Source organism: Lactuca serriola, chromosome 3 (genome assembly GCF_051521515.1).
Source record: "Lactuca serriola cultivar US96UC23 chromosome 3, Lser_US96UC23_V15, whole genome shotgun sequence".
Classification (NCBI taxonomy): domain Eukaryota; kingdom Viridiplantae; phylum Streptophyta; class Magnoliopsida; order Asterales; family Asteraceae; genus Lactuca; species Lactuca serriola.
In genome coordinates, this window is record NC_136410.1 from 245729788 (window position 1) to 245801876 (window position 72089).

A 72089-nucleotide genomic window follows, 5' to 3' on the forward strand; every position below is an offset into this window, starting at 1 on the left:
AACACTCCATCGTTTTGGAGTTGGGCTATGCGTTTCTTGTTGACATGTCCAAGACGACAATGCCACAAGGATGCTTTATCCATACTAGTGGAAGAATCTATATTCAAAACATCATTTCCTAAGTTATCAACAATCATAACAGTTTCATATATTCCATTACATGGTATTGCTTCAAAGTAAAAGACACCATTTAGATAAGCCAAAATAGAACCATTCTCATTATTAAAAGAAAATCTAAATCCTTGTCTATATAAACCATGAAATGAAATGATGTTTCTAGCCATTTCTGGCGAATAGCAACAATTATTCAAATCTAAACACAAATTATTCCTAAGCACTAAAGAATAGACTCCAATCTTGGTCACAGGCGATGATCTTCTGTTCCCCATGATTAGATTGATCCTTCCTTGCTCCACATCCCTACTTATTCTTAGTCCTTGCACATTAGAACAAATGTGGTAACTACAACGGGTATCAAGAACCCAAGAAATAGCATGATTAGAATCGTTATATTTAATTGTGTATATACCTACGAAAGATGGCTTGATCTTTCCTTCTTTGATTACTTGCAGGTACTCTGGGCAACTTCTCTTCCAATGTCCTATCTTGTGGCAGTGGTGACACTCTGCCTCCTTCAGGTTAGGACAGGGCTTAGCGGGATCAACTTTGGTCCCATTAGAAGAGGCACCATCTCGGGATTTGACCTTGCGATAGTTCTTCGATGAAGCCTTCCTCTTCTTTCCCTTTCCTTGACCAATAGCCAAGACAGGAGCAGCAGGCGGATTGGGAGTAGGTGCAACAGACTTGTCTTTGAAGTTGCTCTCAGCGACCCTCAAGAGACCTTGGAGTTTGCTTAGGGTGACCTCTTCTTTGTTCATGTGGTAGGTCATCCTAAATTGGTTGTACATCGGAGGCAAAGAGTGAAGCACCATGTCGATCGCCAAATCTTCCCCAAAGTCAACATTTAACTTGCGAAGGCGGTCGACATACCTTTGCATCTTTTGCAGGTGCACGGTAAGAGATTCTCCATGACCCATCTTAGCGGAAATCATGTTGGTGAAAATCTCATAACACTCTTGTCTTGCGTTTTGGTGGTATCTCTCCAATAAGTCTTGGTGCATCTCGTACGGGTACATGTCCTCGTAGGACTTTTGGAATTCGGAGTTCATGGTGGCAATCATGATGCAATGTACCTTCGTTGCATCTCGCTCATGAGTTTCAAAAGCGGTGATTTCAGCCGGAGTAGCGATTTCGGGGTTGATTTTCTCGAGCTTCTCATCGAGGACATACTCCTTATCCTCATAGCGAGCAATGGTGCGAATGTATCTTATCCATTCGCTAAAGTTCGTTCCATCGAAGGTGACCTTTTGGCAAAGTCTCATCAACGTGAAAGAACTAGCAGCAGCGTTGTTTGCGTTCGACATCTACAAAAGAAAAAGGACAAAGATAGATTAGAATAAGAATCCCTAATTATCACCCAATAAGAAAAATTAGGGCTAGGATCCAACAATAACATTTACATACTAGAAAAGGGATGTCGTAATCTAACATGCAAATAAATTGAAGGTAAGTGAATGACGATTCACTAATTCTCCATCATAAAACTTAAACTATTAGTCCTAAGTGTATTGAGAACTCCTAGGTTCGGATTAGATTTATTGAAACTATTCAATGACATGTTTAAATCTCGATATGCCCCTCTTGTTTGTGACTGGGATACCGAGGATCACAAAGCGGGTGTGAATTACCATGCAAATTCACATGGTGCCTTCATTGTAACGATCACCTATTTGATGTGTCGGTAAACCACACACGCTCCATCGAACTATGATAAACAATGAATCACCCTTTGCCACCTTTGCTTAGAACCAATTAGTGTGCCGGTAAACCACACACGCTCCACTAACTTCTTAGCAAGGGTGCAAAGTGTAATTTCATGGGATTGCATCAATTCACTTTTCCTAAAGTAACTAAGATTGGGAAATTTTAAAATTATGCAGTTACTTTGTATTACTTATTATACTTTTAATGAGAGGATGAGGTTGCCCTATCCTACCCGTTCGGCTAACGACCCTCCACCAATCAAGTAAGCGGTGGGTGTGAGTGTACACCCATTAAGCGCCATTTTATAGGCCGCAACCTTATACCCACCTTATAGATCGGCTTCGTGAATGAGGCCTACTAACGGTAAGAGTAGCATTTAGTTATACATATATATATTATTCTAGTAATGTCATATTAGTATAGGGTTGTATTTTAAATCTTTTAAAATCTAGGGTTTGAAATTTAAGTTGTCTAAATTAAAACTTTTAATCACAAAATATAAATTTCAAAACTTGAGGACAAGTTTTAAACATTTAAAACATGGAGGATCAAATAACAAATAATTCCAATTAACAATTAATATCTTAATTATCTATATTTGATTTTATTCAAGATTTCTTTTAAGATAATTACCAAAATAATTAAAATAATTAATTAATTATCATATAAGGAAATTAAATATTTTATTAGTTGATAAATACCTTTAACTAGATCAAGATAATAGTCATATATATCAAAAAATCGGATTTAGGTTGATCTAATATGATTAAGGTAAGTTTCCATAAGATAATTATGAAAAAATCCCGAATCTGGCCATTCCTGACGCTTGGACTCGCCGAGTGCACAAAGGGACTCGCCGATTCAGGCCTACTCGCCGAGTCCACTTTGGAACTTGCCGAGTCCATGACTCAGAAACACAAAAAATCGAATTTTGCAGTTTAGTTTCAGTTATTCAAGCAACAATTTAATGAAAACCAAGCTAGGCTCTGATACCACTGATGGGTTTTAGCCATAAGAACTTTCCTATGTGCGCATGCAAAACCCTAATGCTTGGATCTGGGCTTTCTAATTAAACATGCTTTGAATCCAAGACTTCTAATGACTATTTAGGTTAAATAACAACATTGAAACAGATCTAGAACCATACCTTTGAATTCCTTGTCGACCTTGTTGTCTTGGAGCTTCTAGAGTCACAATTGTCACTCCTCTAATGGCTTACAAACACCAATAGCAAGGAAGATGATTTAGGAGAGAGGAGAGGGGAGGAAATCGGCCAGGGTTCTCTTATTTTAGGTGAAGTGTCGATTTCCTTATGCCATAGGGTCTATTTATACTTGTAGACTCCTTAAGCGTTACAACCTAAACCCTAATTGGATAATCTTCTCTTAAGGCTATCCAAATCCTTTCCATAGATAACCTCTTTGACGATTTTGAAGCTATCCTAGCTTCTAGAATCCGTCCCTTGTATATTGATATGTGTATTTTTATATATATTTTTATACACTTTATCTTAATATTTTGGCCTTATTTATTCTATTTTAGAACTAAAAAGTACTCATAATACTTTGAATTATGTTTTGCAGCTATTCGTTGCCGATAAAGCACAAAAGAAAAGACTGAATCGGGAACCGGACTTAGAAGCTAAAAGAAATCAAAAATACTGAAGAAGTGGATTTACGCCCCGCGTCCAGAGTAATTACGCCCCGCGTAATGACCAAAGCGACTTACGCCCCGCGTAAGGTAATGGTACGCGCCGCGTACACCTTTGCACCGGATAGACTTGATCGCGTGATTATCTTGAGTACGCGCTGCGTAATCCTAAGTACGCCCAACGTACTTAGGTCGGCCACAAAGACTATAAATGTCGATTTTTAGCTAACTAGGAAGGAGGATTCGACTTCTAACCTAATTTAGTCGACAATTAACTTCTGTTAAGCCGTTTTGAGGGTCTAGAAGGCGGCCGGAAGGCCGTTAAGCTAACGGGAGCGGAGATCGGAAGGATTGGAGAGCGGATACATGTCGGTTATCATATGGTTTGCTGACGTGACCATGTTTAGCATTCCATTGTGGTACTTTTCTGTATTTAGTTTCTGATTTAGGTGTAAAAACCTTTTACTTTGCGTTTATGATTGAATGAAACTTTGATTATTAGACTAATTCCTGTATTAAATTGTTTGTTTGTGTTTAATTTATCTTGCCAAGCTTGTTAAAAGATCCTTATGTATTAATGATGATTACTTTCTGTTAATTGTTAAGTGAATTGAGTTGCTTGAACATCTGCTTGATATGCTTGTCTCTTATGATTTTTGATGACCATCGAGATTATAAGGCTAGAAATAACGAATGTGAAACTAGAATTAATTTGAGAATAAGTAAATTAATGTGTGAGCCTTGTTTGATGACCATCAACAAGAGGTTAATTAAATGTCTAAATTGATTAACTATATTTACAAGTCTTGCTTGATACGAACTGAACACTAGGAAGCATGTTAGTTTAATCAACTGATCACTGTTTGAATTGACTTGTTTGCTAAAGGATTAGTTATAGTGAACATGAATCTAATCATTTTAGGAATCGGTGGACATTGAATAAATGAATTTGTGTATGCAATTGTCTATGTTTTTAAAGTGTAATTTATCTAAACCAAAGTACCTGAAGAGATTTGCTTTCCTGTTAGTTTATCGAGAATTGTTATTTGCTAGTTTGAGATTTATTAAACCATTTTATTTATTATTTTCGTGTAACCTGTAACCTATAATCAAATATATTAAATTAATCCACCGTTCCCTGTGATCGACACCCGACTTACCTAAGCTATACTGTAATCTGACTAGGTACACTGCCTATAAGTGCATAGATAGTCTAAGTTTGTTAGGTTATAAATATTAAAATTAGTGGGTACTTTTGTGCACATCATATATCTATAAGGATTTACAGTCTAAAGCTTAACTATCAAACAATTGACAGTTTATACCATCTTATTTAATTAATCTCTTTAAGTCACCAAATTAATTCCAATTAATTCTATGACTTATATTAATCAAATAACAATATATTATTCTTTATATTATTCACATAATATATTAATAATATTTACTCTCTTTTAATAAATCATCTTATCAAGTTGCTATGGTGAAGGCAACCCAAAAGGACCATGCACAACCGGGTAAAATACTTGCCTAATATAGTTGCAGCCTTAGACACTATTCCAACATAAAGTTCATACCTTGGCCTTTACTTTTCCAGATTTAATTTTATGCTCATTTTGGGTGGTTTTGAGTCCCTTTCTTGGATATCTTTGGAGTTGAGCAACTCCTGGACCTTTGGGTCAAACTTGAAGGATTAAGGATGTAGGCTGAGGTTTGACCTTTATTTGGTGTTAGACAATTCCATGGCTTGATTGAATCAACGAGTTGAGAGAGTAGTTGTGCTTCTCCGATTGTGCGATTCAGGTGAGTCTTCTCACTATACAACGTGTGACGTTGTATATCCTTTGTATGGTAGGATATAGGTACTGTTAGAGACTTAGAGTAAACAGATGCTAGTTGGCTAGGATAACTCCTTGTTATGTATGTGTAGTGTAGGACACTTGGTGTCATGATATGATAGACTGGTAGGGTGTCACACCCCAAAACCAAGAACGGCGGAAATGTTCTGGGGCGGAGGACGTCATGTAAAGTATCACAACACAGTAAATGTAAATAAGCAAACAACGTCATCCATTGCATTAAATATATAATTTTAATACAAGCGTGTTCTGAACAGTTATAGACACCAAAAATAATGTATATCAAAATAATAAGATGAGTCTTGGATGCGCTCCATCTTCTCAAAAGCTGGCCTCAGTACCTGTCTACTGATGACCTGAGAATACAAGTTATTTTGAAGGAGTTTATCAGCATTAAGCTGGAGAGTTCATAAGTATTTTAGTGTCGGTGTTTGTTATCAAAAACGTTTGAACATGTCTCAAGTGTAAGTTTGTAAAATGTAAGTAAATGTTTGTAAGTGTTTGTAAAAGTTTGAATCTCTCAGAAAAACCTATATTTTCTATTAAAGTGGCCTTCTACCAAGGCTTAACTATTTTGTATGCTCGTTTGTTGTAAAAGTGTGTAATTTCCCAAGTGTAACTATCATTTAACAAAATATAGTTTGTACATTAATGTTTAAGTGAAATAATCACTAAATATATGTAATGGGTAAATCATTGTAGTACTGTAGTGTTGTATTATAGGAACTACTGTTGTACTAACTACCTTAAAGCGGATTTATATTAAGGTATCATGTGATTAATTGCACCATACTATCGACTGGTAACAACGACATACGAATGGTGGTAATAACGGAATGACGTTTGGCACCCGCAGACCTGCAGGTCCGGCTGTAGCTAGCAGCAAGGTGTAGGATAGTCAATCCAGTATAGATCTATACGCAAACTCACGCTCTCCCTCCAAGAGAATTCTGGCTACAACTCGGGCCATGACATTTAAGGCATGCTCCAATACAGTGGATCACAATTGTTAACGTAATCATGTATATGTAATGTAATGTTACTTGTTCTAGTATCGTTGTATATGTTCTCGTCCTAGTATAGTTGTATATGTTCTCTTTCTAGTATAGTTGTATATGTTCTCTTTCTATTATAGTTGTATATGTTCTCTTTCTAGTATAGTTGTATATGTTCTCTTAGTAATACGTATTGACTCATGAATGAACTGACTCATTGATCTAGAAATTGTAATAGTATGATCCTGTGTTACCCCGATGGTAACTTACTAATGATGTGACTAATACGCATGAATATGGAAGTACTTCTATGTCTATATATGTACATTTGATATATAATTAATATTGAAACGATCTTCGGACGGTTACCCGAAATCCCACCAGACCACATCCAAATCGAGAAAAAGGAAATAGGGCGGATGACCTTCCTAAGCCCTTTAAACATTGCTTATATATCTATACATATATGTGCATGAAATTTATAAGAAGTATAATAAAGTTTAAATGAAAGTATTTGATAAGTAAAAGAGTTTGTAAAACATTTTGAAGTAAAGCAGTTTGATAAACAGTTTGAACAGTGATAAAATCATTGGTTTTCTAGTTATTAATCACATGTGATTGATGTAATAACTATAAGTATTTAACTTGTATCCCCCCATAAAGTATTTAAAACATTTAAAAGTATTTCAAAGGTTAATTAAAGGGGTATGAACTCACTTGCGGTGAGTGGATTGGGTTGAAGTGTCGGATATCGTGCTAGGTGGCAAACGGAGACTTGTTCACACGCACGAGCCTAGTTATCATATAACGAGCATATATATAACTAATTAGCCAAATAATAACTAATGAAATAAGTTGGGACACTCTAGAACATGTAAACACTTTGCATAAGTGTTTTAGGTCCTAATGGTTGCATCTAAGTTGTTGTGGGACAAGGCTAAAGGGGTTTAAAGCTTCCAAGGACCTTGTATAAGTGTTTACTCCTCAATAAACTCCACACAAGGAGTTTACGGTCGTAAACCCTTGAGTTTATGGCCGTGAACTCCAATCTTGGTGGCAATTGATGTTTTGAAGTGCTATTTGATTTCTAGAATAAGCCTTGCTTGGTTGTTTAATCCTTTGGGTTGTTTAGGGCATAGAAATACTCCTTTGAGGAGTTTACGGCCCCAAGGCCAAATCCCTTAGAGTTTAAGGCCGTAAACTCTCATGGGATGGGTAATTTTATTCTTTCAAGTCCCAAACACAAGTAGGATAATTTCTAGGCATTTGTCTAAGGTTAATGAGGACCCTAGGCACACTTTGGTGCCCTTATTTGGTGTTTACGGCCTAAGAGTATTTCCTTGGCCGTAAACTCCCTTTAAGGGGTGCTTTTGATGTTTTAAAGTCCACAAATTAGCTAGAAGTAAATGAGTATTAATGTCTAAAGCCTTAGGAGTGATTAGGGCACATTTTGGCCCTTGAATTTGGAGTTCACGGTCCAAGAAGTTCTTGGGCCGTGAACACCCTATGCTAGGTGTTTTTGATTGTTTTCTAGTCTCAAATGTACATACATATTATCCTAAGCTATTTACTTAACAAGGAAATGGGACTAGATAGCCTTTAAGCCTCATTTTGGTGTTTACTCCCCAAGAACGTTCTTGGGCGGTAAACTCCCGATTCTCACATATTTGATATGTAATCTATTTTATTAAGCATATAACAAGCATTATAAAACAACTAGAGAAGTGTACTCATGATTTGGGATGAAAACCCGAAGATCCGTGAGAGAGAAAATGGCTTTTCTCTAGTTGGAAATGTGAATAATGAATGAATTTAGTTCAGAAATCTATTTATAGTCCTGAGATATTTTGGCAGAAAATATTTTTATTCCGGAATTGAACTCTAATATTATGAAGTTTTGAAATACTCAAGTTTCACAAACCCATGAGCATCCACTCTCTTGATATCTCCTTAAACGTAAACCCTAATGTACAGAAACTTATTCGGAAAAGTCTGAAATTCATTGAAACTGGTCTAGCTTCTATTGAATAGATAATGTTCGTACAAAATGGAAATTTCGGGTTGTCACATCATCCCCCCGTTAGAAGGAATTTCGTCCTGAAATTAGAATTTAAGCAAATAAGAAGTTACAAACAATTAAGCGAAAAGATGAGGGTATTTCAGTTTCATCTGATCCTCGCGTTCCCAAGTGAATTCCGGTCCTCGCTTGGCGTTCCAGCGAACCTTCACGATAGGGATACAGCTTTGCTTCGTCTGCTTGACCTCACGGTCCATGATCTCTACCGGTTCTTCCACGAAGTTGAGGCTCTCGTTGATCTCGATCTCGTTGAGTGGGATTACAAGAGTTTCGTCGGACAGACACTTTTTCAAGTTAGATACGTGGAATGTATAATTTATGTTACGAAGTGCGTCGGGTAGGTCGAGTTTGTAAGCTACGGGGCCGACTCTTGCGAGATTCTCGAAAGGCCCTATGTACCTCGGATTAAGCTTCCCACGCTTTCCGAAGCGTATCAAGACTTTCCAGGGTGAGACTTTGAGAAGGACTCAATCTCCCACCTGAAATTCCAAAGGTTTTCTTCACTTATCAGCGTAGCTCTTCTGTCGGTCTCTAGAGGCTTTCAATCATTCACGAATCTGAACAATTTTCTCTGTCGTTTCCCGAATGATCTCCGGACCGGTGAGAGTACTGTCGGAAGCTTGCCCCTGGCTAATTGGGTATCACCCACCTCAGCCCAACACAGAGGGGATCTGCACTTTCGGCCGTAGAGGGCTTCAAACGGAGCAGCCTTGATGCTCGTGTGATAACTGTTATTATAGGAAAACTCGACAAGGGGTAAATGAGTATCCCATGCCTTTCCAAAGTCAATCACATAGGCTCGCAACATATCTTCCAGTGTTTGGATGGTCCTCTCACTCTGTCCGTCGGTCTGTGGATGGTAGGCTGTGCTCATGTCCAACCTTGTTCCTAGGGAATGTTGTAGTGATTGCCAGAATCTTGAGGTGAACCTACTATCTCTATCGGAGATAATGGACATAGGCACACCATGTAGCCGTACGATTTCCCTAATGTATGTTCTCGTAAGTTTCTCCATTTTGTCAGTTTCTTTGATAGGCAGGAAGTGTGCAGACTTGGTCAATCTATCCACGATGACCCATATGGTATCAAGTCCACCCGTTGTCTTGGGTAACTTGGTTATGAAATCCATAGTGATCCGCTCCCACTTCCATTCTGGAATCTCTGGTTGTTGCAGTAAACCGGAGGGCTTCTGGTACTCGACCTTAACCTTTGCGCAAGTAAGGCATTTACTTACGAAGGTAGCAATCTCTGCTTTCATATTAGGCCACCATTATAGCTTTTTAAGATCCAGATACATCTTATCTGAACCTGGGTGGACAGAATACCGAGTTTTGTGCGCCTCGGTCATGACCAAGTCTCGGAAACCACCATGTTTCGGTGTCCAGATCCGGTTCATGAAAAATAAGGCTCCGTCACCCCTGGCTTCTAAATTCTTGTCCATTCCTCTAAGGGATTCACTCGTCACATTTTCAGGTTTCATGGCTTCCAGTTGGGCCACCTGAATTTGCTTAGACAAGTGTGAATGGATGGTTATTGACAATGACTTGACTCCGCGACCAGAATATTCCTTCCGACTTAGGGCATCTGCTACTACGTTGGCTTTACCCGGATGATAACGAATATCGCATTCGTAGTCACTGAGTAGCTCGACCCACCGTCGTTGTCTCATGTTGAGCTCCTTTTGATTGAAAATGTGTTGTAAACTCTTGTGGTCGGTAAAAATAGTGCTTTTTGTTCCGTACAAGTAATGTCTCCAGATCTTCAGAGCAAACACCGCTGCTCCTAGTTCAAGATCGTGGGTCGTGTAGTTAACTTCGTGTGTCTTCAACTGTCTGGAGGCGTAGGTGATGACCTTACCTCGCTGCATCAGAACACACCCAAGCCCTTGATTCGATGCATCTCAATAGACTACGAAGTCTTCTATTCCTTCGGGGAGGGATATTATTGGCGCAGTGCACAAGGCTCGCTTGAGTGTTTGGAATGCTCTCTCTTGTTTCTTTTCCCAGTCAAAGGCCACGCCTTTCTGGGTCAAGGTTGTAAGGGGTTTCGCTATTCGGGAGAAGTTCTGTATGAACCTGCGGTAGTAGCCAGCGAGACCTAGAAATTGACGAATTTCTGTAGGCGTCTTCGGTGCTGACCAGTTCTCAATGGCTTTAATTTTGGATGGGTCCACGTGGATTCCCTCTTCGCTTACCACGTGTCCTAAGAATTCGACTCTTCGGATCCAAAATTCACATTGTGAGAACTTCGCATAAAGTTTCTCCTTTCGTAATGTCCCTAGAACTTGTCGTAGGTGATCGCCATGCTCTTCCTTACTTTGGGAGTAGATCAGGATGTCGTCAATGAAAACGATGACGAACTGATCCAAGTAATGTCGGCATACTCTATTCATCAGATCCATGAAAACTGCGGGCGCATTGGTCAATCCGAATGGCATCACCACGAACTCGTAGTGTCCGTAACGAGTTCGGAAGGCTGTTTTCGGCACATCCTCCTCTAGTACTCGTAACTGGTGATATCCAGATCTCAGATCAATTTTGGAGAAGTAGTTCGCCCCTTGCAGTTGGTCAAATAGATCATCTATGCGAGGTAGAGGGTAACGATTCTTGACCGTCAGTTTGTTGAGTTCTTTGTAGTCGATACACATACGGAATGATCCGTCTTTCTTCTTAACGAATAAGACCGGTGCTCCAAAAGGTGAGAAACTTGGTCTTATAAAGCCCTTGCTGAGCAGTTCGTTAAGTTGACCAGAGAGTTCCTGCATCTCAGCTGGTGCTAAACGGTAGGGCAACTTGGCTACTGGGGTAGCTCCTGGGACTAGGTCGATTCTGAACTCGACCTGTCGTTGCGGAGGTAATCTAGGTAGCTCTTCTGGGAAAATGTCAAAGAAGTCGCTCACTACTCGGATGTTCTTTAGTTCCTTCGTTTCGAGGCTCGTATCGACGACGTGAGCAAGGAATGCATGGTATTCTTTACGCAGATACTTCTGTGCTTGAATACTTGATATAATACGAAGACTCGCACCGGGTTTGTCGCCGTAGACGATAAGAGTTTCGTTAGACAGAAGGTTTAGACAGACTGCTTTCTCGTAGCACATGATGTCGGCGCGATGAAAACTTAACCAATCCATGCCAATGATAACGTCGAAACTTTTTATTGAGACTGACATGAGGTCAATTGGGAATGAATGGTTATCTAGAGTTAGGGTACAACCAAAGTATATGCTATTTGTACTTTCAGTTTTTCCATTAGCCATTTCTACTGTGAATTGTTCCTTAAGTGTGTGTGGTTGTTGCTTAAGCATGCGAGCAAATTTATGGTTTACGAAGCTTCGCTTCGCACCACTATCGAACAGAATGCATGCATAGGAGTTATCGAGGAGGAACGTACCAGTCACCATTGTCGGGTCAGCAACTGCTTCCCCATGGCCTGTTGCTAGTACCCTCCCTGCTCCTCCAACATTCTTCACTTTAGGGCAGTCCCTCTTATAGTGGCCTGCTTCGCCACATCCATAGCAGGTCGGGCTCGCGCCAGAGCCGGGGACTTGGGTGATCGGCCTCGCCGGGGATTTACAGAAACGGACTGTGTGTCCTTTCCTGTTGCGGTTAGAGCACTGCATTTCACGGCAGGGGCCGTTGTGGTGGAAGTTGCATTTGTTGCACTTAGGCAAACTTCCAGCATATTGCCTCATCGGAGCAGTAGCAGCAGCAGGGGTTATCGCGGCATGTATAACCACAACTTGCTACTTTTTAGCAGCTCACTGTTTCTTCTTGTCTTCCCAGAACTTCCGCTTAGTGTCAGCGGGTTTGGAGGGTTCCGGGATGGCTAGGGTGGTTGTTGTTGCAAGGGTTTTGACTCCATGGTCAATGAGTCGCTGTGCCAGTCGCTTGACACTGTCGAAGGTAGCGGGGTTTGATGATAGGACATTCCCCTGGTACGGAGGCAGTAGCCCCCATACATACCTTTCGATCTTTTTCCCTTCAGTGGGAACCATATTGGGACAGAGGGCCACCAGTTCGCTGAATCTGGCGGTATAAGCAACCACGTTGGTGCCCTTCATGGTCAGGCTCCAAAGCTCCTTTTCCAATTTTTGGATTTCGCCCCTTGGGCAGTATTCCTCAATCATGAGGTCTTTCATCGTTTCCCATCCCATGTCGTTGGCTATGACAAGGGTTAGAGCTTTAACGTGGCTGTTCCACCACGCCAGGGCCTTTCCTTCAAAGGTGCATGCGGCATATTTGACTTTGCTCACAGCAGGGCATGAACAAATTTCGAAGACTGATTCGGTCTTCTCGAACCATTGCGAGAGGGCAATGACTCCGTCGGTGCCATGGAAGGACATCGGCTTACAGTTGGTGAAATCCTTGTAGGAGCACTCTCTCGAGCGCACAGGGGTTTCAACTGGAATGGAGTTAACAGGGGTTCCACCTCTGCTGGCGTCAGTAGAGTGATACTGAGCCATGGCAGTTGCCACTTCTGCGGCTACGACATCATTCAGGGCTGCAGTATCGATCACCGGAGGCGGAGGAGGCGGTGGAGGTGCAGGGTTATTCCAGGGAGATTTGCGAGGAGGCATCTTTCAGCTATAAGTTTATAAAGATAAGAAAAATGGTAAGAATCAATTTGTAAGTAAGGTGAGAGTGACACATGGACTAACTAACCATAGTCCAACAGTTGAATGAGTGTTTGAGATCACAACAAAGAATATTAGTAGGAAAACAGAAATGTACAGATTTTTCCCACAGATTAGATCGATGTCAATAATACTGGTATTACCGATGTAATAAGTTCAGGGAAAATCGACCTCACAGTAGGTCTTACATCATACCATACGGAAAAGTTCGACAGTTCTTAGATTCCTAATTAGAGTACTGAAAGTTAGGAATATTTTACAGACAAGTGCTACTTAGAGCACAGATGTTAAAGGCTATTCCTTAACCAAAAGACAAAGATGTACTAGACATCATCTAACGACGATGGGAATTCCTCGGGCGAGCCCTGAGGTCTGACACTTGACGAAACACCTCTTGAAGGTGTCGCTCCTGAGCCCTCGGGCGGGTTCGAAGTTCCAAGACTTCAGCTCGGGAGGCAGCCAACTGTTGCTGCAGGGTTTCATTGGTTCTCCGGGTCCGTTCCATGTCTTCTTCAAGACGGCGGATGCGAACTGTGTTGACACCAGAGTTGGCATCAATCTCCATGACCCGGTCGATGGCTGCTCGACCTTGCTCAACATTACGAGCTATTCTGCGGATAATGACGGGCAGAGCTCGGTCAGCAGAACCACCTTCACTGACGTTGTAAAAGCTTCGGTCCCCAAAGTAAGGTAAGGGTTGACCCTGTTCATCACTCCAGTGATTCAAGTTGGTTGCCCACAAGGGAGTAGGACCTGGAAAAGTTGGTCGGGGGTTGTTGTTCGGGGCTTGACCTACTAGCGATAGGTTGTTGACTTCAGGCTCGGAGTCAGATCCATCAGAAAAGCCTTCTGCGAGGTGATCATCCAAAGGGATTGGATGCTCATCTTCGGGCTCTTCTTCGATCCACCCGACATTGCCTTCATTTGGAAAGTACGGGTCGCCGTGATGGAATCCAGCCATTTAAATCTATGCGAGAAGAGAGGTATAAGAATATAGTATACATGTAGCTAGTAGTACAAAATACACCTATAGTATTTTAAGTTTAAGTTCTACTGATCTTCTTGTGGTATTGTTGGTAAGTTTTTAGACTTGTTAACACATCACAACCATTCTAGGGCATATTCTAATCACTCCTCGGACCATCATAGTTGATTAGGCTATGCCATTTCCAGGACTGACTATACATCCCCAAGCTCACTTGTGATATTTAACAACCGTAATACTTTTGTTCTTGTCATTGTGACACTGACTTTTACTATGAATGCAGTCTAGTATACTTAAATAAATATTTTAATATTTAAAGTATAGACTCTGGGTCAGAGTGCTTTAATCCCTAATGGGTTTATAGTTTAGTATATCTTTTATGCGTTGATATACTTGATTCACTATAAACAATGCTCTGATACCAATCTGTCACACCCCAAAACCAAGAACGGCGGAAACGTTCTGGGGCGGAGGATGTCATGTAAAGTATCACAACACAGTAAATGTAAATAAGCAAACAACATCATCCATTGCATTAAATATATAATTTTAATACAAGCGTGTTCTGAACAGTTATAGACACCAAAAATAATGTAAATCAAAATAATAAGATGAGTCTTGGATGCGCTCCATCTTCTCAAAAGCTGGCATCGGTACCTGTCTACTGATGACCTGAGAATACAAGTTATTTTGAAGGAGTTTATCAGCATTAAGCTGGTGAGTTCATAAGTATTTTAGTGTCGGTGTTTGTTATAAAAAACGTTTGAACATGTCTCAAGTGTAAGTTTGTAAAATGTAAGTAAATGTTTGTAAAAGTTTGAATCTCTCATAAAAACCTATATTATCTAAAAGTGGCCTTCTACCAAGGCTTAATTGTTTTGTATGCTCGTTTGTTGTAAAAGTGTGTAATTTCCCAAGTGTAACTATCATTTAACAAAATATAGTTTGTACATTAATGTTTAAGTGAAATAATCACTAAATATATGTAATGGGTAAATCATTATAGTACTGTAGTGTTGTATTATAGGAACTACTGCTGTACTAACTACCTTAAAGCGGATTTATATTAAGGTATCATGTGATTAATTGCACCATACTATCGACTGGTAACAACGACATACGAATGGTGGTAATAACGGAATGACGTTTGGCACCCGCAGACCTGCAGGTCCGGCTGTAGCTAGCAGCAAGGTGTAGGATAGTCAATCCAGTATAGATCTATACGCAAACTCACGCTCTCCCTCCAAGAGAATTCTGGCTACAACTCGGTCCATGACATTTAAGGCATGCTCCAATACAGTGGATCACAATTGTTAACGTAATCATGTATATGTAATGTAATGTTACTTGTTCTAGTATCGTTGTATATGTTCTCGTCCTAGTATAGTTGTATATGTTCTCTTTCTAGTATAGTTGTATATGTTCTCTTTCTAGTATAGTTGTATATGTTCTCTTAGTAATAAGTATTGACTCATGAATGAACTGACTCATTGATCTAGAAATTGTAATAGTATGATCCTGTGTTACCCCGATGGTAACTTACTAATGATGTGACTAATACACATGAATATGGAAGTACTTTTATGTCTATATATGTACATTTGATATATAATTAATATTGAAACGACCTTCGGACGGTTACCTGAAATCCCACCAGACCACATCCAAATCGAGAAAAAGGAAATAGGGCGGATGGCCTTCCTAAGCCCTTTAAACATTGCTTATATATCTATACATATATGTGCATGCAATTTATAAGAAGTATAATAAAGTTTAAATGAAAGTATTTGATAAGTAAAAGAGTTTGTAAAACATTTTGAAGTAAAGCAGTTTGATAAACAGTTTGAACAGTGATAAAATCATTGGTTTTCTAGTTATTAATCACATGTGATTGATGTAATAACTATAAGTATTTAACTTGTATCCCCCCATAAAGTATTTAAAACATTTAAAAGTATTTCAAAGGTTAATTAAAGGGGTATGAACTCACTTGCGGTGAGTGGATTGGGTTGAAGTGTCGGATACCGTGCTAGGTGGCAAACGGAGACTTGTTCACACGCACGAGCCTAGTTATCATATAACGAGCATATATATAACTAATTAGCCAAATAATAACTAATGAAATAAGTTGGGACACTCTAGAACATGTAAACACTTTGCATAAGTGTTTTAGGTCCTAATGGTTGCATCTAAGTTGTTGTGGGACAAGGCTAAAGGGGTTTAAAGCTTCCAAGGACCTTGTATAAGTGTTTACTCCTCAATAAACTCCACACAAGGAGTTTACGGTCGTAAACCCTTGAGTTTATGGCCGTGAACTCCAATCTTGGTGGCAATTGATGTTTTGAAGTGCTATTTGATTTCTAGAATAAGCCTTGCTTGGTTGTTTAATCCTTTGGGTTGTTTAGGGCATAGAAATACTCCTTTGAGGAGTTTACGGCCCCAAGGCCAAATCCCTTAGATTTTACGGCCGTAAACTCTCATGGGATGGGTAATTTTATTCTTTCAAGTCCCAAACACAAGTAGGATAATTTCTAGGCATTTGTCTAAGGTTAATGAGGACCCTAGGCACACTTTGGTGCCCTTATTTGGTGTTTACAGACTAAGAGTATTTCCTTGGCCGTAAACTCCCTTTAAGGGGTGCTTTTGATGTTTTAAAGTCCACAAATTAGCTAGAAGTAAATGAGTATTAATGTCTAAAGCCTTAGGAGTGATTAGGGCACATTTTGGCCCTTGAATTTGGAGTTCACGGTCCAAGAAGTTCTTGGGCTGTGAACACCCTAAGCTAGGTGTTTTTGATTGTTTTCTAGTCTCAAATGTACATACATATTATCCTAAGCTAGTTACTTAACAAGGAAATGGGACTAGATAGCCTTTAAGCCTCATTTTGGAGTTTACTCCCCAAGAACCTTCTTGGGCGGTAAACTCCCGATTCTCACATATTTGATATGTAATCTATGTTATTAAGCATATAACAAGCATTATAAAACAACTAGATAAGTGTACTCACGATTTGGGATGAAAACCCGAAGATCCGTGAGAGAGAAAATGGCTTTTCTCTAGTTGGAAATGTGAATAATGAATGAATTTAGTTCAGAAATTTATTTATAGTCCTGAGATATTTTGGCAGAAAATATTTTTATTCCGGAATTGAACTCTAATATTATGAAGTTTCACAAACCCATGAGCATCCACTCTCCTGATATCTCCTTAAACATAAACCCTAATGTACACAAACTTATTCGGAAAAGTCTGAAATTCATTGAAAATGGTCTAGCTTCTATTGAATAGATAATGTTCGTACAAAATGGAAATTTCGGGTTGTCACATAGGGTCTTGCATGTTAATTGGTTGATATTGTTAGGTGTCATGCATGGTTAGGGTAATGATAATATTGGTTTATTGTTGATTGGATACCCTAGGGTTCGTATGTAATTTAAATTAGATAGCCTGAGAACTTTTGGTCTAAAGCCTTATTACATGATTCTTGTTTGATTTATTGCTTTTTGGTAGGATCATTTGTTCAAATGTATATCTTATTTTCGACTACATATGAATATGTATTCATAAGTCGGTCATCAATATTAGCATTGACCCAGTATGGATATGGTACAGATATAAGCCGATGATTGCATGGCAAATGAGAGTCGGTAGTAGTGGACAATTGAGAGCTAGTAGTAGTAGTTAGCTGAGAGCCCGTAATAGCAACAATATGGTGGATGAGTGCCAGTGGATGATATGTATGATTATTATGTACACATGTTGATAGGAGAGTCGACAGATCGGCAATAGAGCTGAGAACTTGTTTGTATGCATTGTAAGATGGTGTAGTATGTGGTATATCGAGGAACTTACTAAGCTTTATGCTTACAGTTGTGGATTAAATGTTTTGCAGGTAGTTTGTGGAAAGGGCTCGATAGGTCTGTATACATGTATCGAAGATATAGGTTTCCGTTGCTTTGTAATTCAATTATGTTAATCATGCGGTTTTCAAACAGTTTTGATGTTACTTCATGTTTTTAAGTTAAAGGTTTTTAATTGTTCAACCTAATTTAAATGAAAATCTCTTTTGAAATTTAGGACGTTACATTATATTTAAACAATAAACAATATGTTACATATTAATAGGGAGACAGCTGAACAAGTCAACCGGTTTACAATGCAACTTATTAGCACAATGAACTGGACGTCATACCTATATTAATGAGTTTTCAAAGAATGTTCCATTCCGGGTTTGATCTTCAAATCCCAGAGTTATTTTTTTGTTTTTTTTTTAATTTTCTTTTTAAAGAAACATCTCACTTATGTCTGAAATGTTCATTTCGAAGTGTTTAATGTAGGTATGAGCTTTTTAACCGAAAAACCGAGCCGAACCGGGACCTATTGGAACTGAATAATGGTGTTCGGTATGGTTTTCGGTTCTTAGTTTAAGGCTTATTTGGTTTTCAGTTCTTTTGGTTCCGGTTCTGAACACCTTTTTAGATAGCTCATTTCTTAATATAACTGAACCGGTTAGAACTGAATAGTGTTGGTGTAAAGACTTCGTTTTCTTCTTGAAAGTTTCCTGTAAAAGAAAAGATTAGTAGCAAACGATGTGACTGGGGCTCGAGTTGGAATCAAGAATGTTGATTAGAATTTAGTCCAAATGTAATTTTTTGTTAGAAAAAATGTTTTTTTAATCCGGAATGCCCATTTCGGACCAAATGGTTATTTTTGGTAAAAGCAATTTTTTGTAGTTATTTTTTTTCAAATATATGATTAAATTTCTTAATTTCCCTGTATAAAATATAGATGTGATGTTTTTGTAATTTCATATATGAGTTTGTTAATGTATTATGTTGATCATAAAAAGACCGGTTAGCCATTCAAGTGGAGGATTGCAACCCACGATAGTCATTGTAACTACCAATTAATTAAATATTGAATCAATCTTTTTATTATTCAACATTATGCTGCTAGTTTACTTAACCTTAAGAAAAATGTTTTATTGGTGATCATGAGCTATTTTTTATTCATTAATTAACGTATGATTCGGGTTTGCATTGCTTCATTGAATATATTATATAGACAAAATTACAAAAATGGTCTCTCTGGTTGGCAAATTTATGTGTTTTTTGTTCAAAACAAAATGTTGATGCACCATTGATCCAAAATTAGATCTTTTTATTGTTTTTGGTCCGTATACACTTGAAAAGACGATTTTGCCCTTATAAGTTATATTTTTAATTTTCTTTAGGGTAAATTACACCAATCGTCCCTCGTGGATATGTCAGAAAGCGCGTTTAGTCCCTATTATCAAAAATTAACTCAGACCGTCCCTCGAGTTGTTTTTTCTTGCACGCTTAGTCCCTCCGTACATAAAGAGACCATTTTGCCCTTATTTATTTATTTTTTGATTTTTTTCTATTTATTTGTTGTTTATTAATTATTTATTAATTTGTTTATTATAAAAAATAAAGAAATACTCTTACAACTCTTTCTCTTCTCTATTACTCTTTTAGGAACCTCCCAGTAACCAACATTCATCGCCATCGGGAACCACCATCCACCGTCACCATAAATCACCATTCACCGCCATTGGAGACCACCATCCAACGTCGATTACCACCGGTTCTCTCCATATCTCTCTCTCTCTCTCTGACCTTTCTCACTTGTCATTATCCCCTCTCAAAACCTCTGGTACCTTCACCTATGACCGATAATACCTCCTGAACAACCATCATTTGACTACCACTAAAAAACACCATTCACCACCACCTAACAAAACCAAAACAAACCTGTAATCAACACCAAAAAGACAATGGAGCTCGATCTGAAACCCTAGGCTGTTTCTGAAAACCTAGGCGGCGTTTGTTCGAAACTTAGGCAATAGGGATCTGGAGAGACGAAGATGTTCCTGAGATGGTGAAGGTTCAAAACAACTCACCTCTGAGACAAACGGTGTACATCACACTTCCAGATCTATGAGCTTTGACGAACTACCATCTCCGTCTCCAGATTTCAGCTCCAGTGAACCACTGATAAACCCCAATCTAGCACCACCATTTTCGAAATGATGGCTAACAAACCCAATTCTATGAACGTTCATCGGCAGATCTTAGTGGTTCATAGACGTTTTTCCACAGATAAACTATCTGATTATCACCGTAAATTGGTTCTACAGAGGCAGCAATTAAAAGGTTTAATTGATAATGTTAATTCGTTCATTTTTTTTTATTGTTGATTGCGATGATATCAAGGTTTACATAGAGTCGATTAGGATTAGGTTGATGTATTATAACGATTTAAGGAGGAATCTGATGAAGGATGATGTTCCTAGGGTTCTTGGTATCTTGAAGGTAAAAGAAGTAGTGGAATGTAACGTAGTTGAGAGAGAAAAAAGAAATAAGAGTAAATTAAAAGTGAATTATAATTAACAAGGGATTGTAATTAGTTTTTTTATTTTTTATTTCTTTTAAATACAAAATCAATTATAATTAAATTAAAAATAAGACAAAAGGGCATAATAGTCATTTTATGTCGCATAAGGGATGAAACGTGCAAATTAAAACTAACGAGGGATGAAACATGCAAGTTTTAACCAAACGAGGGACGGTCCGAGTTAAATTTTGAAAATAGGGACTAAACACGCTTTTTGGCATGTGCACGAGGGATGATTGGTGTAATTTACCCTTTTCTTTAATTGCTGAAACATATATTAATTTAATTTATATTTTTTTTAACTTAAAAAAAGGTCTACCCACTATTTCTCTTTCCCTCTCTCTCTCTCAAGAAAAACACACACACGCACTCAAGAAAGAACATATCACCACTAGTGGCCGCCACCATCACCACCGATTGCTACCACCGTTCGCCACCATCACCATTGACTGCCACCATTGTCCACCATAAACATCCAATCCCACCCTTATCCCCATCTTTCCTTCCTCATGCCCGATAAAACTTCCCCATCAACACTGCCCTACTAATCGATTTGGTTCTAATTTGGAGTTGTTCATTATTTGCAGGAGAAGCAGAAAAGATTTTGATATATTATATAGGAGCAAAAGTAAAAGAATAGATAGTTGTGTGAGGCTTTGAAGAAGAAGAAGAAACAGAAACAGAGTGTGTGGGTCAGCCAAATGTGAGTCGTTTTCAATGGTATAACTTTATTTATCTCTTTGTCAATTCATCGAACACCTTATGTGCTTGACAACCTTCCACACTTGTGAAAGTGATTCATCATTAGAATTATTCCTTCTTCCAAGATCGCATTGTTTCCCCTCTTTGATTTCTTCTAAGCAAAACCAAAATCATAAATTCCTCAAGCCACCTTAATCACCCACAATCAAACACCTTCCTTCACCCCTTTCCTGAACCACCAGATAACATCCTTCAATCGGATCCTTGAGAGCTGCGATCAAAAATACATACACACACACACCTATTAATCGAGCCATTAGGGTTTACTGGTTTAAAGTGGTTGAATCTTGACAAATTTGATATCGATTTCGTCTCCTAATATGTCTTATACTTCTCAATCGATTTCAAAAAGTGTGTGTGTGTGTGTGAATCCTTACTAAAGCGATGATGGGCTAAGAATTCTTCCAAATATACAGATTCTTCGAGATCGGTGACCCTTTGTGGGTTTTTCTTCCTCGTCTTTGGCAGTAGAATCGCCGACCTTAGGTCGCTCGAAGAAAGAAGAATGGAGGCGACATCCAACGATGAAACTCGAAGGGAAGGTGGACAGAAGAATGGTTCGGTGGAACAAGGCAGACAGGTAGGGGTTCAGTAGAGTTTGCTCGACGGGAGGAGAAGAGAAGTGCGAGAGATGAGGTTGTGTCATGGTATATGGAGAGAGAGAGAGAGAGAGAGAGAGAGAGAGAGAGAGAGAGAGAGAGAGAGAGAGAGAGGTGGGCTTATTTTGTTTTTTCATTTTATTATAAGAATAAGAAAACAAATAAAAGAAATTAAAATATAATTATTTAAAGGGCATATTAGTCATTTTAGGTGGGATGTGGACCAAAAACACAAGAAAATACAACCATATGGATCAAAACCACACAAGATATCTAAAATTGGACCAGTGATACACCAACATTTTGCTTTGGACCAAAACTACAAAATTTTGCCAACCACAGGGACCATTTTTGCAATTTTGTCTATTATATATATGTGAGTAATCATATGCTAGTATTGATTAATTATGATGATAAAAATATTTCAATTTTTCAACCCTATTACTATTAAGAAAAGAAGTTAAAGAGTTGAAGTTGTCATTTGTTTACAAGTTTTGTAAATGCTAGGAATTTGAAGGGTTTTTTTTTTTCTTTTTTTTTTTTTTTTTTTTTTTTTTTTTTTTTTTTTTTTTTTTTTATGTGAAGAATAAACCAATGATAAAGAGGGAGAAATGAAAGAAAAGCTAGAGAGAAGATTCAAGGTTGTGAAAATGCTATTTCTTTAATAATTAAAGTTACATTTTTTAACGGCAATAATTAAAGTTAAATAGCTCGAAAAGATGATCTTTGGTAAGTGAAGTTTCCCCAAATCAAAGTTCTCAAAGTAAGTGTTAATCATAACATTTGGCAATTTTGGGGGCAAATAGTTATTGAATGGAGTACAACTTATGGAATAATTATTTATGAATAAATAATTATACTTTATGTTTATGAGTTGGATTTGAAGGACATGAAGTGTTTAGAAAAATCATTTCTCGGGTTTGTGAGTGAAAATGTAGAAATGAAAAGCGTAAGGATTAAGCTTTAATTTGTGGGATTTGGCCAAAATTCGATTTCAATTCCATTCCAATCCTTCCTTTGGTTGCAAACGAGTACGGAATTGGATTCCGCTGGAATCCACAAAATCTTTTGATCGATAGATTACAACATTCCACCCTAACATCCATGGAATTCAATTCATATTCCAATTCTTTCAAAAACATTATGCGATTCAAATGCAAGTCATATCTGCAACATATCCTTCCTTTTCCATATGTTGTAAAAGAATATCCAATGCCTCAGTTACTCCATCATAATCGGAATGGAATCCATCTCCGGAAATGAAAGCATGAACTTTATTCCCAATTCCAATCCAACTACAACCCGGTTCCTTTCCATTCATTTTCTTCCCCATCATACCTCTCACCTTTCCCGCATCTTCATACCTTCCAACATCAAAATACATATTCGACAACAAAACATTCACAACCTTTTCCTCATCATCATCAAATTCCCATAAATACCCCTCAATCTTTTCACCCAATTCTACATTTTTATGAACCCTACAAGCCGCCAGCAACGGCAACCACAAACCACCTCTTTTATTTTCCGGCAAACTTTTTATAAACCCAAAAGCCGCCTCCAATTCCCCCGCCCTACCCAAAAGATCCACCACACAAGCATAATGCTCAAACTCAGGAATCAACTTATAATCTTTCACCATTTTTTCATAAAACTTCAAACCTTCATTCACCATTCCTCCATGGCTACAAGCAGTTAAAACGGCTAAAAAAGCAACGGAATTTGGTCGAATTAATTCGGTTTCCATTTGTTCAAATAAAGTAATGGAATCATGGACATGGCCATGTAAAGCACAACCCATGATCATAGATGTCCATGACACCAAATCATGATGATTCATTTGATAAAAGATTTTTTTAGCAAGTTTGATGTTTCCACATTTGGCATACATGTGAACAAGTGAGCTGGATATGAATATGTTTTTGTCAAAATGGTTTCTAATTATGTACCCATGGAGTTGTTGGCCTAAAGGTAGAGTGGTTAAGTGTGCACAAGCAGGGGTAATACTGGAAATTGAAATTGGGACAGGTTTGATATTGGAAGTTAACATTTGGCGGAATAAATTCAAACCCTCGTCAAAAAGACCATTTTGGACACGCTTTGAGATGATTGAGCACCATGAAACAATGTCTTTTTTGGGGAGGGATGAAAACAAGTGATATGAATCTTGAACCATGTTACAGTTTGCATACATGTCGGATAATCCAGTTGTGATGAACTCGTTTTGGTCAAACCCATGTCTGACTCCATACCCATGAATCTCTTTTCCCTTCCAAACATCCATATGTTTTGCAACAATTGGAAGGAGATTTGATAAAGTAAAAGCATCAGGTTTCAAGTTAGCATTACCCATGTCTTTAATCATCAACATAGCTTCATTGTACATGTTGCTTTGAGCATATCCCAAGATGAGTGTGTTATAAGAAACCACATCTCGATCTTCCATGGTTTCAAAAACTTTTCTCACACTTTGCATTTGCAGATCTAGTTGTTTATTATTGTTGTTATTGCTAACTAATATACTCTCATTTTGATCGCTTGTCGTTCTTTCAGGACTTTCATCGAACACCTGTAGAGCACTAGACCTCTGCAGCTTAGAGTACATGCTCAACAACGCGTTTCCTGTAAAAATATCGAATTCTAGTCCAACCCGGATAATACAAGCGTGAACAGATTCCCCAAACTTGAAATACATTAAATGGGTGCAAGATTTTAAGACGGAAGGGAACACATTGTGATCTGGGTATATTCCCAAAGCACGCATTTTGACGAAACAATTCAAGGATTCTGAGAAACAGGCAGTGGAAGAGTAGCATTTGATGATGGACTTCCAAGCGAGGATGGGAGGAGAGGGGAGTATGTTGAAGAGAATGAGGGATTCGGGTAAGAGGTTGAGTTTAGAGTAAATGGAGAGGAGAGTAGTGGTGAATATAGGAAAGCTTTTCACGATGTGAGCATGGATTTGTTTGGCTTGAGATTTGGATTTGATTTGCGTTGGATTCTTCAGAAGGGTTTTGATGATTGTTTGAACGGATTCCATCTGGTGATCTTGTCGCAACGGGTTGTGCTCTTCAGTCTTCACGAGCTTATGTAACAAAAACTCGCAAGAAAAACATACAAACAGAAATTTTACTCGCAGCAACGTTTTTTAATATATTTCTTTAAACATTTTATGTGCAATTGGATGAAAGGTGTGAAAAGAAAGTGAAAGAATTTCAAATCCTATGCTAATAAAATAAAAGAGTAGGTTTTTTTTGTGAGGATGTCATTTATCATTCTATTAATTTTCTATTTTAAATTGATTAAACCTCCTAATCAATGTGATTCTATTTGTTTAATATATATGGAAAATTAACTCTACGTATTTATTTGAATTAATGATTATAATTTTACATAATTAATAAAAATATTTTTTAACTAATAACTTATTTAAAATTTTATATAAAATAAATGATTAATAATTTTGAATTTTTTACAAGTTTAATAATTTTGTAACTTTGGTTCCCACAGGTTATAAACTAGTGGTATATAATATGGTAAATTAGAGTCCCTCTGTACAAATGTTAAAGAAAAAATGACCTATGAGGGTAATACTGTACAAATGTTAAAGAAAAAATTACATATGAGGGTATTAAAGTGTTCGACTTGTATTTATTTAGTCCCTTTTTTTTGTCTTTATTATACCATTGAACTTAATATTTTTGCTCACCAAAACCCTCGCGACCGGTTGTTGTAGGTTACTGCTTATGTGGATATTATGTGGCATACACTTGGCTTATTAAATGCAAGTCATACAATATTAATCTGCATAATGCGTCATTCTCATCAATTGTGCCCTAGATCGACATGGATGTTTCTTCTTCTTATATCACTTCCAAACGTAATGTTGAATTTAAACCTGAAAATCCTTGTTATTGTGGGTTACCATCTCGCATACGAACTTCATGAACTAAAGACAATCCAGGAAAAAATTTTAGATTGCGCCCTAACTCCATGGTAAATCAAATGGTTTTACTTTTTGGTTTAATCTTCTTTCTTTAACCAATTTGTTACTTTTTTCAAGAATGAATGGCCAAAATGCAAGTTTTGGGAATGGTTGGAGCCTGAAACCCCTGAAAATGAAGTCAATTCTGGGAAGGACCAAAAAGAACTGTGTAATTTAACCCTCAAAGTTTCTACGTTGGAAAACAAGATCAACATATGTAAGATGAAGATTGAACAAGAAAATTTGGTTGTTAGACAAGAGTTTGAAAAATTCAAATGGAAGCTATTTACTCATAAAGTTCTGATGATTGTACATGTTGTTTCTATTGTTTGTGTTTAAGAAGTAGTTAGTGAAGTTGTATTCAAAGACTAAATTGAACCCTTAATGTTGTATTTTGTTTGATGTATTAAGACAATCTTTTTTATTAATGATAGTTTGATGTTTTGACCGGTTTCAAAGAAATATTAATGTGTTTAACATGTTAGTCAATTGGACATGATGCATGGGTAAAATGGTCCAGATTAAGCATAGCAACTATCAATTGTTAATGGTGTTAATATGATCCAAGAGTAAAATGGTCTTACTGTGATCCAAGGGTAAAATTGTCCAGATTAACCACAGCAACAACATCAAACATTTCTTAATGTTAATGTCTTAATGTGATCCAAGGGTAAAATGGTCTTAATGTGATCCAAGGGTAAAATTGTCCAGATTAACCACAACAAACAACATCAAACATTTCTTAATGTTAATGTTTTAATGTGATCCATGGGTAAAATGGTCTTAATGTGATCCAAGGGTAAAACGGTCTTAATGTGATCTAAGGGTAAACTTGTCCAGATTAACCACAACAACAACATTTGTCCTAATATGTCAAAAGATAGCAAACATTTCTTAACCACAACCAAAGCATATAATATATATAAAAGACAAATTTGTAAGAATTCATTAGCATGTGCACCATTACAAAAGTTGTGCCCACATTTGTCCTAATATGTCAAAAGGTGTGTCATGCCTCAAAGTTTTCCCAATTACATAATTTAAAGACTAAAAGTTTGTCTTCCCAAAAATATTAAAACATAAAATCAATCCAACACGATTTGGTGGTGATCACTGCTTCCTTCTTTCTTCAAAACCTCCCTCTCAACCCTATCTTGGTAATTCTTTCTAAGTATTTTCATATCCTCTTCCCAGTTGCAACAGGTTGAGTAGGGACATCATTAACAGGATCATCTACTTGAACATCATCAACAGGTTGTGCAGGATCGTCAACTTGAATTGGATCTACTTGAACTTGTTCTACTTGAACTGGTTCCACAGTACCTGCTATACAAAGGTGTACTTAATGAGTTGGATGTTGCAGTATAATTACATTATTTTAATAGCATACGTTTCTCTTTTTTACATTTTTTAGCTTTCTTCTTTTTAGACTTGAAGTGGATGCTACATCTTCTGGTCTTGTAGGACATGTTGATCTATTGTGGCCCCTTTCTCTACAAATGGTGCATCTCATAATTGCACTTGCTTTTGAGATAGTATGCCTTGTTTTCCCCTTGCTTTCCCTCTCAAATTGATCCCCTTTTCCTTTTAAGGGTTGGCCTTCCTGGTAACCTTCTTTTTGGGGAGGCAATGGCTTCATGTAAGACACTTCAAGCCACATGGAACTACCATTAAGTGGATTAATGGTATGGTTATAACAAGTCAAGAACATGGTTGTATAGAACCATGGTGCAACATAATCCTCTGCATTCTTGTTGAGGTATGAAATTGTTGCCACTGCATGCACACATAGGATACCTAATACTTGCCAAGATCTACATCCACATGTGTTGTTGTTAAGGTCCACAGCATATCCATCATTTCCAATCCTAACCTTATATTTTTGTATCCTAGAAAGTATAACTCCCCAAAATCTATCCACCAAAATAACAAGTTCTATTAATCTTATAGATGAGATAATAATACTTATAAAATAGAAGTTATATCATACTTTTGTTGTTTCTTTAACTTTGATATTTTTAATCTTATAGATAGGCATATTTTTAAATTACCCCAACTTTGTCCCTTTAGCAACATTTTATACATCTTCTCCATTGCATAAATCTGAATCTCTTCCAACATGGTGAGGAGTGGTCTCTTCCTATCAAGATCAATAACAGAGTTGAAAATTTCTGACATGTCATTCTCACAAGCATCACAAGCCCTGTCCACTTCAAAGAATGCCCTGCACCAACTTTTAGGGTCCCTTTCCATGAGGTGTTCATAAGCCAAACGGTCAATTGTTTTTATGGAATTCATTTCTGCCTCAAATTTAGGTTGAGTAGTACTAGCAGCAGCAACCCAAAATAACTTCCTATATTGTTTACCTTTGGATCTTTTCTTGAAGCTAGCATAGATGTGCCTAGCGCATTGTTTATGCTCTGCTGCTGGAACCCTTTCTTTGACGGCCTCTACTAATCCCTAAAAGAAAACATGAAATATATGAAATAACAAAAACATTCAACTCAAACAAACCATATGTAACACCGACAATTTCAACACAATTTTTTTTTCATTTAAAATCGTTTATCTCTTTAACACTTTTCATAAAAATCCCATTTTTGTTTAGATTACAATACATGACTCTTTTATTCAATCAATTAATAAACCAGGATCCTCAAAACAACGCTTCCTCTGGTGTGTACAATCGAGTCGATGTCGTCCCGTGATCCTGAGAAAACCTGAAACACACAACACAACACTGTAAGCACGAAGCTTAGTGAGTTTCCCCAAAATACCATATACAACACATATTAGCCACTCGAGGCTATAACTCTGTTTGACCCTCTGGTCAATGTGTCTCAATGGGACCCTCCAGTCCTATAACTCTATGGACCCTCTGGTCCTAAGCTCGTTGGACCCTCCGGTCCGGTCTGCTTGAGCCTTCCGACCTCATGAATCGTTGGACCCTTCGGTCCGGTCTATTAACTCCGCATAGCATAAATCACAAAGACATAATGCATAGCATGTCACATACAACATAATACTCAATGTAAGCACATAAGACCTTCCGGTCACACATAACTACCACTCAAAGTAATGTATAGTGAGAAGACTTACCTCAAATGTCTCAATAGATCTCTGACTCAGTAGAAATATGGTCTAGCCTCCGCCTAATCACATAAAGTAAATACTCTCATAAATATAACTCTCGAGACTAGGCTCAACCCTCTCTTGGCACCCTCGAAAGGGTAAAAGTCCATTTTACCCCTCTCAGAACTCAAAGGCTCCATTGTTGACCAAACCCTAAAAGTCAACAAAAGTCAACGGTCAAACTTTGACCCGACTCATCGAGTGCACTTGGGCGACTTGGCGAGTCTACACGTGTCCACTATCTCTCTAGTCTCACATGAAACGTCAAGTCTTTCCCCTGCTCGACGAGTTACACCTAGCATGAATCGCGGGACTACCCCGAATAAACTCTTCGAGTCCCATGATGAACTCGGCGAGTTCCGCCTGGAACTCCAGTCCTCTAACTCCCTCTAACTCATCGAGTCTTTCCCCCAACTCGGCAAGTTACTCACTGAGTGAACTACGGGAAACCCTAGCCCTACTCGTCGAGTCTGTTCTTGGGACTCGACGAGTTCATGTCATGCTTCAACAGAAATGACCTCCTGAGGTCAGATCTGTTCCTCTAACCCATAGATCTACCCTCCTTGATCATAATTTTGACAACCCAAAATTTCTATTCTGCACAAACATATCAAGTCAATAGAATTCAGAACAGTTGCTGTTAATTTTCAGACTTTTTAGAATAAGTTTGAGTATTTCAAGATTCACACTTTAGAGATATTAGGAGAGAGGATGCATTAGGGTTTATTGTGCAACAATAAAGTCCCGACACATCAAAAGTTTAGAGTTTACAGCCTAAATTTGGTGTTTACGGCCGTAAACCCTAAAGGGGAGGGGTATAAAAGTGGCGCTTAGCCATTTTTAGCATTTTTCCACCTTTTCAAGATCAAATCTCAAACTCTCCCAAGTATCATCCAAAGTTTTCTTCAAGATCATCAACTAGTAAGTGATTCTAGTTTTCTTAAGTGATTATATGCATTGATCTAGTGTTTTAACACACTTCTAACTGAGAAATTATTCCAAAAGCTTGATTCTTCCATTTACACCAAGAACACACACTAGTGTTTGATATGTGCATAATTGGTTAATTATTTAATACACATTTTTATTCATTTTTAACTAATTATGTGAAAAGTATGGACAAAAGGTACTTAATATTGTTTAAATTTTGTTTTAAGTCCAAAAGACATGCTTGGGAGTGAAAGGGAACAAGGGAAAGCAATTGAAGACCAAAGAATGAAGATTGAGGAACAAAAGCCCATCTACTTGGCGAGTACACGAGTATACTCGGCGAGTCCAGCAGAATCTTCCAGAAGATAGCCACGACTCCTGATTTAAGACGGATAACAACGAGTCTACTCGGCGAGTTGGGTCTGCTACTCGCGGAGTACCCCCTGTTTTGAGATATCTATAAAAATCAAGCCTTTATCCGATGGGACTACTTTTCTGACGATTTTTGAAGATCCTTTTGCGATTGAGAACCCTGGAAGACGCTGGGGAATTCTAATCTTCAACCTTTTGAAGAATTGAAGCAACTAGGTTAATCATTCCACTTAGCTTTAGGATTTGAGTATGTTTAATCTAGTTAAACTTGTTTTTATGTGTGATTTTACTGCAACTAGTGTTCTTGGACCTTTAGCTCATTTCAAGCTTCCAACTAGTAAGTATTCCTACCCTAGTGTATTGTAAGGCTTGTTATACATCTTTACAGCAAGGAAATGTCCCAAGAACACCAAGAACAAGGTGTTCACGGTTCAAGAAGTCCTTGAACCGTAAACACCAAGTAAAGGTGCCAAAGGGTGCCTTAGTCCTTCACAATGCCTTAGGGACATGTCTAGATCCTTCCTTGATGTGTTTATCACATAGAAAGGCACAAAAATCTCTCATTTATATGTGTTTACGGTTTGGGGAGCTCCCAAAACCGTAAACACCCCAAAGTATGTATAAATGACCCAAATTCCTTCCTATACCTTAGTAACTAACATGGATCCATTCTTTGATGAGCTAAGGACTTGAAAACCCCCAAAATACCATAAACCTTATGAGTTTACGGTAGTAAATTCAAAGGAAAATGGTTTAGGGACCGTAAAACTCCAAATAGGAGTGAAATGGTGCCCTAGTTCCTTCCTTAGTCACATACTTCAAGTAGAAAAGCTTCTAGGGACTTTTAAGGCTTCAAACAACAAATGGTCAAAAAGTGTGTGAGCTTACGGCCGTAAACTCAAGGGTTTACGACTGTAAACTCTTTTGGTTGTGACCACAAAACCGTAAACTCCCTAATGGAGTTTTCCTTGAACCCCAAGCACACTAGCCTTTCCCTACAACACTTAGATGCAATCCTAGGGACTTATAACACTTGTATAAGGTGTTTAGCATGTCCTAGGGTGTCTTAACTTTGTTTATTAGTTGTATAAAGACTAATTGGATACATATATGTGATATTATATGTTAACTAGGATCATAGAGTGTGTTCAAGACTTCACTTGACACCTAGCAATCCTACATCTTTAGTTCATCCGTACCACTCACTACAGGTGAGTTCATACCCCTTAATCAATGGTTTAAATGTTTTTAAATGCTTTTATGGGGGGGGGGGGGGAATACAAGTTGAATACTTATAGTTATTATATCAATCACATGTGATTAATAACTACCAAACCAGTAGTTTGCTTACTGTTCAAACTGTTTTGCTTCAAACTGTTTTACAAACTCTTTTACTTGTCAAATACTTTTACTTAAACGCTTTTATACTTATTACCAAATGAATGGCTATGTATGTACAGTTATATAAGCAATGTTTAAAGGGCTTAGGAAGGCCAACTCGCTTTATCTCCTTTTCCTCGTTGGGATGTGGCTTGAGGGCATCGGTTATCCGTATGAAGGTCGTCTAAATATTAATTATATATTATGTATACATATATAGACATAAAATTTCTTTCAACCAGTTCTATACCTTTGGGTAGCAAGGGTTTCACAAACATGATCATACATTTCTAGTAAGCTACCATAGGGGTAGCACAGGAAGACACTAATACTATTACTAGAACAATGAAACATACAATGAGTCAGTTCATTCATGAGTCAATACGAGTAGTACACATAGTACATTACTATACATGCTAGATAGAGAGATAACACACATTACAGCTAGCACACGCAGAACATTACAGTACATACAGGCTAGACAGAGAAAGAGTACACTTTACAGTTAGCACATTCATTACATGTACATTCATGCAGTTATGTGAACCATTAAACGGGTCATGGCACTTCCTGCCATGACCATTTTTGTATCCCGAATCTCCTTAATTGGGGAGCGTATGAGTTTGCGTATAGATCTATACTGGATTGACTATCCTACACCTTGCTGCTCGCTACAGTGGGACTTACAAGTCTACGGGTGCCAAATGTCATTTCTTACGGCGTCTTACATCGTCGTTTTACTAGAGTCAGTAGTAGGATACAGGTCGATCACATGTTACTTTAAACGCCTTTTGTTTTTAAGGTAGTCAGTACATCGGTAGTCACTTATTATTGAAGGGCTTAGTTTAGTGGTTTGGTCTAGGTTTTTGCAGTTTAATGATAGGGACGTGTTGGTAATTATCTTTAACTGTAGTTTACGGTTGTAAGAGAGTTTACGGCCGTAAACACCTTATGGCCGTAAACTCTTCTCGGTCTTAAGGTGTATATATAGTGGGATAGTCAGACGTGTTTACTGTGACATCCCCATTTTCACGGCCAGAAAAGACCGATTTTTGTTTATGCTTTGTAAAAATCAGAGTACTTTTTTTCATAAAAATGTTGCGGAATTTGTTCCCAGAAAAACACGATAAATACGTTATCAAAACATTTTCGAAAAAACGTATTTTATTGATTTTAAAACGTTTGGGATCTCATCGTCAATACAGAAACATAAGCATAAACGGAACTTATATTTATTTACACTAGTGATCTACATTCGTTTAATCTCTCAGTGTAATGTGACTTCATATCAACACCTGTGATATAAATAAACTGAGTGGGTCAGGTTGGGAAACTTGGTGAGTACATAGGGTTTTCAACCCACAATAATATAAACTTTATGTTTAAACAATAAAACAATCAACCCAATTTCCCATCCCCATTATCTTCTTTATTCTTAAGGATCTATCCTAAGAGTCATCTATCATGCATTCGTTTATTCTGAAGTCCCTTGTTTCCAGGGTTATAGAACGGGCACTAAATTCATAGCTACCAATGCTCGTTTGTAAAGCACTAATTCCATAGCTGTTGGGTACTAAATCCATAGCTACCAGTGTTTATCTAATAGGTACTAAGTCCATAGCTACCAATTCCTAACAGGTACTAAGTCCATAGCTACCAGTGTTTGTCCAATAGACACTAAGTCCATAGCTGCTGATGTTATTTGTTAGGCACTAAGTCTATAGCTGCCAATGTTTACTCACATCATCTTTTATCTCTCATCATTCATCTACCCATCTCATACCCAACATACTTGTATATTTAAAATACATATACATTTCAAATCATTTAAAACATGTATAAAAAAACGTTCATCCAGCATAGACAGCAAGTATTCAGATAATATGCACACATAGCATGTAGTTTATATAAAATACTTCATATCTATGTGTAAGATGAAAGTAACTATGCACTCACCTGAGAAAGGTGGTGACTCGGTACTCGGTCAGCGCTTCGTTTACTTTAAAATAATTTCCTTCGACGAAACCTAGTATTATCACCACTAGATTTTAGTCTAATATTTACCGTGACTAATTATTAGTCTTATTACTATTATTATTATTATTATTATTATTATTATTATTATTATTATTATTATATAAGCGTTTAAACAATACTTTCCAACCACTATGTACAGACAGGGGCCAGACATAAACCACCGGAGGGCAGGACCATTTTGGCGTATAGCACTTCTGAAATCCAACAACCCTATGCGGCCCTTTAAACCAGATTCCCCGTACCGCGAGTAGTTAAAAAGATATTATAACGACACTTATATAAGTCATACTAATAGCTCAAATGTTTATTATAAATTTATAATAACAATACTAATTTTAAATATAAACTATATTTAAAATAGGGTAAGCATAACTTACTTACAAGGGGATTTTAGCTAGGAGTCGGGCTCTGCAGGGGCAGAACTTCGTCGCTGAATCTTTCTAAGAAAGATTCATGCAGCGCTTCAACGCTCACCTTACTATACTAAAACTATAGAAAGAGAAGTCGAATCATGAGGGACCGAAATGCTCGGGGGATATGGAGAGAAAGACTCTTGAATCAAGAGAATGGTGCAAGAAATATGAGAGCCCAAGCCTCTTATTTATAGTAATTGAATTTACAAAAACTACCCTCCATAATTACTTAATGACCTTATAGTTATATAAACAACTAAACACCCCTTTATAATACTATTTTAAATAGATTTAACGATATTTGCACTAAACTAATGTCGAAAGAACTCAACATTAGTCTTATAATGACCGCATCGTCGATACCTTTCTAATGATATATACATATGTATATATATGTGTACGTATATATGATTTATACTTTATTTTAATACGTAAATATGCTATTATAATTTGTAACTCGTTCATACAAACTCCTTTTTTGACGTTATTTATATCCACGCGTAGGTGGAGACGTACTCTACAACTTTTGTTTAGACTCCGTCGGCTAATTTTGACTTTATTTTTAAAGTTATATTTTTAACAGGCCGGGACAGGATTGGTCCGTTAAAATCTCATAACTTCTTCATCCGATGTCCATTTTCGTCTGTCTTTTTATCGTTACACTACTAATAACGAGATCTTCAATTCTCGTTTAGGCTGTGTTGGCTAAAAACCGCTCGATCTAATACTTGAATTTCAGGCTGTACACCGCTAAGCCGAAACTTCGAAAAATCATAACTTCCTCATACGAAGTCAGATTTGGGCATTCTTTTTTTATGGACGTTCTCAGGTTAACATATTATATGACTTTCATTTAGATTAATAAGGCTAAATTTCTCTCTATCATAAATTCACTATTTAGCCATGCCGGTTCCGTCGCGAAACTTCGACGGGTCATAACTTCTTCTTTATAATTCGGATTTCGGCGCTCTTTATATGTACTGAACCCTTGAGACATATTCTACAACTTGGTTAAGATTATTTATTATAAATAATTTTTTGTCAAAAAGTCGTTTTCGACCCCTATTATCTCTAAATTGACTAGCCCGGATCTACGGGCGTTACAAGGTTGTTGATGCCTTTTGTGTTTACGGTTCCCACCAAGTTGTACCAAACGTTTATAGCTATAAAACGTGTGCAAGCTTGGTTTGTTATTTCTCAGTGTTTCTATTTGCTTTGTGTGATTGTGTTTGCTTTTGATCTATGGTAAGATCCGTTTTTTGGACCTTACAATTGGTATCAGAGCCAAGTTGTATCAGTCGATTTTGTCAGATTTGGGGCATAATTTGATCTTATTTTCGAAATATTCTTGTGTTTTTGGATAGATCTCTGAAAAATAAGGGGGGGGGGGGTTGTTCTTTGTGTTTTTCATAAAAAAGAGTTTTTGATCGAGTTTTGGAGCTTTAAAGTCGAAAAATCGGTGTTTTTGGTCGGAGTTTGCGGCCGGCGGCTAGGGTTTTGGAGTTTACGACCGGAAACTATTCACGGTCGCCGGAGGATTGCAGTCGGTGTTTGCGGTCCGAGGAGTTCACGGCCGGCGGTTTACGGCTAGCGGTTTGCGGTTCGGCGACTTGCGGCTCGGCTTGGTGGGATAAGCTCGGTGATCGGCTAAGAAATCAGATCAGCAACGCGCTTCATAAAAAATATGATACGGCTTGGAGGTGCCAGGGCTCGAACCTGCGACCTACGGATCAGCAACCCAAGCGCCTAACCATCTCGGCTAGCCAACCCCTTGTGCATTCACTTCGAAATTTTAAACTTAACCATTCCCTACCGCTTCCAACTTTTGCATTTTTGTCATTTTCAGCCCAAAATTGATTTTCCTTTAATTTTAAATTCCTTTTTCAACCAAAAATTTTAGTTTTTAAATTTTAAAATTTTATTTTTGACTTTTAAAGTTTGACCTTTGACTTTAAACTTTGACCTTTTCGTTTAACTTTTAAATTTTCAAATTTAGCTTTTCGGTTTAACTTTTAAGTTTGACTTTTTAAATTTGACTTTTAAGGTTGACTTTTGAGGTTTATAGTCAAAGGGCATTTTTTTCTAGTTGTTCTTTTAATAGTTTTTTTTATGTTTACGAAGGAATTGAAAAACATGAAAGAGAGTCGTCAGGAGATGTTAAGACAAAATTTCAACATGTTCAATTATATCCCTAGAGAAACCCTGAAAACTCAGTTGCGGCGATTTACTACACTTACTACTAAGATGAATATAGCTGGGATCTTCTTGACCAAATCTGAGATAAATAAAAAGCTATTGAACTCACTTCCGAAATCGTGGGATATGAACGTGGCTATCATTAAGAAGACAAATGATCTCAATCATCTTAGTCTTGCTGATGTAATTCAAGAACTTGATGTTTTGAAGTGTAGAGAAACAATGAGTTCTGAAAACATTCCGGTCACTGAAGTTACATGTACTCTAGCTTGTGAAGCCACGATTAAATTTCTTCGGGAACAAATTGATTTATTTAAAAGAGAAGTTAAGGACCTGAGATATGAAGGATATCAACTCAGGAGAGGACAGAAACCCCTAAAGGCTGAATTAGAAGCAAAAACGAAGGACTTTAGGAAACTTCAGGAAGAGTATAGCAACAAGTGTGAAAATTATGATTATATTAAGAGACAACTTGCTGCTGTAACTGGAGAACTTGACGCTTTAAAAATTAAGTGTGGAAAAACAGATGTCAGTTTCAAAAATTATACTGCGTCAAGTCAGACAGTCGAGTCCTTATACGAAACCTAATTAAAATTCAAAGAAAATCAAAACAAGGGTCTAGGGTATGATAGTGTACCTCCTCCTTATAATCATAATTACACATCCATCCCTATGACACAGGACGAAACTGACAGGGAGCCACATCTTCGATATGGAAAACGAGCTGGATTTGTGTTAGGAGGAGTTATTAATGTTGAAAATACTAATGTTTCTACTTCATGTGCAGGTAAAGTAGCAGAAGATGAGAACAAGGAGAGCACTACTGAACAAACCAACATCTCCTTGAACTCTGAATCTGTTGCTTCGAACTCAGCTGTTTCTGATCAACCTGCTGTTGAGAAATACAGGCCACCAATTCCAACGCAACAGAGTTCTTGTGGAAAGTGTGCATGTGGAAACAACAAGAGACAAGGCAAAGATACGCCACCAGGGGCAGGAAGAAACAACTTCACAGTGAAGAAAAAGACATGTTTTCACTGTGGAACACCTGGACACATTGCCAGAAATTGTCCTAATCGCACATACATTCCCTATTACGCACAAGGCTGGCAGAACGTGCCAAGAGGGTGACACTCCAAAAGATACCCCTCGAGATCACGATCAGACATTGACGACTGGAATGCCAAGAAGGCCAAGAATTCAACTCCCAAGACCAAGAATCAAACCCACAAGGCCAAGAATCCGAATCCCAAGAGCAAGAAGGGAATGCCAGCCACGAAGTCAAATCCAAGCGATGCTCTCGTGAAGCCAAAATCAAAGTCATCTCAACAGCCGACATCAAGTTCCAAAGCAAGTACTGAGCCACCCATCAGATCGAAAAAGAAATGGGTTAAACCCAACTACAAATGGGTTCCAAAGGCTCACTCTCCCAAATCAACTAATGACTCTAATATTTCTTCATCTTCTGTTTGTGATAAACAAGATATGTCATGGGAGAGAGTACTGTGCAAGGATGACAAAGGTCGACCCAGTTTCAAAATGGACTGGGTTCCAAAGACCAACTGATCCCGCTCTGTGTCGGAGCAGCTATGGAGGCATATCATCAAACTTCGGTTTGTTGGTAGTAGCTGTTCCAGACACATGATAGGAGGCATCTCTCAACTGTACAACACTCAAAACATTGTTTGGGAGAATGTGTCCTTTGCAGGAAGGGAAGAAAAGAAGTGATCACTCACGGGGTTTGTGCTTAATGAAATGAAGAGTTTTCGGATCTGTTCTGAGTTTATGCGTGCTGTTCTCAGACCTTCTGGATGCAAATTCAGTCGGTGACTTACGGTTTGAGTTTTCTTCTCTATACTCCTGAGTTTTTCTTAAGCTGATTCCCTTTAAAGACTAATTTTTGTCTTAGGATAGTTTAAATTTGCGCATTAACTTTTGTTTCTCTCATATGCACAAATTTAGGGGGAGAAATAAAAACAAAACAAAAATTAGAAAATTTAAAAAAAAAATCCAAAAACATTAGAAAATCAGAAAATAAAAAAAATATGTTGGTTATGAAATGTGCTTGAGGGAGATGTTTTGGGAAATGGAAGTAGCAAGTGATAACGGGCAATCTGGATCGGCGTAACGTACCTAAGTTGAATCGTCTACGCTTTGTGCTCGATGCGCTGGTAGGCACGAAAGATTTTAACTGGACTTAACTAGGGAGAGTTGAACCTAATGAATTTAAGGACTTGACAAACTTTGACCTAGTTAGATCCGTTTAACCTGATGTCACGACGCTCGGATAGGTTGAGCAGGGAGATATACATGGGAATCTACCAGTCATATTAAATAACCCGTATCTAGAACTGTGGATTCACTTTTCCTCGATGTACGGATTCTGTCCTTAATTCCGGTTGGATGGGGCGACTGGTAAATTCCGATAAATTAGGTCTGTAGAATATCATTTTCTTTCTTTCCGTCTGTTAGCCATATGTTGTCTCCTTTGCGTGACTTCCAATCCGACCTGGTACACAAAATATGCAAATCTATTTCTCTACAGGCTATATATATGAAATTCCTCTCATCTGTTAGCCATATGCTGTCTCCTTTGCGTGACCTCTAATCCGACCTGGTACACAGCATATGCAACCTTCTACTTCTCAACCCCTCTGAAAAACAATAAGTAATAGAATTATGAATCTATCCTCTTTCTGAATGTTTGTCTGCTCACCCTGTGTAAGGAGTACTGTGGAAGTTCTTGATGGCTGAGGCATATCAGGAAGCGGGAAACACGTTCTAGTACAACTAAAATTGAACAAATACAGATTGTCTGTAGATCTCGCTGCTCGATTTAGGTGGACAACAATATCCTTGGTTGTAGTCAGTTAAATGGTCTTAAGAAAAATTTATTTAAGATTTAGGGCCAATCATGATGATATAGTTACAATTAGATATATGCATGTATCATGTCATTGGTAAATTGTCCAAAACTGTCACAAAGTGATAACCCGAAATTTATTCCGTCATTTTTAACCTTTTTCCGTTACTAAGCCTCGTTTTATTAAGCTGTCCGTTAACCTTTTTTTGAAGAGGTTAATTATTTTGGGACATTTATAATGACTTGGTAAGGGTTGAAATAAATTAGAAACACCCACAAAGTGCCCTTAAAAATGTTTAGTTTCATCCAAGTCAAAATTTGACCGTTTAATCGGGTGCGACCAAAAGCCCTGTTTAACAGTAGTATCGGGTAGATTTCCACTGAGCCCCAACTCCAACCCCTATATAAGGGAGAGTAAACTTCATTCCACCCTTTTTACTCTCTCTCTCTCTACAACATATTTTTCAAGCCAAAAATCATCCGTTTCGAGCCCCAAATGAGTAAGCCAACTATCCTAACTTGTTGTATAGCTTATCTAGCATGCAAATTTGTGTTTAAAACATAAATTAGGGGCCAATGCATGTGTTTACGGCCCAAGAACTCTCTTGGACCGTGAACACCCCTAAATGGGGGTTTTTAAGCCCGAAAACCCCTCCAAATTGCCCCTAAGGCTTAGATATGACTTGTAGGCTTACACATTCGGACTTAAAACACCTTGAAACGGGTTTTTGGAGAGTAAACATGAGTTTACTGCCCAAGAACATGCTTGGGCCATAAAATCCTCTTCATTGGGAGTAAACTCATACTTGAGTGTTTAAAAGCCACTTAAACACACCAATAGCCTTAGATTAAATTCTAGAATCGACCACCAACAAGTTAGGGACCTTAAACTTGAATAAAACAACTCCATAAAGAGTTCATGGCCTTAAACCCCTCATGAATGGGTACCTGGGCCGTAAACTCCTATAAAGGGGTCAAATGGTGCCCTAAACTCCCCATTTGACTAGGAAAAATGCATAGGATTTTATTCTCTATCATTTAAGCCTTAAAACAACAAAGGAATATGTGTGGGGGAGTTTACGGCCATAAACTCCTAGTTTACTGCCGTAAACTCCAATAAATGGTCCCTTTGTGAGTTAAAACCCTTTCCAATGCATTAGACTCAAACCTAGATTTAATCCCCAAGTGTTTCAAGGCCATTTAGCACTCAAGAACCTCATCCATGAGTTTACGGCCGTAAACTCATGGGTATGAGGTGTTTAGGGCTGAAAACTCTTATAAGAGTTAACTCTTGAAGAGTAAACTCCATTCCTAAGCCATACAAGCCCTTAAATGTTACCCGGGACACCCCTAGCACTTAATCAAAGTGTTTTTCGCACTTTAGGATGCATAAACTTGTTTAATTAGTATTATATGTACTAATTATATGTAAACATATGTTATAATATTTTAATAGGTCACTAAGTGTGTCCAAGTCCTTACTTGACACCGGGCACCCAACCGGCACCTTCGTCGGATCCACTTACATCAGGTGAGTTCATACCCATGAATGAACCTTTTAAATGTTTTTACATGCTTTTATAAGGGGGGATACAAGTTAAACATGCCAGTTATCACATCAATCACATGTGATTGATAACCCGCATGCACAAGGATTTACCACACTGTTAACTGTTTTACCGAGAATGACACTGTAAATGGTTTTCTAAAACGTCGTTACTTGTTCAGCTTTTACTTATAATGTTTTATCAAGGTTTCATTTTAAAACTTGTTTATGAAAGGTTCCCAAAGGATTTCTAAAGGTTTTCAAACTTATTTTACAAAAGAATACCAAGTTGTGATTTTCTTATGTATAAAGGTTTTTTTCCAAAGTTTTCCTTAAGGTTTTCTTCTATGTTTTTATACTCTCACTTGTTAGGTACCACTGCTTCACTTCTACTTAGTTTAAACTCCCACTTGATAACGCTTTCACTTCGTGATATGCTTATCCTTATTACCACTTTTACTTCACTTATACTGGTTACACTTATGCTTCACGATACGCTTATACCTCACAACACGCTTATACCTCACGATTCGCTTATACATCACGATACGCTTATACATCACGATACGCTTATACATCACGATACGTTATACATCATGATACGCTTATACATCACGATACGCTATACATCACAATACGCTTATACATCACGATACGCTTATACATCACGATACATTATACATCACGATACGCTTATACATCACGATACGTTATACATCACGATACGCTTGTACATCACGATACGCTTCCACTTGTTAAACACTTAAACATAGTTAATTGTATGTCTGTGCTTGTATAGATACATATAAATAATGTTTGAAGGACTTAGAAAGGCTTGTTCGCCCTATTTCCTTTTCTTCGTTGAGATGTGGTCTGGTGGGATCGGATGTCCGTCCGAAGGTCGTTTGATCATTAGTTATATATTATGTATACAAGCATAGACATATAGGTTTACATTAGTCAGTCCAGTTGTGAGTCTCTATCATTAGTCCAGTATTTTACATCAGATATCACTACACGAGATACATCTTCAGTACATGGCCTTCTCCGTTGTCAAGTTGGTAACCAGAGTCTCTTGTAGGGAGAGCGGACATTGTGTGTATAGATCTATACAGGATTGACACCCCCGCACCCTCACTGCTAGCTACAGTCCACGGCCTACCAAGCCAAGGGGTAACAAATGTCATATTCATACCGACGCTTGCAGGGCGTCAAGTTCTCTAGTGTCTATCAGTATGGTTCCGAGTATCTCAGGGTTACCTTATAATTCATGGCTTTAAGGTAACGGGTATTTATACACTGTATTCACTGTAGTCACTGTATTCACTGTGTTCACTTTGTTCACTATATTCACTGTATTCACCGTGTCCACTGTTTTAGACCTTGCTAGCTATATCTTTCATTTGATACTAGCTAGGGTCTGTATTCACTGTTTTAGACCTTGCTAGTTGTATCTTTCATTTGATACTGGCTAGGGTCTGTATTCACTATTTTAGACCGTGCTAGCTGTATCTTTCATTTGATACTGACTAGGGTCTGTATTCACTGTTTTAGACCTTGCTAGCTGTATCATTCATTTGATACCGTCCGGGGTCTGTGTAAGTCCCTAATTTGCCTGTGTATCAGTCAGATCCGTTTGATGGTGCGGAATCCCAATCAAGCGGATGATGTCAGATAAAGAAAAGAAGAGAAGAAGAAGAGGAATAATATGAATCTTTGTATGTATTGATATGAATGAAAATCCGGATACAAAGGATTCACACACACGTAAAAGCTCCTGTTTCTCTCTGGCCGTAAATTCCTTCTAGTTCATCAATCACTACTCCTCACCCTAACACCTCTATTTATACTTGAATATGGGCCGGACAAAACAAATGGGCCGTAAATGAGTTTACGGCCGTAAGGTGTTTATGGGCGTAAACTCAGCCGTAAACTAGGACATAAATTCATAAATATTACAGAGAAATATAATTGCCCAGAAAAGTAAAGTATAAACCATATTTTGACCCAACAATCTCCCCCTTGGTTTATAGCTTTCTTTTCTTAATGACCCAACAAGCTCCCCCTAAAAAGTAGCTGGCTCTTCTTGTCAATCTTCAATGGGAGCTTGGCTTCAGCTTTAACCTTCGATTTCTTCACAGCATTAGGATGAACATATGAATCTTCAATGAATGACTTCATCTTGAGCACTCGAGGTTTTCTTCAGATTTTGGCATTGAACGCACGTTGGGTGAGGAGGTTTTACGTACTGATTCTTGAAAGATAGTGCTTTCAGCTTGAGAATCTTCAGAGAGAACATCAGAGAGAACAAATCTTCTGGATCACTTCAGCAAGTACAAGATAGCAGCAGACTGATTGAGGAGGCTTCAATGCAATCCGTCACATATTCTTCAAGTCAGCTTGACCTTTCTTCTGGGGTGAAGGATTGAATGTTGAAAGAATAATCTTCATTTCTTGCTCCTTCGAATGCGAATTCTTCGATGCTCACAGACGAGGCTTTGGCTCAGAAATCTTCAACACAAACTCCATGAGTCTTATTTATACCTGAAATCACTTTTCAAGACAAAACAAAACTAAAAGAAAACTTAGCACACAAATTAAAACAGAAACAAAAATATTTTTGGATTTTTTTTTGATTTTTCTGAACAAGAAATAAAACAGAAATAACACTATTTTTGGATTTTTAATTTTTCTGATTTTTCTTTGATTTTTGAATTTTTCTGATTTTTTATTGTTTTTAATTTTTAATTCTCCCATAATATTTAAATTAGAAGGAACAATGACAAATTTAACAAAAATAAAATGATATCTAACTTTAAGAGAGATTTGGGATCAAAGTTTTTAGACAGCCTTTATCCACTTGTCGGTACCTTCCACATTCACATCTTTGTCTAGTCGATCGTCGGTATTGTGGTCCACTTAAACACGAAAAATTATGATAGATTTAGGACATACTATTTGTTACAAGACAAGGTGAACTTAAGTTCCTAAAAATCATATCTGATCCTAATTCCTTAGATACTATATCTTAAAGACCATTCATCTGACGACGACCAGTGATATTGTTGTCCACCTAAATCGAGCAGCGAGATCTACAGACAATCTGTATGAGTTCAATTTTAAGTGTACCGGAACGTGTTTCCCGCTTCCTGATATGCCCCAGCCATCAAGAACTTCCAGAGTACTCCTTACACCGGGTTAGCAGACAACCCTTCAGAGAGAAAAGAGATACATAATTCTATTTCTAACTACTTCAGATGGGTTGAGAAGAAGAAGGTTGCATATGCTGTGTACCAGGTCGGATTAGAAGTCGCGCAAAGGAGACAGCATATGGCTAACAGATGAGAAGTATTTCACACATGTATATATATATATATATATATATATATATATATATATATATCCTGTAGAGAAATAGAGTTGCATATGTTGTGTACCAGGTCGGATTGGAAGTCACGCAAAGGAGACAACATATGACTAACAGAAGGAAAGAAAGAAAACGATTTTCTACAGACCTAATTTATCGGAATTTACCAGTCGCCCCATCCAACCGGAATTAAGGACAGAATCCGCACATCGAGGAAAAGTTAAGTCACGGTTCCAAGTACGGGTTCAATTAATGTGACGAGTAGATTCCCATATATCTCCCTGCTCAACCTATCCGAGCGTCGTATTGTCAGGCTGAATGGATCTAACTAGGTCAAGATTTGTCAAGTCTATAAATTTCCTAAGTTCAACTCTGCCTAGTCATGTCCATTTTAAAAAATTTTGTGCCTACCGACGCATCAAACCAGAGCATAGACCCTTCAACTTTGGGTACGTTATGCAAACTCAGGTTGCCTGTTATCACTAGATAATATCACTTCCCAAAACATCTCCCTCAAACACATTCCATTTACACCATATTTTTTTTATTTTCTGATTTTCTAATGTTTTTGGATTTTTTTTAATTAAATTTTCTAATATTTGTTTTGTTTTTATTTCTCCCCCTAAATTTGTGCATAGGAGAGAAACGAAAGTAAATGCGCAAATTTAAACTATCCTAAAACAAAAATTAGTCTTTAAAACAAATCAGATTAAGAAAAACTCAGGAGTATAGAGAAGAAAACGCAAACTGTAATTCACCGATTGAATCTGCATCCAGAAGGTCTGAGAATAGCACGCATAATCTCAGAACAGATTCGAAAATTCTTCATGTCATTAAGCACAAACCCCGTGAGTGATCCCTTCTTTTCTTCCATTCCCGCAAAGGACACATACTCTCAAACAATGTTTTGAGTGTTGTACAGTTGAGAGATGCCTCCTATCATGTGCTTGGAATAGCTACTACCAACAAACCGAAGTCTGATGATATGCCTCCATAACTGCTCCAACACAGAGCGGGATTAGTTGGTTTTTGGAACCCAGTCCATTTTGAAACTGGGTCGACCTTTGTCATCCTTGCACATTACTCTCTCCCATGACATGTCTTGTTTATCACAAACAGAAGACATAGAAATATTAGAATCGTTAGTTGATTTAGGAGAGTGAGCCTTCGGAACCCATTTGTAGTTGGATTTAACCCATTTCTTTTTCGATCCGATGGGTGGCTCAGTACTTGCTTTTGAACTTGAAGCCGGCTGCCGAGATGACTTTAACCTAACCGGTCTTGGCTTCACAGGAGCATCTCTTGGATTGGACTTCTTGTCCGACATTCCCTTCTTGCCCTTGGGATTCAGATTCTTGGCCTTTGGAGTTTGATTCTTGGCCTTAGGAGTTACATTCTTGGCCTTCTTGGCATTCCAGTCGTCAATGTCTGAGCGTGACCTTGAGGGGTTTCTTTTGGAATATCTCCCTCTTGGCGCGTTCTGCCAGCCTTGCGCATAGTAAGGAACATATGCGTGATTTGGACAATTTCGGGCAATGTGACCAGGTGTTCCATAGTGAAAACATGTCTTTTTCTTCACTGTGAAGTTGTTTCTTCCTGCCCCTGGTGGCATATCCTTGCCTTGTCTCTTGTTGTTCCCATATGCACACTTACAACAGGCACTTTGTTGCGCTGGAATTGGTGGCCTGTATTTACCAACGGGAGGTTGATTAGAAGCAACATATTCAGAGTTCAAGGGGTCGTTTGTTTGTTCAGAAGAACTCTCCTTGTTCTCATCCTCTGTTACTTTGCCTGCACAAGAAGTAGCAACATTAGTATCTTCAAAATTAATAACTCCTCCTGACACAAATCCAGCTCGTTTGCCATATTGAAGATGTGCCTCCCTGTCAATTTCTTTATTTGTCATGGGGATGGATGTGTAGTTATGATTGAAAGGAGGAGGTACACTATCATACCCTAGACCCTTGTTTTGATTCCTTTTAAACTGCATGCTTTGGTCTATCATATTTGCAACCACCTCACTTGAGAAATCATATTTTCTAACATCAAGTTAGGCGGTTTCAAACTTTCCTTTCAAAGATTCAACTTCAGCGACTAGCTCAACATTTTGTTTGACTACATAATCATAGTTTTCACATTTGTTACTGTAGTCTTCCTGAAGTTTCCTAAAGTCCTTGGTTTTTGCTTCCAACTCAGCCTTCAGGGGTTTCTGTCCTTTCCTGAGTTGATATCCTTCATATCTTAGGTCCTCAACTTCTCTTTTTAATAAATCAGTTTGTTCCCGAAGAAATTTAATCGTATCTTCACATGATTGAGAACATGAAACTTCACATGAATGAGAACATGACACTTCATTGACCGGAAGGTTTACAAAACTCTTTAAAGCGTCAAGCTCTTCAATTACTTCAGCAATACTAAGACGATTGAGATCTTTTGTCTTCTTGATGACAGCTACATTCATATCCCACGATTTTGGAAGAGAATTCAATAGCTTTTTGTTTATCTCGGACTTAGTCAAGAAGATCCCGGCTATATTCATCTCAGTAGTGAGTGTAGTAAACCGCTGCAACTGAGTTTCGAGCGTTTCTCCAGGGACATAATCAAAAAAGTTGAAATTTTGTCTTAACATATCCTGACGACTTTCTTTCATGTTTTCAACTCCCTCGTAGACCTTAAAATCAATAATAAAAAACTAGAAGCTAAAATAAAAATTAAACGTCAAATTTAAAATGCCTCTTTTTTTTTTTAAGTCAACCTTAAAAGTCAAATTAAAAAAAAACAAACTCAAAAGTCAAACTTGAAAAGTCAAACCGAAAGGCTAAATTTGAAGTTTTAAAAGCTAAACGAAAAAATCAAAGTTTAAAGTCAAAGGTCAAACTTGGAAGTCAAAATCGAAACTTGAAATAAAAAGTCAAAAATAAAATTCTAAAATTAAAATTATTATAATTATTATTATTATTATTATTATTTTGGATGAAAAAAGAATTTAAAATTAAAAGAAATTGAGTTTTTGGGTTAAAAGTGTCAAATTTTCGAAAGTAGGTGCGAAAAAGACGGGTTATATTTTAACTTTCGAAGGAATGGAACAAGGAATCAGCTAGATGAGTTGGCTAAGGCGCTGGTTGTTGAACTTGAGATCATGGGTTCGATTCCTGGCGTCGACAGTTTCGCTCCTCCCTTTCCTTTATTCTAATGAAGCGCCTGCAGCTAGCTGCTTCTGAGCCGAGAACTTCCAACTAAGTCGCAAAGCTGCCAAGCCGTAATCTCGGAAACCCTAGCCGCAAACACTAACTCCGCCGTCGGCCGTGAACAGTTTCCGGTCGGATCCGACCGTGAACAGCGATTTTTCGACTTTGAACCTCCAAAACTCGATCAAAAACCCTTTTTTATGAAAAACACAAAGAACAAACCCTCCTTATTTTTGCGAGATCTATCCAAAAACGCAAAAATATTTCAAAAATAAGATCAAATAATGCTCCAAATAGAGTTTACGGCCTAAGCTTGGACCGTAAACACCAATTATTCAGATTCCAGATGAAACAATAATCCTTTTGACTGATACAACTTGGCTCTGATACCAATTGTCAGTCCCTAATTTGCCTGTGTATCAGTCAGATCCGTTTGATGGTGCGCAATCCCAATCAAACGGATGATGTCAGATAAAGAAAAGAAGAGAAGAAGAAGAGGAATAATATGAATCTTTGTATGTATTGATACGAATGAAAATCCGGATACAAAGGATTCACACACACGTAAAAGCTCCTGTTTCTCTCTGGCCGTAAATTCCTTCTAGTTCATCAATCACTACTCCTCACCCTAACACCTCTATTTATACTTGAATATGGGTCGGACAAAACAAATGGGTCGTAAATGAGTTTACGGCCGTAAGGTGTTTACGGCCGTAAACTCAGCCGTAAACTAGGCCATAAATTCATAAATATTACAGAGAAATATAATTGCCCAGAAAAGTAAAGTATAAACCATATTTTAACCCAACAGTCTGTGTCTCCTTTGTTAGACTGAGTCACGCGTGTCGTTCAGTCGATACTCTCCTGGAATCTGTGATTCTTTTTGCCTTAGTCAGCAGTCCTCACTGCTGAGGCATATGTTATTTTCCCTGATATTCTCCTACTTTCTTAATAATCAAATCTCGTATTTTGATAATGATAGTGTTTAAGGGGAAACTACTTTTTACCACATAACTCTGACCAGTCTTGGTAGAAGACTGCTTTTAATTAGAAAATATAGAATTTTCTGGAAAGGACTCTATTTCACTGTATACTTGAAAACTACTACTCATATAAAGTTATTTGTATAAAATGACACTAATTACTTATGAACTTACCAGCATTTGTAAAAATGCTGATACTCGTTTTTCAAATAACTTGTATTCTCAGGTCAGCATTAGACAGGTACATTACAGGAGCTTCTGTTGAAGAAGGTTTTGTGCCAAGCTGCATCTATACTAGTTTTTGTATTATTTTGATGATTCCATACAATGTAAACCCATGTATAACTATTACTATTAATGCAATGATTGTTGTACTTTGATTACTATACTGCATATGTTGTGATACTTGACATGACGTCATCCACCCCAGAACGTTTCCGCCGTTCCGGTTTTGGGGTGTGACACACAAAACTTTCGTGTTTAAGTGGACCACAATACTGGCGATCGATCAGACGAAGATGTGAAGATAAGGGTACCGATATGTAGACTAAGATTGTCCAACAACTTTGATCCTAGCGTCACAAACTCAGTTACATTGGTTGATTTTTTGGTTGAAGTCAAATTATTTTAATTTTATTTTTTATTTTTTATTTTTTTATCCTTTTATTTTTAGTTTAATTTTTAATTTTACTTCTTATTTTTCGAAATTAAATTTTTTTATTTTATTTTTACTTTTATTTTTACTGTACAAAACTTTTTTATTTGTTTGGTTTCAAATTTTATTTTTTATTTTTTATTTTTTGTACGAAATTTTATTTTTATTTTTATTTTTCCTTAATTAAAATAATCCTCAAAAGTTTTTTTGAAAATTTAATTGTGTTGGAATTTGCCAAATACTGGGTAGTTATAGGTAAAAAGGTAAAGGAGGGTAAATATAGGGTTCACTGCCCGAATCTCCTCATTCACGAGATTCTGGCCGCAAACACGCTCTTGTGCTCTCTCTCTCTCTCTTCAAAAAAAATTCTGTCGATTTTCGCAAATCTGCTTCAACCATCACGTAGGTAATGAGTTCTAGATCACGAATATATGTTTTATTGCATTATTTACCGTGTAAATTGATCGTAAATCGAAGAAACAGATTCGACAGAGCTTACGGCCGTAAGCTTGGGCCGTAAACTCCGTCTACACCGTGAATTCGTTTTATTTGTTTATTAATCACACAACCGCATGCATTTGTTTATTATTGTGTTGCTTATTAGCCATTATTACGTGTTTTTCATGTGTTTTCGGAGAAATTGTTCGTCGGCCGTAAACTCGTGTTCATAGGCCGTGAACTCTGAGTTTACGGCCCAAGAACAAATGTCTTACGACCCAAGAACAAGTGTTTTAAATCGTGAATTTTTTCTTGAATTTTGACCGTAAACACTGATTATTGTTCGAGTAAATTTTTGTTTTGATCCAATTTTTTTAAATAAAATAATTCTTTTTCGGATCAAAATAAAAGTTTAATTTTTTATTTTGCACATAATATTTCCTTACAAATTGTGGTTGAGTGCAGAAAATGGCAAACTTGAAGTTCACGGATATGCACAATCTCTCCATTGTGCTTGCAGATCCTCCGATTATTCATTCAGACATGCAATCGATGATTCACAGGCTGTAGGAGTGCTGTTTGTCATCCGCCATCACAGTAAACCCGCTCGTGTATCAGAACTTAATCAGAGAATTTTGGGCGACTGCTAGCTCAAGCATGGATGATGATGGTCACTTCACTGTGAAAGCCATGGTTCAAGGACGTGAGATTGTGATCAACGAAGGTTTCATTCGAAATACGCTGCTTATCGATGATCAACCTAATTTCCCTACGGAAATTGGGATTGAAGATACTCAACGAATTCTTAGAAGAATGAGCTATGAAGGAACTTCGCCCCCGACTCTGAAAAAGCTTTTGCATCCGTATTGGAGGTTTCTGGCGCATGTGTTCGTTAGTTGTATCTCGGGTAGAAGTTCAAGAGCGGATGAAATTTCACAACGAACAACTGGTGCTCTCGTCTCTCTTGCTGCAGGTGTGAGGTTCAATTTCTCAAAATTCATCCTGGATGAGTTCGTTATCAACATCAGAGCCTCCACTCGAGACACATTCCTGTTATATCCTCGATTTATACAGATGTTTATCAATATTCAATTTCCAGAAGTGAGGAAGGAAGGAGAAACTCTTGACATGAAGTCTTTGGGTCCTCACACGGTAGGACTCATCAAGCAAAACTGAAGTGGCAAGGTTGTTTTTCAGGGATTATATCCTCTTGAGAAATTCGGGAAGTTCACGGAGCTAGATGAACCTACAGAATCCTATGGTTCATCTGAGCAAACTTCGTCTGAGCCGGCGTCTGCTGAAAAGTCGTCTCCAACCAATCTTGTTATTGATATCTCTGAGGATGAAGGCACTGAGAAAGAAGATACACCAACTCCTGATGTTCAAGTAGCTTCGGAACATGGTAAAGTGTTAGGTCGTACTCAAGATGATGCGGGAACGAATGTAGATTTTAGAGAGAATGTTGGGGAAGACAAGAATGATTCTTTTAGTGATCTTGACCTCACAGGTTTTGATCATGATGATATTGATGCTTCTTTGGCTAGCAGTGCTAACGTGGTGTCACACGAGAATCTTGACACCATTTTCAACAATGTCGATGATGTTGTTCCTCCGACAACTGAGACAAGGAAGAAAAATGAAAATTTTTGAGACCGAAACTCCAACTTCAGGGAAAATGGCGAATGTTTCAATTCCTATGGAGATGGTTATGGGATGTTCCCCTCCTTTATCTGTTTCTCATACAACCGAGCCATTTGTGAGTGTCTTTACAACACAGTCTGACCAACCTCCGTCAAAAAGGCAGAGAAGAAATTTGAGGCAATCTGAGCTTATAGCAAGTCTCGTTAGCGGCCTCCCAACACCACTTGTTACTGCTGCAACTACTAGCCTCACGACTACTAAGATGTTTGCTACAAGTTCAAGCCCTGCGTTTGATGTTGGTGGTCCCTCTGCTCCACCTGGTTTTTCAACTCCTAGGTATAATCGTGATGATGCGTCCGAGAGATTGGCTTTACATATGGCTGAGGAACAACTTTTGACGCCAAATCCTCGAGGCAAGGGTGTTTCTATAGGAGAATGTGGTTCTAGAGGAGATAACCTAACTCTTTCTAGTCTTCAAAAAGAAATATCAGTTCTGAGTCAAAAGAATATTGAGCTAGACCTTCAAGTGTCAGAGCTTCGTGCCGAAAATGCAAAGCTTAGTATTCAAGTTTCTGAGCTTCAGTCTGATAAATCAAGTCTTGGTGTGCAAGTAGCCGAACTTACAAAGGATAAAAAGCTGAAGTCGAAGCAGATCTCTGACCTACAAGATCACTTCAATTTGCTGACTTCAAGCTATTTTGCACTTAAAAAGAAGCATGAGGAAGACCTTGGGGACAAATACCAAACATTCGCTGAAGAACACAAGATTAATTTGCATGTGCAAGCCTTTCCAGTTGATTTGCCTACTGGTAAATCGTCTGGAGTTGCTAGTCATATTGATGATGAGCCTCCTCAGGCTCCCCATGTAACAGCAACCATCCGTCATGCTCAGGAGGAAGCAGTGAAGAAAGGGCTATTCTTGTTTAAGAGGAACTCTAATCAAAATGCCTCTTGGGATGAACCTTTAATTACTGTGACTGATCTTGAACTGGTTCATTTCCGAGATACTTTTGGTGATCGGTCAGGAATTGCTTCTTGGGGATATCATGATCCCCTCAAGATGTGGATAGTGCTGCGAAAGAGTGGCAACTCTGAACTATACAGAGACAGTCACAATTTCAGTTCTTTCACTAGGGTCGATTTGACGGAATTGTCTCGAGCTCCCTTTTCCAATCTAACAAACAATCCACAAGTAACCCAATTTAAGCATTTTCTTGACGACCAAGTCAAAAGAGGGTTTCCTTCTATGCCAACTGCTGAATCTGTGATTTTCGAGCATCCAGATATTATTGATCGCACGACCGATAAGCCTTTGCAGGTGGTGATGTGTCCTGCGACCAAGCAGGTTAAACAATTTCCAGTGCTTCAAACTTATCAGGACGGATCTCTTGGTTCATTGGAGTGTTGGATTTTTGATGAGATCACTTCTGGTGTAGTCCTTAAGTTCAAGAATGGATGCATTAGACTCTATGATCAAAGAGATCTGTTGTAAATTCGGAAATGGGATATTCATCAGCTCAGCAATTTTCAAATCATGGTTGCTGAAGATATCTTTGAAGATGGTGCGAAGGCGTACACGACGATTGTTGCGGAAATTCTGAATAAACGCATGTGGAATGGAGCAATGGGGCAGGCGGATGTTATGGTGGTTAACTAAGGATGACCTCGAGCTATTCCAAACCAAGGGGGAGATTAAAGGGCTTAGTTTAGTGGTTTGGTCTAGGTCTTTGCAGTTTAGTGGTTTGGTCTAGGTTTTTGCAGTTTAACTGTAGTTTACGGTTGTAAAAGAGTTTACGGCCATAAACACCTTACGGACGTAAACTTTTCTCGGTCTTAAGGTGTATATATAGTGGGATAGTCAGACGTGTTTAGGTTGTTGATGCCTTTTGTGTTCACGGTTCCCACCAAGTTGTACCAGACGTTTATAGCTATAAAACGTGTGCAAGCTTGGTTTGTTATTTCTCAGTGTTTCTATTTGCTTTGTGTGATTGTGTTTGCTTTTGATCTCTGGTAAGATCCATTTTTGGACCTTACAATTACAAATACTACAGTACAATGATATTTTCCCATTACATTCCCTTCGTGAATATTCACACGATGCACGGTAATGTAAAAACTATATTTTTGGTTCATGATAGTCGGATTTGGGAAAATACACACTCTTAAATGAGACATACACACAGACACTAGATGCCTTGGTAGAAGGCTACCATTAGTAGGAAACATAGGGTTTTCTAGGAAAGTTCAAACATTTTACAAAACATCTTACAAGACATCTTACAAATGCTTTCATACAAACACAGACATTAATATACTTATGATCTCACCAGATTTAAGCTGATACTCGCTTTCAAAATAACTTGTATTCTCAGGTCACCAATAGACAGGTACATGTGCCAGGTTTTGAGAAGATGGAGTTCATTCAAGACTCGTCTTTTATTTTGATATGTATATTTTGGTGTCTATATAACTTGACAGAACACACATGTATGGAATTATATTATTAATGCAATGGATGATGTTGTTGCTTGTTTACTATTATTCATTGTTGTGATAATGTACATGACGTCCTCCACCCCAGAACGTTTCCGCCGTTCATGGTTTTGGGGTGTGACAGATTGGTATCAGAGCTTTGTTTATAGTAAATTGAGTATATCAACCCATAAAAGATATACTAACTATAAATACAATGGGATTAAAATACTCTAACCAAGAGTTTATACTTTAAATATTAAAATATTTAATTAAGTATACATGCCTGCATTCATACTAAAATCAGTGTCACTAAGACAGTACAAAAGTATTACGATTGTTGGGCAGCACAAGTAGACTTAGAGACATATAGTCAAAATTGGGAAGATATAGCCTGATCAACTATATTATCCGAGGGTTGACTAGCATGTGCCTAAGTGTGGTTGTGAGGTTGCAACAAGTCTAAAAACTTACCCACAATACCACAATGAGAACAATAGAACCTAAACTTAAAATACTATAGGAGTATTTTGCATTACTATAAGTTACTTACGTACTAGATTCTTATACCTCTCTTCTCGTGTAGATTTAATGGCTGGATTCCACCTTCCTAGAGACCCGTACTATCCCAACCATGGCAATGCAGGATGGCTGGAAGAAGAACTAGAGGATGATCACTCAATTCCTTTGGATGATCATGAAGCTGAAGGCTTTTCTGATGGTTCTTACTCAGAGCCAGAGGTCAACAACCTACTTCCAGCTGATCAAAACCCAAACCCTCGCCCATCATTTCAAGGACCCACACCCTTGTGGGCAACCAACCTGAATAGATGGAGCGACGAGCAGGGTCAACCCTTACCTTACTTTGGGGACCGAAGCTTTTACAACCTCATCAAAGGTGGCTCTGCTGATCGAGCTCTGCCCATCATGGTATGTAGAATAACTCGTAATGTTGAGCAGGGTCGAGCAGCCATCGATCGAGTCATGGAAATTGATGCCAACTCTGGTGTCAACATTGTCTACATTCGTCAGCTAGAGTCTGCTCACGAAAGGGCTCTGGCTTACAATGCAACTCTTCAGAGGGAACTCACTGAAACCCAAGCTGAAGTCAGAGAACTTCGAGCTCAGCAAGCAAGAGCTGATAGGTGCATGAGGGACATAGAACGTCTCCTGTCGGAATCAAGAACTCACTTTGGCAGTTCTTGTCGCCGATAGATTCTCATCAACTTCTCTCTTTTGGATATAACCTAGTTATGTAAAACTCTGGTCTAATTCCCTATCTGTGTAAATCATAGACCCGTTAGGTCTTGGTTAGGTTGTAATTCTGTCAAAATTTTCCCATTTTGGTTGATGTAAGGCCTCCTTCTGTTGGCCGTTTTTCCCAAACTTGTTACATCTGTAATTCCAGTAATATTGACAAGTACCTAATCTTATGGGAGTTATTATCCAAATGTGATCATCTATTAGTTCTAGGTCTACATTCAATCGTATTGTTGGGCTATGAAGAGTTAGTCCATGAGTCATTCTCATCAATTCTTACATTAGATTCTTATCAATGTCTTCATCTTCATAAATTTATAGATCAAAGATGTCGCCTCGTAGAAATCCAAGGAGAAACCCCTAATAACGAAACACCGACACCACCTCCTCAATCACCTACTCCTCAGTTCGACACGCCAGCCCTAAATGCTGCTGTAGCTGCAGCTATGGCTACAACCATGGCTCAATATCATTCGTCTGGTTCCTTTGGAGGAGGAACCACTGTCCTGTCTACTCATGGTGAAATCCCGGTGCGCTTGAAAGAGTTCTCCTACAAGGACTTCACCAACTGCAAGCCGTTGTCCTTCAAGGGGACTGGCGGAGTCATTGCCCTCTCGCAATGGTTCGAGAAAACCGAATCGGTTTTCAAAATATGCTCTTGTCCCGAGGAGAGCAACGTGAAGTTCGCTGCTTGCACCTTCGAAACGAAAGCCCTAACATGGTGGAACAGCCATGTTAAGTCACTATCTCTTATAAGGGCTATTGCTATAGGATGGGAAACTTTGAAAGACCTCGTGATTGAGGAGTATTGCCCGAGGGGCGAGATTCAGAAGCTAGAGGAAGAGCTATGGAGCCTAACCATGAAGGGCTCCAATGTCGTTGCCTACACCGCTAGATTCTGCGAGCTGGTGGCCCTCCGTCCCAACATGATTCCTTCAGAGGGAAAGAAAATCGAGAGATACATATGGGGGCTGGTGCCGCCATACCAGGGAAATGTTTTGGCATCACACCCCACTACATTTGATAATGCCAAACGATTGGCACAGCGGCTCATAGACCATGGGGTTCGTACCCCAGCCGCAACAACTACCCTGGCCATCTCAGAACCTGCAAGAACCGCTGATTCCAAGAGGAAGTTTTGGGATGACAAGAAGAAGGCTAGGGATGCCAAAATGCAGCAGGTCGTGGCAGTACATGCTGCGATAGCACCTGCCGCTGCTACTCCGGTAAAGCAGTATGCTGGAAGTTTGCCTAAGTGCAACAAGTGCAACTTCCATCACGTTGGCGCCTGCTGGGAGATGCAGTGTCTGAACTGCAACGGGAAGGGGCACACTGCTTGTTTCTGTAAAGCTCCGGCGAAGCCAATCAACCAAGCCCCCGGTGCTGGAGTAGGCTAAACTTGCTATGGATGTGGCGAGGTAGGCCACTTCAAAAGAAACTGCCCGAAGGTAGGGTTTGCCGGTGGAGCGCCAAGAGTCCTGGCCATAGGCCATGAGGAAGTGGTTGCCGACCCCACAGTGGTCACTGGTACATTCCTCCTCGATAACTCTTATGCATGCATTCTATTTGATAGTGGAGCGGAGAGGAGTTTCGTGAACCAAAAATTTGCTCATTTACTTAAGCAAAAATTACAAGCGCTTAATGAACCGTTCACTATAGAAATAGCTAATGGAAAGACAGAGAGCACTAGCAGTATATTCATAGGGTGTACCCTAACTTTAGATAGCCATTCATTTTCTATCGATCTCATGCTGGTCTCAATTAAAAGTTTCGACGTCATTATCGGCATAGATTGGTTGAGTCTTCATCGTGCCGATATCATGTGTTACGAAAAGGCTGTTCGCCTTAATCTGTTGCCTGGCGAAACCTTGTTTATGGCGACAAACCTGGAACGAACCTTCGTATCATCTCGAGCATCCAAGCTCAGAAGTTCTTGCAAAAGGAATGTCGTGCATTCCTTGCTCATGTGGTCGATGTGAGCCAAGAAACGAAGGACATTTAGAACATTCCAGTAGTAAGCGACTTTCCCGACATCTTTCCAGAAGAACTCCCAGGATTACCTCCGCAACGTCAAGTCGAGCTCCGAATCGACTTAGTTCCAGGGGCTACCCCAGTAGCCAAATCACCCTATCGTCTAGCACCTGCAGAGATGCAAGAACTGTCCGGTCAACTTAATGAGCTGCTCAGCAAGGGCTTTATAAGACCAAGCTTCTCACCCTGGGGAGCTCCAGTCTTGTTCATCAAGAAGAAAGAGGGATCGTTTCGTATGTGCATCGACTACAGGGAGCTCAACAAGCTGACAGTCAAAAATCGTTATCCATTGCCTCGTATCGACAATTTATTTGACCAACTTCTAGGGGCGAACTTCTTTTCAAAAATCGACATGTCTAGATCCTTCCTTGATGTGTTTATCACATAAAAAGGCACAAAAATCTCTCATTTATATGTGTTTACGGTTTGGGGAGCTCCCAAAACCGTAAACACCCCAAAGTATGTATAAATGACCCAAATTCCTTCCTATACCTTAGTAACTAACATGGATCCATTCTTTGACGAGCTAAGGACTTGAAAAACCACAAAATACCATAAACCTTATGAGTTTACGGTAGTAAACTCAAAGGAAAATGGTTTAGGGACCGTAAACTCCGAATAGGAGTGAAATGGTGCCCTAGTTCCTTCCTTAGTCACATACTTCAAGTAGAAAAGCTTCTAGGGACTTTTAAGGCTTCAAACAACAAATGGTCAAAAAGTGTGTGAGCTTACGGCCGTAAACTCAAGGGTTTACGACCGTAAACTCTTTTGCTTGTGACCACAAAACCGTAAACTCCCTAATGGAGTTTTCCTTGAACCCCAAGCACACTAGCCTTTCCCTACAACACTTAGATGCAATCCTAGGGACTTATAACACTTGTATAAGGTGTTTAGCATGTCCTAGGGTGTCTTAACTTTGTTTATTAGTTGTATAAAGACTAATTGGATACATATATGTGATATTATATGTTAACTAGGATCATAGAGTGTGTTCAAGACTTCACTTGACACCTAGCAATCCTACATCTTCAATTCATCCGTACCACTCACTACATGTGAGTTCATACCCCTTAATCAATGGTTTAAATGTTTTTAAATGCTTTTATGGGGGGGGGGGGGAATACAAGTTGAATACTTATAGTTATTATATCAATCACATGTGATTAATAACTACCAAACCAGTAGTTTGCTTACTGTTCAAACTGTTTATCAAACTGTTTTGCTTCAAACTGTTTTACAAACTCTTTTACTTGTCAAATACTTTTACTTAAACTCTTTTATACTTATTATCAAATGCATGACTATGTATGTACAGTTATATAAGCAATGTTTAAAGGGCTTAGGAAGGCCAGCTCGCTTTATCTCCTTTTCCTCGTTGGGATGTGGCTTGAGGGCATCGGTTATCCGTCTGAAGGTCGTCTAAATATTAGTTATATATTATGTATACATATATAGACATAAAAGTTCTTTCAACCAGTTCTATACCTTTGGGTAGCAAGGGTTTCACAAACATGATCATACATTACTAGTAAGCTACCATAGGGGTAGCACAAGAAGATACTAATACTATTACTAGAACAATGAAACATACAATGAGTCATTTCATTCATGAGTCAATACGAGTAGTACACACAATACATTACTATACATGCTAGATAGAGAGAGAACACACATTACAGCTAGCACACGTAGAACATTACAGTACATACAGGCTAGACAGAGAAAGAGTACACTTACAGTTAGCACATTCATTACATGTACATTCATGCAGTTATGTGAACCGTTAAACGGGTCATGGCACTTCTTGCCATGGCCGTTTTTGTATCCCGAATCTCCTTAATTGGGGAGCGTATGAGTTTGCGTATAGATCTATACTGGATTGACTATCCTACATCTTGCTGCTCGCTACAGTGGGACTTGCAAGTCTACGGGTGCCAAATGTCATTTCTTACAACGTCTTACATTGTCGTTTTACTAGAGTCAGTAGTAGGATACAGGTCGATCACATGTTACTTTAAACGCCTTTTGTTTTTAAGGTAGTTAGTACAACAGTAGTCACTTATTACAAATACTACAGTACTATGATATTTTCCCATTACATTCACTTCGTGAATATTCACACGATGCACGGTAATGTAAAAAATATATTTTTGGTTAATGATAGTCGGGTTTTGGAAAATACACACTCTTACAAGAGACATACACACAGACACTAGATGCCTTGGTAGAAGGCTACCATTAGTAGGAAACATAAGGTTTTCTAGGAAAGTTCAAACATTTTACAAAACATTATACAAAACATCTTACAAGACATCTTACAAATGCTTTCATACAAACACAAACATTAATATACTTATGATCTCACCAGCTTTAAGCTGATACTCGCTTTCAAAATAACTTGTATTCTCAGGTCACTAATAGACAGGTACAGGTTCTAGGTTTTGAGAAGATGGAGTTCGTTCAAGACTCATCTTTTATTTTGATATGTATATTTTGGTGTCTATATAACTTGACAGAACACACATGTATGAAATTATATTATTAATGCAATGGACGATGTTGTTGCTTGTTTACGATTATTCATTGTTGTGATACTGTACATGACGTCCTCTGCCCCAGAACGTTTCCGCCGTTCATGGTTTTGGGGTGTGACAATAATAAACACGTAAAGTTTGGATCTTGATGCCCATGCAAAGACCCAATGGCTCTATTTGAAGAAATGGCCTCAATATGCCATCCATAACTCATATCTCTCAATGACACTCAATAAAGATCAAGGATTTAAGGTCTCTGGACCTCTTTGGATCCAGATTCGAAGCCTCAACACAAGAAGGTACCATTTGCTTCACAAATCATACACAAAAAGGGGGCTAAAAACCCTAACTCTCAAAGCTTACACCAAAACTAATAGAGGGTCGAATATTTACCTCAAGATGAAGTCCTTAAGCTCTGAAATCCACAGATTAGCACCCTCTTCAGTTTCCTCTTGCCTTGGCCACCTTCTTCTTGCAAAAACACCCACACAAGGATCAAAAATGGCTTCCTTTCTCTCTCAAAACGTTCACACACTCTGGGGTTTCTCTCTATCAACTGATAGCCGCAATTGAAGGCCATAAGGGCCTTTAAATAGGTCTCAATCCCCGGGAATTAGGGTTTCATTAAACAGCGCGGACTCGCCGAGTCCACTAATCGACTCGCTGAGTCCGGTCATTAACCCGGATGGAAAATCGCGACTCTACTCGGCGAGTCTAAGCATCAACTCGTCGAGTCTCTCTAAAATCTCCAAAATAAACGAATAATTAATGTTACTGGGAATCTGGATATTACAATTCTCCCCCACTAGAATCAGACTTCGCCCTCGAAGTCTTACTCCGCAAACAACTCTAGATACGGCTCACGCACCTCTCGCTCCGGCTTCCAAAACAACTCGGACCCTCTCCGATGTTGCCACTGGACCTGCACCAGGGGCATTTCCTTGTTCTTTAGAACCTTGATCTTCCGATCCATAATCGCAACCGGTCTCTCAACATAGTTCAGCTTCGCATCCACCTGAATATCCTCTAATGGTACCACTGTCGACTCGTTGGCGATACACCTCTTCAGATGTGATACGTGAAAGGTTCCATGATTCTGACCCAACTCTGCAGGTAGCTCCAAATCTGGTAGGCTACCCGGCCTACCCTCGTAATCACTCAGAATTGACCAAAATATCGAGGTCCCATCTTGCCCCTTATCTTGAACCGGATCACTCATTTCCAAGGAGTTACCTTCAGGAGTATGAAGTCACCGACCTAGAACTCGAGCTCTGACCATCGATTATCCGCATAACTCTTCTGACGGCTCTGGGCCGTTAGCAACCTCTGTCTGACCTGTTGAATTTGCTCGATCGCCTGAAGCACAATCTCGGTACTACCCATCACACGCTGCCCTACCTCTTCCCAGCAAATGGGAGTCGGACACCTCCTCCCACACAACAGCTCAAAGGGTGGCATACCGATGCTCGAATGATGACTGTTGATATGGGAAAACTCAACCAAGGGTAAATACGTGCCACAACTCCCCCTAAAATCTAATACAGATGCCCGAAGCATGTCCTTGAGCGTCTGAATCGTTTGCTCGCTCTGAAGTGTCCTCATACATCACCATGATAAGCTCTAGGTCATTTCTCATGTCCCTCTTCGATATTGAGCACCAGGTCAGCTTTTGACTCCACAGTTGAACCTCCAAAGGTCACCCATAACATGATCCAAAATATCTCACTAACTTCCTCCCTGTGACCACTATCCCGGCCTAGTGATACGCAAGTCACGAAATTCTCTTTTCCTCACACGAAAAATACAATCCAACCAAGGATCGACTCAACTCTGACCTTTGGTGTCTGCTGCGCATATCTTCTGTGCATCTTGCCGAATCTCCCGACAGATACAGAGACCCCAGACTCGCCCCCGGTTCAACCACCAAGCTCCAAAAACTCAATACTAGGGCTTCTCAAGCCCAAAAATCTTCCGCATCATACACTGATCGGAGAACACTCCATCATCACACTCTCTTGCCATCTAGCGAGTACTATGGCTCCCCGCAACATCACGATAACCTCTCGATGACTAGTGAGTACTACGGCTCCCCGCAGTATCACAACACCCTCTGACTAGTGAGTACTACGACTCCTCGCAGTATCACAACACCCTCTGACTAGTGAGTACTACAGCTCCCCGCAGTATCACAACACCCTCTACATCCACTAACTCATGCTCTGTAGACTATCATAGATAGCTACACATACTCAACCCGAATATGCATCACAGACTCTTCTGGAAACCATCATAACGAAATACCTACCTCTGCGGAGATCCACTTTCTTAAATAATCCCTCTTGATGCTAATACTCGAAGGGCTCCCACTGGAACAGTAGATACATGATACACCACTAGTTGTTTCAGACTCGAGATTCAAAATAACTCTGAAATCGGGACATTATACCCGGGTATCACGGAACACCAGTATAGAGCATCACAATGTCCTGTCTTAACCACTGATCTCCTACTCCCAACACCATACAGATACAACAGTACATTTCCTCATAACCCCATAATTAATTCCTCATTTTATCCAATGCGCAACTTCGGTGTATCCAAACACTTCATTTGGAATAAAGAGAAAACGCTATCGCTTCAGAACACGCTGATGATCCTCCGAACCTTTTCCTCTACTGCTCAAAATCCAAGCAAGAATACACATATCGGCCCTGACCGCCACCAGATTCCTGAACATTGACCACCTGCCATGGAGACACTCATCCTTTCTCAGACACGTACCACATGCATTATCTCACTCTGCACCTCTCTTTGATCACTAATGACCCTGGTCTCATGAATTCGAGCCGCAGGTCTCTGAATCCAACCCCTATCCGCTCTTGCACAATTCTCTGGTTCTCTCAATAAAATACCCAGTTCTCCCATACTTAGGGTTCGAACCATCACCAATTGACATATCAACAATCTACCCCACAGACGGTTTCCACCGGAAACATCGCACCTACACTTGGAAGGTGCCACACAACGCCCAATGATCTCCCCACGTAGATATTAAGAAACCTCAAATACCCTAAATCTCCGATGAAATCCTCAGGAACTTCGCATCACGACTGCCTCTAGCCATTCGAAGTCTCATACTATCCCAATACTGAACATCCCAACTGTCCAGTACTATCACCGTCTCTTAGACTGAAACAATAACTCATCATACTCCTCATCCTCGACTTCTCAACCCCCGCTCCAACACGTGAATCATCACAAGAATAGGGACTCCACTACCATACTCAATACCCATCATAAACAGAAGAGCCACCTCTCTGATATACTCGACTGGATTACCCGCTGATACCGCTACCACACGCCCTACTATACTCAATTAGGGTGTAATGTGGTCCTTGACCACCTCAGTCCCCACTGACTACCTACACATGGTAGATCATTTTCTCACGGCAGAGATGCTGCCTGATACTCTGGTGGAGGAATCGTCATTAATGACAACCCGTGGGGGTTTTTCCTAAACCCAAAACTGAAATTTCACGCCTCTCCTATTTTCCACAGGAACATAATTAGCACCTAACAGAGCACAGAAGGTGACATTTCCTCCATCGGCTGATTGCTCACTCAGACCGCAATCCCCCATAAATGCCTTCTCTACTAATCCCTGAGTCTTGCGACTACACTTGACATCTTACCAAAATACTTTGAAGGGCTCTTGACCTTCTTCTCAGGGATGCCTTTTCGGACTCAATCATGGCCCTCAGGCCTAAAACCCCATCATGCCCAAACTTCATTAGTCAATCCTGACCAGACAACCAGATAATCACAAGCATCACTTGACAAGAACCATGGTACTCAGCCCATGACATCTCTCCTCAATCTGCTACAATGCATGGTACTCGAACCATAACATCACTTCTCAATCTGCTCCGATATATGGTACCCGAACCATAACATCACTCCTCAATCTGCTCCAATGTATGGTACTCGAACCATAACATCACTCCTCAATCTGCCCCGATGTATGGTACTCGAACCATAACATCACTCCTCAATCTGCTCCGATGTATGGTACTCTAACCATAACATCACTCCTCAATCTGCTCCAATGTATGGTACTCGAACCATAACATCACTCCTCATTCTGCTTCGATGTATGGTACTCGAACCATAACATCACTCCTCAATCTGCTCCGATGTATGGTACTCGAACCATAATATCACTCCTCAATCTGCTCCGATGTATGGTACTCAAACCATAACATCACTCCTCAATATGCTACTTAGAACCTTCAGAATACTCCCTATATCGAGTATGGGTCCTCTGCTTCCAGTAGTACAGGCCCATACTACCTGCCACATCTACCCATACTTTCCACACGGACCATCCCAGAGCTCCTAAGTAGTTGTTCAACCTTCTCGCCCGATAATTCCTCCATGAGTGCTCATGCCTCAGCGAAATGCTCTACTCCGCCAGCGTACTCATCTGGCTAAGGTTACTCCCTAGGCTCTTCCTAGGTCCTCCTACTCCTCCGCCATCAGCTGCTGAAGAGCTCCTAATGATGCCAGTCATCTACCTCTTGAATATCGTCATATTCACTTGGTAGCTGACTCCCATCATCGAGAGTTCCACAAAGCACGAAGCAAGTAGCATTTGGGCATTGAAGAATACATAGAACTCACTCTAGGTGATAACTCCGCTTGCTCTGCTCATCCTCGAAAGTACCACCGAACTCTGCAACTCTACCCCTCACGGGTTCTAACTATTCTTCCGATAAGCACCACGGTACTCATCTAGGCATCTCTCCTAGATTACTCCTCTACTCAAATCCCCTAAAGGATTCCAACTAAATACTCTCACTCATCACATACTCAAAAGCATATCACATATAACAACAACTCCTAGGCTAAGGCATCACAAATCAGGCCACTCTAGTCCTAAGATATGAAGTACCTAGCCTGTCTCTAGCATGCATAATATCTCAAAAATGCATCATAAATATCTCATAACACAAAAGTAAGGGTATTTTAGGAATTCACCGTTCGGGCTCTGGCTGATTGTACACACTGCTCTTTCTTGCTTTCTCTTTGAACTCTTATTCACTTTTAGAAAATCATTTCTTTGAAAACTTTTCTTACTTCCTCAGTTTGAGTCCAGATTTACCCGAAGGTGCATCCGAATCCCTCAAACCTAGGCTCTGATACCAGCTTGTAACACCAACAATTTCACCACAAAATTTTTTTCATTTAAAATCGTTTATCTCTTTAACACTTTTCATAAAAATCCCATTTTTGTTTAGATTACAATACATGACTCTTTTGTTCAATCAATTAATAAACCAGGATCCTCAAAACAACGCTTCCTCTGGTGTGTACAATCGAGCCGATGCCGTCCCGTGATCCTGAGAAAACCTGAAACACACAACACAACACTGTAAGCACGAAGCTTAGTGAGTTTCCCCAAAATACCACATACAACACATATTAGCCACTCGAGGCTATAACTCTGTTTGACCCTCTGGTCAATGTGTCTTAGTGGGACCCTCCAGTCCCATAACTCTGTGGACCCTCTGGTCCTAAGCTCGTTGGACCCTCCGGTACGGTCTGCTTGAGCCTTCTGGCCTCATGAATCGTTGGACCCTCCGGTCTGGTCTATTAACTCCGCATAGCATAAATCACAAAGACATAATGCATAGCATGTCACATACAACATAATACTCAATGTAAGCACATAAGACCTTCCGGTCACACATAACTACCACTCAAGGTAACGTATAGTGAGAAAACTCACCTCAGATGTCTCAATAGATCTCTGACTCAATAGAAATATGGTCTAGCCTCCACCTAATCACCTAAAGTAAATACTCTCATAAATATAACTCTCGAGACTAGGCTCAACCCTCTCTTGGCACCCTCGGAATGGTAAAAGACCATTTTACCCCTCTCAGAACTCAAAGGCTCCATTGTTGACCAAACCCTAAAAATCAACAAAAGTCACCGGTCAAACTTTGAGCCAACTCATCAAGTTCACTTGGGCAACTCGGCGAGTCTACACGTGTCCACTATCTCTCTAGTCTCGCATGACACGTCGAGTCTTTCCCCTGCTTGACGAGTTACACCTAGCATGAATCGCGGGGCTACCCCGAATCAACTCGTCGAGTCCCATGATGAGCTCGGCGAGTTCCGTCTGGAACTCCAGTCCTTTAACTCCCTCTAACTCATCGAGTCTTTCCCCCAACTCGGCAAGTTACTCACTGAGTGAACTACGGGAAACCCTAGCCCTACTCATCGAGTCTGTTCTTGGGACTCGGCGAGTTCATGACATGCTTCAACAGAAATGACCTCCTGAGGTCAGATCTGTTCCTCTAACCCATAGATCTACCCTCCTTGATCATAATAAACATGTAAAGTTTGGATCTTGAGGCCCATGCAAAGACCCAATGGCTCTATTTGAAGAAATGGCCTCAATATGCCATCCAAAACTCATATCTCTCAATGACACTCAATAAAGATCAAGGATTTATGGTCTCTGGACCTCTTTTGATCTAGATTCGAAGCCTCAACCCAAGAAGGGACCATTTGCTTCACAAATCATACACAAAAAGGGGGCTAAAAACCCTAACTCTCAAAGCTTACATCAAAACCGAAAAGGGATCGAATATTTACCACAAGATGAAGTCCCTAAGCTCTGAAATCCACAGATTAGCACCCTCTTCAGTTTCCTCTTGCCTTGGCCACCTTCTTCTTGCAAACCACCCACACAAGGATCAAAAATGGATTCCTTTCTCTCTCAAAACGTTCACACACTCTAGGGTTTCTCTCTATCAACTGATAGCCGCAATTCAAGGCCATAAGGGCCTTTAAATAGGTCTCAATCCCCGGGAATTAGGGTTTCATTAAACAGCACGGACTTGCCGAGTTATTACAAAAAGGTTTTCAATACAATCGTTATTAGAGTCTTCCCAAAACCACAACATAAAACATAATCATGAGGAGCGGTACGATCACGCCTTTGCCTTGCCACGGTCTCCTAAAGAACCTGAAAAACATTAAACCACAATTGTAAGCCCGAAATCTTAGTGAGATACCCCCAAAATACCAACCACATATACCATACACGCACATCATGCCATATCATAACAGAACACAAAACAGCCATGCACTTCGGGTCTACTATGTGACTGCTCTGCCGCACCGGCCTTCAGTCCACCTGGTCCCAGTGTTGTAAAACTCGCCGAGTTGGCCGATTACTCCTCCAAGTACTCGCTACTCCCCCCCTTGCCGAGGAAAGTTACATAATCCCGAGTACTCCCCGATCGGCCGCTTACGAATTGAGTAGTATTGTGAAATTCGGTCAACTTGGTGATTAATATGTATAATATACTTAATGATTTATTATTTAACACACACATGTGATTATTACTATGTATATATCTTAAATTTTCAGTAATTATTCACGAAATGAGACCATTATGTGTTTTTCATTTTTTGTGTATTCACATGTATCCAGTTTTGTTATATATTTCAATTAACTTATGATTTTATATTATGATTTTGACATATATAATTTCCCTAAAAATATTTCTACACAAATTTCCAAATCTGAGTACTCCCCGAATACTCCCGAGTACTCGCTACTCAGTAGTCGGCTGAACAGGTACCGAATAATGAGTTCTACAACCTTGCCTGGTCCACCTTCTGAGTCTAGCAAAACATATCGAGTCTACAGTGTGATTGGTCCGCCCGCATCGGGCCTTTAATCCACCTGGTCCACTCTCTGAGTCTACAGTATGACTGGTCCACCCGCACTGGGCCTTCAGTCGGCTTGGTCCACTCTCCGAGCCTCAGCACGTCTGGTCTGCCCTATTGGGGCCTACAGCTTGTCCGGACCTCTCGCTGGGCCTTCGGGATAACCGGTCCGCCCTGGGTATGTTGGCCTACAGCACAAAGCAGGACCCGCCTCAACCCAACCCCAGTCCAACAACCATGTTCACATAAACATTCAATCATATAACAATCACATTCAATCAAGCCGACCTAGGAGATCACATAACATAACATCATACTAACCAGGATACCGACCTAACCGGTCACTAGCATAGCATCATCCTATATACCAAGATACCGACCTTAACCAAGTCTCTAACATAATACCATCCTAACTACCAGGATGCAAACATAGCAAAGCAATAACATAACAACGATAACCGGATCACAATCCGATAGAGGGTCGGCCTTGGTGCCTTAGACCCTGTTGATATAGTGAGGATAACTCACCTCGCAACTGCCGACTGAAAGATAAGACCAAGATGCTCCAACCACTGATACGATCTCCAACACTAGCCAACACCAACACTGAACTCAAAACAAATGCCAACAATTACCAAAATGTCCCTAGAAGTCAACTGGTCAACCCTTGGTCAAAGTCAAAGTCAAAGTCAACCTCCTGACTGACTCTACTCGCCGAGTCAACCCGATGACTCGTCGAGTCCCCATGCTCAGAACTTCCCCAATCCGCGACTCAGCTCGCCGAGTCACCCCGAGACTCGCCGAGTCACCCCGAGACTCGCCGAGTCTCACAACTCTGAGTCCCCACGCACTCAACTCACCGATTCCTCCCTTGACTCGCCGATTCATGGCTCAACCAGAAGAAGGTTAGGACCTCACGACCAGACTCGCCGAGTCCAAGGCTATCTTCAGCCTACTCGCCGAGTTGTTCTTCCAACTCACCAAGTTCCTGCCCATCTTTAAGCAACTCAAAAGGAAGCTCCAACAGAAGAGAAATCCAAATCTTAGCAAAGCCCCTTGCTCCAAGCCTCTTAACTCTCCAAGATCTCCTCCAAAATCTCTTCTCCAAGGTTCAAATGCTCTCAAATCCCTCACAAACGCGCCTTAGGGTTTTCTGGACTTCAAGAGAGGGTAAAGAGGCTGGGGAGAGGGTATAATGTCCTTTATATAGGACTCATCCTCCGAAATTAGGATTTTCTCCACTCAGCACCAACTCACCGAGTCCAGCCACCGACTCGCCGAGTTGGCCACTAAAAACGCGACCAGAATCGAGACCCTACTCGCCGAGTCCACCCATGGACTCGCCGAGTTGCCCTTTCACATTTACACATTTAACCCTGAACTTGCACTCTTGAACTCGGGATGTTACAATTCTCCCCCACTTAAGTTAGGCTTCGTCCTCGAAGCCTGCGACAACTCAACTCTAGAATTACTCTCGCAATGCGCTTCCTGGCATTAACCAGACCAGATTCCTCAAAACACAACCCCCGAAACCCAACTCTTCTCCTGCGGCATTCTGACCACCGGCTCAACCCGGCCACCGACCTTATCCTCAGATAACTCCACTTAACAGCCAAGTACCATTCCATGATACTTCACTAGCTCCAAATCACGCCAATCACTTGAGTCATTCAAGCTAGAAATAACCCTGAACCACCGGAATCCTAATCGGAGTCCAACTCTATCCACTCCAAGTTGACAGAAGGACACATCCTTCAGTCTCAGAGCAACTCCCATGAGTTCTCCTCCGCAATCTCATACCCATGTCGGATTGGTTCTAACATCCTCGGGTTGGGAAAACCCGATGCACTGACGACACCTCCAAACATCCCCCAGGATGAATTACCACTACATACACAATTCCTTGATCAAAATCAAGCTGGGAATCCAAGACTCCATCCCTGCATCCCTTCCGAGCCTCTTGGCTCTACACCCTCAGAATTCCTTCCGTGACCTCGGCAGACATCCAAACCAGATGTGTTTCCATACCACTGCCGCAAACACGCTGCTCAATGACCATAATTGGAACACTCCAATCATAACTCCGCACTACTGCTTTCACTTTCGTGAACTTACACTTCCTCTCGGAGCTACATTCCTTTCCCTTTCCTTACCAAGGAAATCCACTTGGTAGCCTTGACACTATCACAAGTGCCACGGTGCTCACCCAATATTACAACATTTCTTATAGCATAACCGCCATCCCATGCACCACACATACTCTGAATCTGATCGAAAGAACTCTCGAGTCCATGCACTACCTTCCACTAATCGATGATCAATACCCGGGGCCAGACCCACAAATGCTATCACATCACGACATACTCATTCCATATCCTCATAGAGATCTATCAACACATGCAGAGTCTTCAGCATGACTGGACCGCCTTACCAGGCCTTCAGCCCATCTGGACCACGCTCAGAACCTTCAACAGGTCTGGACCGCCCTCCAGGGCCTTCAGCTTGTCTGGACCGTTCTCTGAGCCTTCGGCCTGACTGGTACGCCCACCGGCCTTCAGTCTATCCGGACCGCTCAACTAGCATTCATCATCCCGCGTTATCCCTCCAGAAAACTCTCCCATGCATACTGTTCTAGCCCTCTAGGGGTTCCGAACTCTATCTCCACCCTACATACTCAAACCCGGCCTGATCCCAGGCCTTCCACAATCAATCACCCTTGGTGTGCATCCCGCCCCGCCTGTCTGACACTAGCTTATACCAGCCTACGCTCGGCTGTCAGAACCGCTGCTGAATCTCAACAGCTAAACAACCTCTCATGCTTATCAATCTTCCGGAGAATTCTCCAATTCTCCCCCACTTAGAGCACTGACTATCAACCACTGGTCGCCATCACCGACCTCCCTCGACAACCCTACACAACACAAACCCTTACACGCGAACTGATTCCCACCATAACGAGCAAACTTCACAAATTTACATAACAACACTGATCATCCCGGGCTCGAAAGAAACTCGATATTTAGCTAACCAATCCTCAAAATACAAATGCTACCCGACATTCCGACCAAAATCCAGATTCCCACTAATAATCCACATGAATGACAACCAACGAAATTTCCAACACCAAACCCCAAACCATACCACAACCCTCAAGGAAAAACGAATACAATACCAAAAATCACACAGCGAGACTAGCAAATAAACAATACTCCACAATAATCACCAAATAACAAGACATCAAGAAAGAAACATATCCGCAGCTGCATCCGACACTGCCCTGACCTCCTCCGCTATAAGCTGAAAAGCACGACCCTGAGCCCTTGGGGGCTCCGCTCCACCCTGACCTCCACATGTAATCCTCAAAGTGGCCGGTGCTGGAGCCTGCACCGGTCCTGCAGCAAGCTGTGGACAGTTGACCCTCAAGTGTCCAACCTGATGGCAATGATAACAAATCCTCAAATCCTGAACCAGGGATGTCTGTCGATAATCCCTCGCATAGTGCCCCTCCTTTCCGCACTTGCGGCATGCACCACCGGACCTACAAACTCCGGTGTGACCCTTCCCACACTTCCCACAAGTGTGACTGCTCTGATCTCCCAATCTAGAATCAACGGTTTTGAACCGTTTCGGCGCCAGCTGCGACTGCACCAGAGCCTGCCTCTGCTCTCGCAACTGCAACTCAATCTCCAACTCACGCCGCCTGGCGGCCTCCTGCAACTCTAACAAGGTCTCGCACCTCTGCGTAGACACAAACTGTCTGATATCCCTCTTGAGCATACTCAGATATCGGGACATCTGAGCCTGCTCCGAAGCGAACTCAGGGCAAAACATCGCCCTCTCAGTGAACATCCTGGTGATCTCCGTCACCGACTCTGAATCCTGCTTCAGCTCAAGGAACTCCTGATCCAATCTCTCCCTCTCAACCCGAAAAACATAACGAGTGTTGAACATCTCCCGGAACTGATCCCATGAAACCACAGCTCTCTGCGCATCCGAAAATGACCCCGTGGTCAATCTCCACCAATCCTTTGCCCCGAGCCTCAACAGGTTCGAGCACACCTCACCCTCTGATCAGCAGGGCATGAACACATGAAGAAACACCCCTCCACATCCGACAACCATCTCATAGCAACAATCGGGTCCTGAACCCCATCGAAGGTAGGAGGCTTCGTATTATCGAAGTCCTAATACTGAAAACCTCGACCGGCTCCTCCCCCTGCCGCTGCTACAGCCGCTGTAGCCGCCGCGGCAGCCGTCTATGTGAGAGCCGTATAGTGCTCATCAAAATACTCAATCATGGCGGTCTTGATCGACCCGAACAGTTCTGGCAACTCGGTCCGGAACAACGCAGCAACCTCATCATGCAGGATCTCACGAATCCTAGCGTCCAACTCGCCTGTGCTCATCTGACCAATAACCTCGGGCGGTACTAAACCACCCTAACCGCCCTCTCCTGCTCCCGATCCTGACCCGGATCCGCTCCCAGCGTGCCTCGTAACCACCATACTGAAAAACACCGCAAGATCTCAGATACTTCCCACAAAACCAACTCCCAACCCAACCCTAGAGGTCATGGTTTCCTTGATACGCGTATGGGTCCTATGCTTTCAGTAGTACGGGCCCATACTACCTTCCACACCTACCCATATTTGTATCAAGTATTACCACAACACCCTAGTGAAAAACATACATAACAATCGCTCAACCCTCACTCCTATAGGAACACCGGAAATCTCCCACAGAGGAACCCTATGCTAGCAGGCATCATAAATCAGGCAACATTATCATGAAATCCTGAAGATCCCTAGCCTAGTACTAGCATGTTGTTCTATCAAAGCTCAAAAACAAATACCATGTATGGTATTTTGGGGTTACTTACTGGCTCTGGCTGATCGTACCTCCGCATCCTCCTTTACTCATTTTGAAAACCATTTTAAATTCTGTTTTGAAAACTCTCCCTGATTTGAGACTGGATTGACACGAATGTTCCTCCAATTCACTCAAACCAAGGCTCTGATACCAACTTGTAACGCTCTAAAAATTTCAACCAATTTAAACTTTTCAAAAACAACTCGGGTTCATAAAGTTATTACAAAAAGGTTTTCAATACAATCGTTAG

At 39.8% G+C, this 72089-nt stretch overlaps 2 protein-coding genes and 1 long non-coding RNA gene across 3 annotated transcripts; all 3 read right to left on the minus strand.

Annotated features, from left to right (window-relative positions):
• Positions 1-20673: 20673 nt before the first annotated feature.
• On the minus strand, positions 20674-21716 carry LOC145093834 (uncharacterized). Its single transcript, XR_013703108.1, has 2 exons — positions 21580-21716; positions 20674-21413 (listed from the first exon to the last, which is right to left on the minus strand). It is a non-coding gene; the product is annotated as an uncharacterized LOC145093834 (long non-coding RNA).
• A 1061-nt stretch (positions 21717-22777) lies between these two features.
• On the minus strand, positions 22778-24930 carry LOC145093833 (putative pentatricopeptide repeat-containing protein At3g23330). The gene has a single exon (XM_079032088.1). It carries the CDS (start codon positions 24839-24841, stop codon positions 22952-22954), a length of 1890 nt encoding a protein of 629 aa, XP_078888214.1. The 5' UTR covers positions 24842-24930; the 3' UTR covers positions 22778-22951.
• A 2033-nt stretch (positions 24931-26963) lies between these two features.
• Positions 26964-28084, minus strand: LOC145096149 (uncharacterized). The gene is made up of 3 exons (XM_079033916.1): positions 27838-28084; positions 27218-27721; positions 26964-27109 (listed from the first exon to the last, which is right to left on the minus strand). Exons 1-3 carry the CDS (start codon positions 28082-28084, stop codon positions 26964-26966), a joined length of 897 nt encoding a protein of 298 aa, XP_078890042.1.
• Positions 28085-72089: the final 44005 nt, after the last annotated feature.

What these genes read in the sequence shown, in the direction of transcription:
- LOC145093833 (XM_079032088.1), bottom strand. Translation starts at nt 24,841, where the DNA reads ATGGAATCCGTTCAAACAATCATCAAAACCCTTCTGAAGAATCCAACG.
- LOC145096149 (XM_079033916.1), bottom strand. Translation starts at nt 28,084, where the DNA reads ATGAATTCCATAAAAACAATTGACCGTTTGGCTTATGAACACCTCATG. An exon ending in GCTAAAGGGACAAAGTTGGG is followed by an intron (nt 27,722 to 27,837) that starts GTAATTTAAAAA and finishes TAAGATTAATAG; the next exon opens with AACTTGTTATTTTGGTGGAT. An exon ending in AGATGTAGCATCCACTTCAA is followed by an intron (nt 27,110 to 27,217) that starts GTCTAAAAAGAA and finishes TTTGTATAGCAG; the next exon opens with GTACTGTGGAACCAGTTCAA.